The sequence below is a fragment of the Pristiophorus japonicus genome, chromosome 9 (assembly GCF_044704955.1).
Source record: "Pristiophorus japonicus isolate sPriJap1 chromosome 9, sPriJap1.hap1, whole genome shotgun sequence".
Taxonomy (NCBI): Eukaryota; Metazoa; Chordata; class Chondrichthyes; family Pristiophoridae; genus Pristiophorus; species Pristiophorus japonicus.
Window position 1 is genome coordinate 74603833 of NC_091985.1, and position 64313 is coordinate 74668145.

Here is a 64313-nt window from a genome sequence, read left to right on the forward strand (position 1 = left end):
AATAAATTTGATTAGTAGTTTAGCCTGTATAAAGTGATATAGTGTGATTATTTTCCATCGGAATGGACAGAAAATGCTCTCTAGCAAACAATTTACTGTGATCAGGTTAATGGTTAGACGTGGGCTATGCTAACTTTGTATAAAAGAGAATAAAAGATGCAAGTTTATAGTTTGTAAGAGACATTGCTTATGAAAACAGTTAAGCACTTACATGAGACAAAAAGTTGGGAAACTCGGAAACTATACTAAGCACACTTCGTCACCTCACCCAACGTCTCTCCCACTTCCTGCTTGGTTTCCTGCAAAGTGTTTTGGGGCATTACGCAAATATCACTGTATAAACAAAAGTTGTTGCCCAAAATTTAAATTATTTTTACAGAAACAAAATTAAATATTGTATAAATTCAAAGTTTTTGTACAAAACATACATCTTTGAAATACTTTTGAGGGCTTTAATGCACTGTTGGATTATAAAAGATTGAAACTGAAGTTTTGGTAAATAAAATCAGCTACAATCGCAATTGAAATTCTATTAGTTTTAATTAATTTCTGTACAAGTTGCATACAAAACACTAGACTAAGACAAAACAAACATGTAGCTATACAATGATACTCCGACATGAGTAAAATATAACATTAAAAGCACAAGTAACTTTACTTACCATCCACAAATAAAGCCAGTATTAAATGGTGATAAATTAATATATATTCTCATGTAGTGAATTAAGGTTGTTACTGGTTATGAAACTGTTCCTAAAATATATCCTACATATACATGCTTAAAATTTTGAAATTTTAGAACACAAAATTAAGCTACATGAAGAAAGCTGACCGTTCCAAAATCACTGAACATTCATAGACTTGTCTGAATTATTAAAATTATTACCTTTTGGGGTGGTGTTATAGGACAGGATAACCAACTCAAAAAAGTAACTTAAGAGACAATAGGGCAGTTGCTGATATTTTATAGAAAACTGAATCAATAGTGGGGTTAGTAGAATAGTTTATAAATGAAATAATATACAAAAGTATCCCAGTTTCGTTCTATCATTGATGAGGATCTTTTCACTCTTAACAGTTTTGTAATAATTTTACTAAGTTGTGCATCTCACTGCGCCTTGGGACATTTTTTTACATTAAAGTTGCTATATAAATGCAAGTTGTTGTTGTTACTATAAATTTACAGTCACCTTGTCCCTCTAATTTGTCTTACTTTGTGCACTTTACAGTCAGTTTTGGTATTTTCTATTTTGTACCCCCAGAAAATGTACTCTACTGCCACTGGAGGTTTTATAGGATAGAGTACACCTGCAAGTACACTCCAATTTCTACTACTTTGTATCACTGTACTTTGCAATTTTCAGTTTCTTCGGTCACTGCAATTTGTTCCTTGTGTAGTTCCTTTTGTTCTACAAATTTCTTTGTATTCAATGAGCATCTACTTTTTTGTACTTGTTTCCCATCAAGAATATTAAAGCCCATCTTCTTTGGACTGTTTGTTAAAGATGATAGGCGTGATAGAGCTGGTATTGGATCCAGAATTAATGCTGGAGATGAACACGTAGATTCAGCTGGGTGCTGAGGAACACAACGATAATTAATGTCAATACATTAAATTATGTCCCATAATGTGAGCAGGCATCTCTAATCACTTTCTGATTATTAGGAGGGAGTGCAATCAGACAGGTGAAAACATAAATAAAGCAGCAAGTGACAATATGCATTAGTCGATAAGATAGACAGGAAAAAAAATGCTAGTCCCATATTTGCATTTGCAGTTACAGTTGTGCTATACACTAAAGGATTTAATTATTAACAAGTGTACTGTTAAGGACAAGCTTTGACAAATGATTGTCCAATATTTCATGGTAATTCTGCAGCAAGCTGCTAAAGATCTATCATTGTTGCAGAATCTAGGATAATTAGTCTATGAATGAAGTCCAGAAAAAAAAGGAGGGATAAAATATAATGAATGATTTATTTAACTAGACACAAAACCTAGATTGAATGGAAGTGCAATGAAATTAGATTAGATAAAAATGTACAAATGAACTACCATTTCAACTGTTTTGATATAAAGACAAAGGGGTGAAGTTAAACCCCCAAAAACAGGTGGGTTTGGGGTCAGGTCAGATGTTAAAATCTCAATCCAGACCCCAACCTGCCCACTTCAGTGTTTAACGGAGGCAGATTGGCAATTTAAATATTTTTAATAAGTTTGCAGCCTCTGACTTAACCTGCTTTGCAGGTTGAACAGTGGCTGGCTAGGTTTCCCAGGCCTCGGGAAACCCAGCAGCTGAAGGGAGGAGAGGACAGTTTCGGGGAGAAGACAAGTGCCTTTACAGCACTACTTGTGGGCCAGAAGGAGGAGTGCTTTCTTCACACTATCAGTGGGTCAACATTTCTACATCAATGATATCATCATAGGAAGCATTACACCTGCTGATTAATATTACCTGCTGTGCATGGCTGCCTTCTGCTGTCGTCTCTGAATTCTTACAAGTTTGCGCAATTCCCTTATGTTGCGTCTGCCTATGGGGAGATATCCTGCTCTGAGCTGCAAGGTCAGAACTAGCCCTGTTGAGTAAGGTTGTCCTGCGCAATACGTAGGGACTAAGTGATATAGAAGGAATGTCTGCAAAACCTGAAAGAAGAAAATACGAATATCATCAGATGTAATCATACTGCGAATGTAGTACTGAATTAGAAAAACTTTTATCAGTGTCAATATTTGTTCAACCTGGACATACCCAACAACCCAAAGTAAACTAATCTTCACCCAAGGTCTAACATGGGTTTTGTCAGTCTCAAGCGAACTAGAAACATGGCTGATTTTTCCCATGGACAGAAGTCAATTGCAGCATCAATGCTAGATCAACTCAGCAGATTATTTTCCAAGTTTCAGTGATTGATAAAACCTCAGAAGTAAATGTGTATTTACAATGACCTCAATCTTTTGATTTTAGTTCTTAGTTGATAGAATAAACTCACCCTTTTTAACTATGTGTGGAAGACCCTCTGGTTCATATGAAGTTGCATCTTGTGCAGCTGACTTTAAAAGGATCTTATGCACTTCACCACTTCTGGTTCTCTTTGAAGAATTCTGCAGAGCTTCTAATTTCAATTCATCTTGCTCCTCCTTAGATTCAGTTCCTCTAACTCTCTTTGTGGTAAGCTTAGACTGACTATCCGAGGACTTTTTGTGACTTTTGCTCACAGCCAATTCCAATGGAGAATCCAAGTTCAGTCCTGCAATACTGCTCACATCTGAAGACTTCAGACGTTTTTGCTGACTGGTGGACTGACCAGGTGACTTCTTTTCACACTTTTTGTGCACAGCTGATTTCAATGCAACAACCTGTTCTGCAACACTGTTCGCATCCTGAAAATTCAGCTGTTGCAAGTTATTGTTCAACAAAACAACCCTACTCTTTAAAATGTCATTTTCCTCTTCTAGTTTGTGGGTGCTTTTGATCAGGTTCCAATATTTCTCCATATTTTCATCAGCTTCTTTTGTTTTTTCCTCCAATGACTCTTTTAGTTCCTCCATCTCAGCGCTTAGTTCTTCTATCTGTGAATCTGGACCTACTAATGTAATAAAGTGGAAGATGTTAAAATTAATTACGAATCTCTGAAATCTTTGCACAGGCTGGATTAATACAGGTTAATAAAAACATTTTTTGTATTTTACAACTACTTTTAAATGTGATTTTTTTTCCACTTGAATTTTCTCATACTCACCACCCAATCAGTAAACAGGATAAACCCACTTAAATCATAGAATCATAGAAATTTACAGCACGAAAGCAGGCCATTTCGGACCATCGTGTCCGTGCCGGTCGACCAAGAACTATCTAGCCTAATCCCATTTTCCAGCTCTTGGTCCGTAGCCCGGTAGGTTATGGCACTTTAAGTGCATATCCAAGTATTTTGTTTAAATGTGATGAGGGTTTCTGCCTCTACCATTCTTTCAGGCAGTGAGTTCCAGACCCCCACCACCCTCTGGGTGAAGAAATTTCCCCTCATAGCTCCTCTAAATCTCCCCCCAATTACTTTAAATCTATGCCCCCTGGTTATTGACTCCTCTGCCAAGGGAAACAGGTCCTTCCTATCCACTCTATCCAGGCCCCTCAAAATTTTATACATCTCAATAATGTCTCCCCTCAGCCTCCTCTGTTCCAAAGACAACAGACCCAGCATCTCCAATCTTTCCTCATAGCCAAAATTCTCCAGTCCAGGCAACATTCTTGCAAATTTCCTCTGCACGCTTTCCAGTGCAATCACATCTTTCCTGTAATGCAGTGACCAGAACTGCACACAGTACTCCAGCTGCGGCCTAACCAGTGTTTTATACAGTTCAAGCATAACCTCTTTGCTCTTGTATTCCATGCCTCGACTAAGCATGTATGCCATATGCCTTCTTAACCACCTTATCTAACCTGGCCTGCTACCTTCAGAGATCTGACTGCATGCCAAGGTCCCTTTGTTCCGCTATACTTTTCAGTGTCATACCATTTAATGTGTATTCCCTTGCCAAATGCATTACCTCACACTTAACCGGATTGAATTCCATTTGCCATTGTTCTGCCCACATGACCAGTACATTGAAATCTTCCTACAGTCCGCGGCTTTCTTCTTCGTTATCAACTACACAGCCGATTTTAGTATCATCTGCAAACTTCTTAATCAAACCCCCAACATTCAAGTCCAAGTCATTTATATATACCAAAAAACGCAAGGAACCCAGTACTGAGCCCTGCGGAACCCCACTGGATACAGCCTTCCAGTCACAAAAACACCCATCAACCATTACCCTTAGCTTCCTGCCTCAGCCAATTTTGGATCCAACTTGCCACTTTGCCCTGGATCCCATGGTCTTTTACTTTCGTGACCAGTCTGCTTTGTGGGACCTTATCAAAAGCTTTGCTAACATCCATATACACTACATCATACGCACTGCCCTCATCGACCCTCCTGGTTACCTCCTCGAAAAATTCAATCAAGTTAGTCAGACACGACCTTCCAGTAACAAATCCATGCTGACTGTCCTTGATTAATCCTCGTCTTTCCAAATGAAGATTTATCCTGTCCCTCAGGATTTTTTCCAATAATTTTCCCACCACGGAGGTTAAGCTGACTGGCCTGTACTTACTCAGTCTATCCCTTTCTCCCTTTTTAAACAAAGGTACAATATTAGCAGTCCTTCAATCTTCTGGCACCACACTTATAGCCAGGGAGGACTGGAAAATGATGGTCAGAGCCTCTGCTATTTCCTATTTTGCTCCTGTTAACAGCTTGAGATACATTTCATCTGGGCCTGGGGATTTATCCACTTCCAAAGCTGCTAAGCACCTTAATACTTCCTCTCTCACTATGTTTATCTCATCCAATATCTCACACTCATCCTTCCTCATTGCAAAGTGTGCATCGCCCCTCTCTTTTGTGAGAACAGATGCAAAGTATTCATTAAGAATCATACCCACGTCTTCTGCCTCCACACACAGATTTCCATTTATGGTCTCTAATAGGCCCCACTTTCTCTAGTTATCCTCTTGCTTTTAATGTATTTATAAAACATCTTTGGGTTTTCCCTGATTTTACTTGCCAACATTCTTTCATGCTCTCTCTTTGCTTTCCTGATATCTTTTTTAAATTGCACCCCTGCACTTCTTATACTCGAGAATTTCTGCAGTATTGAGTTCTTCGTATCTGTCCTAAGCCTCCCTTTTTTTTTTCTTTATCTTACCCCGTTTATCCCTTGACATCCAGAGGGCTCTAGATTTGTTAGCCCCACCCTTTTCTTTTTAAGGGAACATACTTGCTCTGTACCCTCAGGATCTCCTCCTTGAATGTCTCTCACTGCTCTAACACTGATTTACCATCAAATAGCCGCTTCCAGTTCACTTTGGCCAAATCCCATCTCAGCTCAGCAAAATTGGCTTTACCCAAATTGAGAACTTTTATTCCTGGTCCCCCTTTGTCCTTTTCCATAACTATCCTAAACTTCACTGAATTCTGATCACGAGTGCAAAAATGCTCTCCCACTGATACCCCTTCCACATGCCCCATTTCATTCCCGAAAACCAAGTCCAGAACCGCCCCCTGCCTTGTTGGGCTTGTTATATACTGGCTAAAGAAGTTCTCCTGAATGCATTTTAGGATTTCCGCACCCTCTGTACCATTCACACTACTTTTTTAGTTAATATTAGGGTAGTAGAAATCCCCCGCTATTACAGCTCTACAGTTTGTGCACTTTACAATTTAATAATCTGAGACAGTACATTTTAATGATTTGGCACAGTGCTGGTAAAAGATTCTATTTGCAATAATGCACTAGTAAATATATTTATATTTTAAAACTTAAGTTTGGAGAGGAACTGAAGAGAGAAATGCATCTGCATGATGGCACGGACACTAATCAAATGTGACAAAACATGGAAATAAAAATTCAACCTAGTTCTATACATTATTAAAATGATGGTAGTTGAGAATGTACCTAGCGATTGTTATAAAAAGAATAGTTTTGATTAAGTTTTGAGCAGTAAGGTGAAGGATATCAATGCTGATTCATTTCATAACCTTTGGCACTCAGGTTAAAAATACTAACATGACCTGAAAAGTGTATGGGCCCAAATTTGGCCAGTACAAATTACTGGCGCACTCACCAGAGGTGCGCTGCTTTTGTAGAACTCCAAGGGCGCCAAAAATCTTCGGGCCAAGTTTGGCCGCTCCCCAGCCTCTCCTCCATGGTGGCATAGCGTGGCAACTGGATTCAGGGGCGGAACCAGTTCCGGGACCTTTGCACATGCACGCTAGAGTTTTGATCCGGCGGTGGGGAGGAAGTACTTTAATGGCCCTGAAATTCCGGCCTCCCCGGGTCTGTACTGAGATCCTACGGACCCGGGAAGGTATCGGAAATGCCGGTTTCCAGCACGCAATGCGCATGCGCTGGAAACCGGCATTTCCGATCTGTCAATTTTCTGGTTTGAGAGATCGTAGCCAGATCGGGAGCAAAGACATTTTGTAAGTGTAAATTTCCGATATTTACGCTTACAAATGTCCTCAGAAATCTTGCGCCTGAAAAAGCAGGCACATAGCCTACCTTTACAGGCGCAAGGTGTTTTAAAAAACACAAAAACATCTAAAAATAAAGTTACTAAAACATATATTATCATTAAAAACCCTCCCCACAATGGCAAGTTTATTTTAAAAAACTTTTTTTTTTAAATCCGGAAATTATTATTTTTAAGACATTAATAACTTTAATTTAAATGAATATAGTGTAATTATTTTCTATTTTTTTTTTTTATTAGTGTTTTGGGTGTTTGGGGCTGTGTTTTGGGTGCTTCTAAACGCCGTCGCAAAACCCGACCCGAAGCTCCCAACCGGACGCAGAAGACCTTGCCGCCCCATTTCACACCACTCCAGGGCGAGATTCGGAGTGCAAAGGACCCGAAAATCCAGCTCGATATGTTTTCTCTCTCTAATTCAAATGCTGCATTCATCTACTGTCTATTTTACCTAGTTTCTGGCTTTTCTGTTGCTTTGTAAATAGCTCCTCTTGTTGCTGAATGTGTTTCTTCAGTGATTCCTTCTCATGCTCAAGCTGTTTACAGCTTTTCATCCAAAGTAGCAGTTTATTCTGAGCACAGTCCTTGTCTCTTTTTAGCTTAGCAACAGATTTTTGCAATTCATCCACCTAGGAAAAAAAGAGTCGCCATTGGTAAACATCCTTTAACACCGGTTTAGATACTTTTATTTCCCCAAAAAGTATACATTTATATTTTTAACCCATCTTAATAACTCATTCGTGTTTTATTTTAAATTTCAGTGCTTCCCAGACCTCATATAGTCCTTAGAGCAATAAGGAAATTATACCATCCATTTCTATCTATGCCAGACTGTTCTGCATCATCTATCCCCTGGTCTAACAGGCACTGCTTTATTTGGGGTTCCCAGATAGATGTCGGTCACTCATTCTCAGCACAAGACCAAGAGAAATGGGAGGTCTGACCCCTGGTAGATTCCTTTCAAGGAGGGCAGGTCAGATGAAAAGTCCTCTGGTCCTCTAAGGAGGGCTCGAGAACAATAACCCCATTTGATAAAAGCACATCTTATGGAAGTGCAAGAAATGCTACTGGTCTGGATTTTTATAGTTGTCGGAAAGAAAGGCATCCTTCTAAAAATACCACAATAAAATGCATTTAAATTATCAACTAAAATCAAAGCAACAATCAGACATGGCCATAAAAACAGGACTGAAACAACCTTCTAATGAATTACCTGCATGCAAAACCAGTCTTCCCACATATCACCAATTAGGAAATAGTACAGTCTTCCATAGTAGGAAAAAATATTGAGTACAAAACAATGAATTTATCACTGCAACATTAGGAAATAAACATATTCACAATGCATTTAACATTTATTATGCTTATTGTGCAAGCCAAACAGACGAAGATATTGGTCCATAATTTGTGGTCAGCGGCAAAGCAAAGGGGTTCGCCGGTGACCTCGAAGAAAGCTGCCCACAGAGATCTCGCAATCTCTGTGGTGAAAATAAATTATTTTGTTTAAGTCAAACAAGACAACCCAGTCATGTGGAAAAGGGTAGCATTATTATACAGATACAAGTTGTATTAATTTAATGCAGTAAGTCTGACCATAACTGTTGCTCTGTATGCTTTCAAATAAAACACCTTAACATTTCGTATCTGCCCTTCTTTTATCATGTGTTTTCTCGGTCTGTCTTTAAAAAGATCATAGAGGCACATACTTATGACAAGAATATCCAGTTCAGATCACACCCTTAGGTTAGACTATAGTATAATTTGATGTTGGGCAAGATGGGCACATATCTAAACATAAGGCTCTCAATTTGTGTAACATAAAAGCCCTGATCAATTTGATCTGTCCTAACAATGGTCAGTTTACATCAAGAGGACAGTTTTGCGAATAGAAATTGGCATTACATCTGGATTTTACCTTGCAGATGGCATCTTTTAAAGCAACATTTACTTCTTCTTTTGCAGTCTTCAGGTTGTTGATTTCCATATCTTGTGCAGTAAGCTTTTCGTCCTTTACTGCCATTTTTTCTTGGTACGATTGTACTTGAACTTCACGCTAACAAAATAAATACAGTATTTACAAATGGTAAGGAAATATTCATTAAAAATATTTTTTGATCAATATATACAAAGTACTGTGACATAAAAACTGGTGATATTTGATATAGTAAAATAAAAGCAAGCTGTCTAATAAACAGATACAAATTTACACAGTCAAATCTCAACAAATTTCAATGAAAGATTTACACCAGCAGTCTAATTTTGATAATGAACCAATCATAAATATTTATATTCTCACTCAACAGAACGGCTTCTTCAATATCCTATTTAAGAAAGATCTCTCTGGCCTTGGTTTTAAAATGTGCTATTTGTATCTTCTCACTCATTCTCTTTTACATCCACAAGAAAAGGCAGAACGGGCCCTTGATTTAACCTCTCATCCGAAAGATGGCACTTCCGAAAGTGGAGCATTATCTCCGTACTTGCACCGAGGTGTCAGCCTGGATAGGGCTTTAAACTAAAAAATGGGGTGGGGGGGGCGGGGTGAGGGGGAATTTAGAAAGTTAGAGAGAAAGGACAAGGCAATAGTGCAGGGTAGCGATAAGGGTAATGATAACCAGAGTGTGACAAGAATATACAAACACAAGAGTGCACAAGCAAATAGGGTTAGAGCAGTGAAAATGATAATGGTAAAAAGACAAAATTAAAGGCTCTTTATTTGACTGCATGCACATTCATAACAAGATAGATGAATTGATGGCACAAATAGAAATAAATGGGTATGATCAGATAGCCATTACTGAGACGTGGTTGCAAAGTGACCAAGGCTGGGAACTGAATATTCAGGGGTACATGACATTTCAGAAAGAAAGATAGCAGAAAGGAATAGTAGGTGAAGTAGCTTTTAATAAAGGATGTAATCAGTGCCGTAGTGAGGAACGATCTTGGCTCTGAAGATTAAGATGTAGAATCAATTTGGGTGGAGACAAGAAATAGCAAGGGAAAGAAGTCACTGGTAGGAGTAGTCTATAGGCCCCTCAACAGTAGCTACACTATAGGACAGAGTATAAATCAAGAAATAATGGGGGCTTGTATGTGAGGTACTGCAATAATTGGGGCCGACTTTAATCTTTATATATTGGACGAGTTCATATAGAGTGTAGTTGGGACAGTTTCTTAGAATAATACATTGTAGAATCAACCAGGGCACAGGCTATTTTAGATCTGATAATGTGTAATGAGACAGAATTAATCAATGATCTCATAATGAAGGATCCTTTTGGGAAGAGTGATCAAAGCATGGTAGAATTTCATATTCAGTTTGAGGGTGAGAAACTTGTGTCTGAAACAAAGAAAATAGGTGCAAGAGCAGGCCATTCGGCCCTTCGAGCCTACACCACCATTCAATATGATCATGACTGATAATTCAACCTCAGTAAGGGCCACATCTAGCTCCCTTTTGAATATGTCCAACGAACTGGACTCCACAACTTTCTGTGGCAGAGAATTCCACAGGTTCACAACTCTGGGTGAAAAAGTTTCTCCTCATCTCGGTCTTAAATGGCTTACCCCTTATCCTTGGACTGTGTCCCCTGGTTCTGGACTTCCCCAACATCAGGAACATTCTTTCTGCATCTAACCTGTCCAGTCCCGTCAGAATTTTATACCTTTCTATGAGGTCCCCTCTCATTCTTCTAAATTCCAGTGAGTATAAGCCTAGCCGATCCAGTCTTTCCTCAAATCCTACTATCTCGGGAATCAGTCTGGTGAACCTTCGCTGCACTCCCTCAATAGCAAGCACGTCCTTCCTCAGATTAGGAGACCAAAACTGCACACAATACTCACGGTGTGGTCTCACGAAGGCCTGTACAACTACAGCAAGACCTCCCTGCTCCTATACTCAAATCCCCTCGCTATGAAGGCCAGCATGCCATTTGCTTTCTTTACTGCCTGCTGTACCTGCATGCCTACCTTCAATGACTGATGTACCATGACACCCAGTTTCTTAAACCTAAACAAAAAGCAATTACAAAGGTATGAAGACAGAGTTGGCTACAGTGGACTGGTAAAATAAATTAAAAGGTCCAACAGTAGGCAAGGAGTGGCAGACATTTAAGGAGATATTTCATAATTCTCAACAAAGATATATTCCATTAAGAAAGACTACGAGAAGGATGAACCATCCGTGACTAAGGAAGTTGAGGATGGTATCAAATTGAAAGAAAAGGCATACAATGTTGTTAAGATTAGTGGTAGGCTAGAAGACTGGAAAATGTTAGAAACCAACAAAGGATAACTAAATAAATAATAAAGAGGGAGAAAATAAATTATGAGAATAAACGAGCAAGAAATATAAAAAGACATTAAGAGCTTCTACAAGTAGATAAAAAGGAAGAAAAGTGGCTAAAGTAAATGTTGGTCCCTTAGAGAATGACACTGGGGAATTAATAATGGGAAACAAGGAAATAGCAGGGACTTTGAACAAATATTTTGTATCTGTCTTCATGGTAGAAGGCACTAAAAGCATCCCAATTATAGTAGAAAATCAAAACAATCATTATCACTGGAGAAAAAGTACTGGGCAAACTAATAGGACTAATGATTGACAAGGCCCCTGGACCTGATGGCCTGCATCCGAGGGTCTTAAAAGAAGTGGCTGCAGAGATAGTGGATGCATTAGTTGTAATCTTCCAAAATTCCTGAGATTCTGGATTGGAAAACCGCAAATATAACGCTACTATTCAAGAAAGGAGGGAGACAGAAAGCAGGAAACTATAGGCCAGTTAGCCGAACATCTGTTATTGGGAAAATGCTGGAATCCATTATTAAGGAAGTAGTAGCTGGACATTTAGAAAATCATAATAGTCAAGCAGAGTCAGCATGGTTTTATGAAAGGGAAATCATGTTTGACAAATTTGCTGGAGTACTTTGAGGATGTAATGAGCAGGGTGGATAAAAGGGAACCAGTAGATGTAGTGTATTTGAAGGTGACACATAAAAGGTTACTACACAAGATAACAGCTTATGTGTTGGGAGTAACATGGATAGAGGACTGGCTAACTAACAGAAAACAGAGAATCGGGATAAATGTGTCATTTTCATGTTGGCAAACTGTAACTAGTGGGGTACCACAGGGATCAGTGCTAGGGCCTCAAGTATTTACAATTTATATTAATGACTTGGATGAAGGCACTGAGTGTATCGTAGCCAAATTTGCTGACGATACGAAGATAGGTTGGAAAGCAAGCTATGACGAGTACACAAAAAGTCTGCAAAGGGATATAGATAGGTTAAGTGAGTGGGCAAAAATTTGGCAGATAGAGTATAATGTGGGAAAATGTGAGGTTAACCACTTTGGTAGGAGGAATAGAAAACCAAAATATAATTTAAATGGAGAGACTACAGAATGCTGCGGTACAGAAGGATCTAGGTGTCCTCGTACATGAATCAAAAAAAGTTAGCATGCAGGTACAGCAAGTAATTAGAAACATAGAAAATAGGTGCAGGAGTAGGCCATTCGGCCCTTCTAGCCTGCACCGCAAATGGAATGTTGGCCTTTATTGCAAGGGGGTTGGAGTATAAAACTAGGGAAGCCTTGCTACAACTGTACAGTGCGTTGGTGAGACCACACCAAGAGGACTGTGTACAGTTTTAATCTCCTGATTTAAGGAGGGATATACTTATATTGGTGGCAGTTCAGTCACTAGGTTGATTCCTGGGATGAAGGGGTTGTCTTATAAGGAAAGGTTGAGCAGGTTGGGCCTATACTCATTGGAATTTAGAAGAATGAGAGGTGACCTTATTGAAGCATACAAGACTCTGAGGGGACTTGACAGGGTAGATGCTGAGAGAATGTTTACCCTCGTGGGAGAATTTAAAACTAGCGGGCATAGCTTCAGAATAAAAGGTCACCCATTTAAGACGGAGATAAGGTGGAATCTTTGGAATTTTCTACCCCAGAGAGCTGTGGAAGCTGCGGCATTGAATATATTCAAGGTAGAGATAGACGGATTCTTGAACTATAGGGGAGTCAAGGGTTATGGGGAACAGGCAGGAAAGTGGAGGTGAAGCCAAGATCACATCAGCCACGATCGTATTGAACGGGAGAGCAGGTGCGATGGGCCATATGGCCTACTCCTGCTCCTTTTCTTATGTTCTCATGGATTATGTGCTCAAGTCTCTAGAGTGGGGTTTGAACTCACAAACTTCTGAGAGACGAGAGTGATACCACTGAGCCACAGCTGGCATTTTAAATAACAGAGTGCTGGAGAAACAGAGTAATGAAAGATAGGAACACTGACTGTAATGAGAAAGAGCAGAAGGCTCCATAATGTTGATCTGCATCTTATATGAATCATGAATTTATTTTGGGGGTAGCAGGGAGATGTTATTATACATAACTATATGTGGTACCAACCAATCATTCATCTCATTACAGTTTTTAGGACTTTGTTGGTACAGAATGGATTCCACATTTACCTGTACAACAGTCACTACATTCTGAAAGCAATTCACCATGTTGAGCATGGGACATGTGGCTACAAACATTTCTTGTATTTTGGAAAATTTCCATTACTATAAGCAAAACTAATGGTTTGATTTTTGTCCCAGCTCTGGATGAATCTTTTAGCAACCCTGATTTGGTGCAATAATTTACCTGATCCTGTAAATCTTTAAGCACAGCTTGGTGTTCTTCTTGGATGCACTTTAGTCTTTGTTTATGTTCCTCTACTTCCTTCTTCAGTTCATCAATGATCTGCAGTTTATTCTGAAAGTGCCCAACATCCTTTTCCAACTTGTATTTTTCTGAATGAGAGATTTCTAGCTGCAACTAGAGATAAAAGCAATTTAAAAAATGGATACAATCTCATCTGAAATATTATTTTCAATAATAATATTATTTTTCATTATTACATTCAATATTTTTTAATGGACTTTTCATGAAAACAAAGAAAAACACTGGGATGTTTTTCTCCTCTACCCACCTTTGCCACAAAAAAAAGAAATGTTGTTAAATACAAGACTGGTTACAACTAGTTTCCTATTACCCTAATACTTTGCTAACTTATCACAAAAGTATTGCTTTTAAACTTTCCAAAACCCATTCCCACAAACAAAACATCTGTCTACCAATTATAACGGTATAACATTTATTTCCTCTTTGGCTATTTACTTATGACTCGAGACAGTTTTATGTGCAACTGAGTATCGAAGTAGTGCTTTTGTAGATAAATACTGAATGAAGCAGTTACACTAAAATTATATCTAGACTTTTCGCACTTTTTTGTTGATTGAAATAGTGAAAATATTGATCTTTGGTAAATGTCAGATTGCTGGAATTGTCTTATACTGAACCTTTAGGTTTTCTGCCTGACTTTTGAACTCTTCAACTTGTGCTGAAAGCAAATTCCTCTCCGTATCAAATTCCCGCTGTACTTTCAGAATCTTTTCATTGGCTATGGACAAATCATTCTGCTGTTTACGGTTATTCTCGGTCAGATCATTCACCTAAAAGATAACCATTATGGCTGGTTATTAAAATAAAACATAACAATTTGAAGAAGCTTATTGATCATTTTTCCAATATCATATACATCTAATGCAACTATACAAAAGATTAACGTGGAAAAGACAGGCTGTATAAATATCTAAATAATCAGTTTAAGTCACGAGACAATATATTCCTGCTCCCATTCTAAAAAACTGCTAGCCAGAATACATATAAAGCAAATTGCTTAATCTTTAGCCTATGTAGAGAAAGCTATGTTAAACGGGGAGCAAAGAAAATATAGGTGAAACTATTTTACTTCAGTGACCAGGTACACAGGAACATTGGCAGCATCTGTTTTGTCATGTTTATCTGATTTATATGAAGTCAATATAATGCTTTTTTTGCCAACTCAATTTTTAAAAAGCCGAGGCTCAAAACTGTCAATTCTGGTGTCTATATGATGTCAGGGAACAACAAATGTTGTCATGCACCCCCAAAACTCCCTTTACCTGCCATTGGTAATAACATTGAGCCTTCAGCCACCTAGGTCCACTCTCTCAAATTCCCTCCCTAAACTCCCTTGCATCTCTACCCCCTTCTCTTTTAAAACTATCTTTAAAATCCATAACTCAGAGGGGTGTAGGGTATATTTCTCGGCACCTGAATGGTGAGGCCAGAGGCTCCCCACATATTGTGCCTCGGGCCTCATTAAAATGGCCAATTTCTATGTCTGCCTTATTAATCTCTTCCTTTAAGGCTCAACATCAAATAAAACACCTCAACGTTTCATATCTGCCCTTGTTTTATGGTTGTGCTTATTTGTACTGCAAAAATGGCCACTATGCTCCACCCTTTGTCTATCATTGGTTCCCTTGGAGGATAAGCCATAGCCTGACGTTTCACAGGAATGTGTAACTGGAACCGCCTATCCCAAGGTCTCACTTACTTTGCAAATTGTAATTCGATCCACTTTGACTTCCTGAAGTGACAGAGGACAGAGCTCCCCAGAAGACAGCACGGGCCAGCCAAAGTGCCTTACCCCAACCAAGTGCATGCCTCCCCCAGCCAAAATGCCTTACCCCAGTCCAAGTGCATGCCTCCACCAGACGAAGTGCCTTACCCCAGTCCAAGTGCATCCCGCCCCCAAAGTGCCTTACCCCACGCAAGTGTATCCTTCCCCCCACCCCACCATAGATGGGGCAGCCATTGTGTATGGATTGTTAACAGGTTTATTGGGTCTGAAGTGAATAGTGACAGTGTCGTGACTTCTAGCTATCATCCACTTCAATGATGTCCCTTGTAGGGGGTTGGAAGAACATGATCCATCTTCCCTGTTCCCTCTCTCCCCTCTGATCCCCCCCTCCCACCCGTGTCTATCCGCTCCCAGTCTCTCTCTCTCCCCCTCGTTTCTCTCTCTTTCTCCTTCCCCCCAGTCTCCCCCTCCCTCCCTATCGGCCCCCCGACGCTTCTCTGCTCGCCGCCGCTGCCCTCGGCCCCCCGAGAGGGGTCAGGATCGGGAGGGGGGGGGGGGGGTGGGGGGGGGGAAGAGAAGAGAGAGACAGAGTCGGGGGGGGGGGGGGGCAGGGGATTCGGGGCCAGAGCAGGCGAAGAGAGTCGGGGCCTCAGGCCCTGCTTCTCGGCACACGCGGAATGATTCGGGAACTGGGAGAGGCAGAGGTTGACAGAGGGCGGGGCTTGACAGACATGACATGGGGGCGGGGCTTGACAGACACTTGTCTGTCAAAAAAAGTGCAGTACATATAGTTACACTGTTTTCTTGGCCTGTCTTTGAAATGATCACAGAATGCCAGGAATATTCAGTTTAGACCACGCCCTTGGTTTAGGCTATCGTATAATTTGATATTGGACAGCATGGGCACATATCTAAACACAAGGCTCTCAGAATTTATGTAACATAAAAGCCCTGATAAAATTGACCCCGTCCTAACAGTGGTCAGTTTTCATCAAGAGGACAGTGTTGCGGATAGATAATCGGCATACTACCTGGATTTCACTAAGTTTTACCTTGCCGATGGCATCTTTTAAAGCTAGATTTACTTCTTCTTTTGTAGTCTTTAGGTTGTTGATTTCTACATCTTGTGAAGTAAGTTTTTGTTCCTTTACGGCCAATTTTTCTCGATACGATTTTACTTGAACTTCATGCTAACAAAGTAAATACAGCATTTACAAATGGTATGGAAATATTCAATTATTTTTTGGTCAATATGTACAAAGAACTCCGACATAAAAATTGACGATGTTTGATATAGTAAAATAAACAGCTACTTAATTGAAAAAAATCCGATACATTTAAAATCATTAACACGGCCAAATCTTAATGAATGATTTACACCAGCAATCTAATTTTGATAATGATCCAATCATAAATATTTATATTCTTCAACGTCCTATTTAAAAAATCTCTTTCTTTGGTTCTTGGGTTTAAAATGTATTATTTGTACCTTCTAACTCACTCTCACCAACTTAGAGCCTAAATCTTTTGGAGGTGAAATTGGGTTCCCTTGCGCATTCCATTAGCGTCTCCAGGGGAGTCGATAACGGGGCGCAAATGGTTTTGCGACCGGGCACGGTGAGATCAGCGACCCCTGCCATATTCGGCAGGAGTTTTGCGGCAGCGCTACGGCATTGCTTCCCGATCTTCTTCACCCAGAGATTGTGGTGTCATTGCCACCCGCATCACCCTGGTAGTGCCCCAGACCCAAAATTGCATTCTGCCCCCTGTAGCAACGCCGGGCAAAAACACAAACAGCTGCAGGAGTGCATCGGGCCAATTCGGGGGCGATGCATAAAGGAAAGGCGGTCGAGGTAAGTGAAAAAGAAAACTTACCTTCTCTCTTGCAGATTTATTCATGGGTTCCTGTCCACGATCAATCAGCCCGGTACTCTGCTTGAGTGCTGGGCTGATCGTGCGGGATCGCGGCTGCTGCTGTGGAGAAGGTAAGTTGTTTTTCCTTTGCAGAGCGTGCAGCGATGGTCCTTCCCTTTAAAGGAGGAAAGAGCGAGAGGGGAGGGAAGGCAGCACTGCATGGCCCAGTATGCAGCGCTGCTGAACTCACCGCCCTGCTTGCTGCCAATTTCGCTCCAGGAAGGAAGTGGAGCACTTGGTTTAGCACTCTTGGAGCACAAACACCGAATTTTTTTAAAGTTTGAAATGACTAGCATCTGGCGCTAATTTTTCAAACTTTTAAAAGTTAACGCCCCAAATAGGGCGATACCCAATTTCAACCCCTATGTTCCTTGAGGATTCAGAATTCACATCTTCCATATGGAAGCAGCTTGCCTACTTTATATCAGAGAATGGGAATCTCAGCATCACTTTAGGAAACCATTAAAACTGTACACACAAGCCATGTTATTGCCACCAGTTTTTCCAAGAAATACCGCAAACCCAGGACAACCTGAAGCAAGTTCAGATACAAGCTAGAGGTTAACTAAGCAGCCTGTTGTAAGCAGGAGTTGAAACCTCCTCTAACATACTTGACTAAGAAGCAGGGTGACAAGCCAAGAACGGTTATAGCCAACACTTTGAAAACAAATACAAAACAATGGTATCCATTTAGAAAGAAGAGAGCAAGCTTATCTCTGACCCTATCATGATCTCCAGGGAATTTGTAGACCTCTATACTTGGATATAGCTCAAAGTCCCAGGCACAGGAAATACATGACCAGATAATCAGTTTTAATAATGTTGGCCAGGAAATAGAGAGAACCCCCCACTGCTCTTCTTCGAATAGAGTCACGGGATCCTTTTATGCCCACAAGAAAGGGGAGAACGTGCCCTTGATTTAACTTCTCATCCGAAAGATGGCACTTCCTAAAGTGAAGCATTATTTCCATACTGCACTGAGGTGTCGGCCTGGATTATGTGCACAAGTCTCTAGAGTGTGGTTTGAACTCACAAACGTCTGACTTGGAGGCAAGAGTGATGCCACAGCTGGCATTTTAAATATCAGAGTGCTGGAGAAACAGTGTAATGAAAGATAAGAACACGCTGACTGTAATGAGAAAGAGCAGAAGACACCATAATGTCGATCCGCATCTTATATGAGAGTCATGAATTTATATTGGGAGTAGAAGGAAGATGTTATTATACATAACTATGGGGCCAATTTTCATCAAGGCCTCCCACCCAAGTGCCGGCGAGGTACCAGACGGTACTTTCGGCAGGATATTCATCACTGACGTCCCTCGAAAGTCGGCGGGCGGCAAATGGATGATGTACGCCACCAATCTGGGCGGCAGGTCTCATTCTCGGCGGCAGAGGCGCTTGTCGCCCAAGTGCCGCCGAGGATGGAGTCAGGCCCACGGAGGGTCGAAGATCTGGAAAAAAAATTCAGTAGTAAAAAATAAATAAACTATTGGAAGACCTCCAGGGGACCCATGCAGGTAAGTCGCTGTGAATTTTTTTTTTTTAAATGTTCACTTACCTTTTTTTCAGGTTCTTCATACTCACCGTCAGGGCCAGACCAGCCTCCTTGCAGCGGTCCACCCCAGTTCTGCCGCTGAGTCCTGCCCGCATCAATATGGGAGCTGGGGGGGGGGGCGGGAGGTCAGTTGCGCCACTCCACCGTCCGCTGACATCAGCGGGCGGTTCCCAGCGGATCTCCCCTCCCGCCCGCTCCAGGCCACCTCCAAAGTGCCGCTGGGTGGGTCAAGAAGAGTAATGTCGCCAGCAGTGGGCGGTGAGCTCATGAATTTCGGCCCCTATATGTGGTATCAACCAGTCATTCATCTCATTACAGTTTTTAGACTTTGCTGGTACAGAATGGATTCCACATTTGCCTGTATAACAGTCACTACATTCTGAAAGTAATTCACCATGTTAAGCTCTGAGATGATGGTTGAACCTCTCTTATCCGGAACACCCTTATCCGGAACCACCCCTTGGCCGGAACCATTCCCAGCCACTGGGTGGCGCATGCGCAGAGCTCCAACATAAACAAATTGAAGTCTTTCCTCACTGCCAACTCCCGCATTCGCTTGCCTGACCCAGTGAACCACACCCCACTCCCCCATCCCCCACCAATTATCTCTCTGCCGCACACCCAGCCCCAAGCCAGCCAGCCCCGCTATCCCCTTGTTCAGTACCTGTACCATCCAATTTAATGTGATCACTCCTCGTCCGGAAAAATCCCTTATCCGGAACCGGCCAGGTCCCGAGGTTCCGAATAAGGGAGATTCAAACGGTATAAGCAAAACTAATGGTTTAATCTTTGTCCCAGCTCTGGATGAATCTTTTAGCAACCCTGATTTGGTGCAATAATTTACCTGATCCTGTAAATCTTTAAGCACAGCTTGGTGTTCTTCTTGGATGCACTTTAGTCTTTGTTTATGTTCCTCTACTTCCTTCTTCAGTTCATCAATGATCTGCAGTTTATTCTGAAAGTGCCCAACATCCATTTCCAACTTGTATTTTTCTGAATGAGAGATTTCTAGCTGCAACTAGTGATAAAAGCCATTTAAAAATGGATACAATCTCATCTGAAATATTAATTTCAATACTATTTTCCATTATTATATTCAATATTTTTAATGGACTTTTCATGAAAACAAAAAAAACTACGTGATGTTTTTCTCCTCTATCCACCTTTGCCACAAAAAAATTTTGTTCTTGTTAAATACACAACTAGTTTCCTATTACCCTAAAAATATGACTTTGCTAACTTATCACAAAAGTATTGCTTTTGAACTTTCCAAACCCCATTCCTACAAACAAAGCTGTCTACTAATTATAATGGTATAATATTTTTTTCCCCACTTTGATCATTTATTTATGACTCGAGAAGGTTTTATGTGCAATTAAATATTTAAGTAGTTTTTTATTGATAAATACTGAAACGGTTACATTAAAATTATATCTAGACTTTTCGCACTTTTTTGTTGATTGAAATAGTGAAAACATTGATCTTTGGTAAATGTCAGATTGCTGGAATGTTCTTATACTGAACCTTTAAGTTTTCTGTCTGACTTTTGAACTCTTCAACTTGTGCTGAAAGCAAATTCCTCTCCGTATCAAATTCCCGCTGTACTTTCAGAATCTTTTCATTGGCTACAGACAAATCATCCTGCTGTTTACGGTTATTCTCGGTCAGATCATTCACCTAAAAGATCAACATTATGGCTGGTTATTAAAATAAAACATTATAACAATTTGAAGAAGCTTATTGATCATTTTTTCAAGTGTTAATACGTTCATATCATACATTTAATGCAACTATACAAAAGGTTAACTTGGAAAAGACAGCTTGTATGAATATCTAAATAATCGGTTTAATGCACTAGATAATATATTCCTGTTCCCATTCTAAAAAAAGCAGCTACCCAGAATACTTATAAAGCCAATTCCTTAATCTTGGCCAGCCTATGTGGAGAAAGCTATGAGTTAAACAGGGAGCAAGAAAAATATTGTATTTATTTCAGCATTTAAAGCATTTTTTTTTTTACTGCTGTAATACTATTTTCCAGTATTATATTCAATATTTTAATGAACTTTTCATGAAAGCAAAGAAAAAACAATGTGATGTTTTTCCCCTCTACCCACTTTGCCACAAAAACAACTAGCTTCCTATTACCATAAATAAATAGACCCGAGATCTGCAAATTGTTTTAAACTTTCTTTTAAATTGACAAACCTAAGGTGAAATGCCCAGGATATTTGAATGGTAGAGATTAGGTAAATCACAAAAGAGCATTTACACTGAGCCAAGCCTGGGATTTAAAAGCCTTATTGCAGGCAGTAGAGAAGACAGAAAGGTACAGTATTTTTTAAATGGCAATTAAAAACAGAAATGTAGACTTGTGCACATGTTCCTTCTAAAAGAATTGTAAAAATGCATTTGAGGAAGAGTATTAAATATGGATATACTGGTTATGATAAACAGAAGAACCAACAAACCAAAGAGCTAATGTTAAAGTTTTGGTGAAATTTTATACCTGACTATGAAGTGCAGAAGATTGCAACTGAGCAGCTTGTAGCTCATTTTTTAGTTGCTTCTCAGAATTTTCCTTGGTGACTTGCATTGCCCCATGTTTAGCAGACAGATCTTGTGCTGCTTGTTGAGATTCAGCTGCTGCCATCTGCAAGATCTTCATTTCTTTCTTTAAATTCTCCATCTCAATCTGTAAGTTACACATATCTGTTGAATCTTTCTTCTTCAATTGCTCCATATCTGCTATCTGTTGCTGAATCTTCTCTTTCTCTTCTATGTGCTCATCCAACTGCTGTTGAACTACTTGAAGATCTTTACTTAGTATTGTATTTGCAGATTGTAGTTCCACATTTAACCCAGCAGCTTCATGAAGTTGGTTGGACAGCTGTACCTTTTCACATTCCAAACATGAATTTTGATTCAGGTAATTTTTCTCATTTTCTCTCAGTTTTTTCAACTCTTCGTTACAAATTTTCACCCTTTCATTTAAATGGCTAATTTGGGACTGTAGCTCATTAATAGAACTTTCATAAGCCTCTGCCATTTTGAGTTTTTCATTTTCAGTGGCTTTGGAGCTTCTTGACAAATTTGAGCAATGAGTTACTAACTTTTCCTGACTTTGTTGCAGTTGTTTTTCTAGATCTTGTTTCTTGGAGGAATAGGTATTGAGTTCCACAGTCAATAGCTCCAGTTTTTCAGTAATAATTTTCTTCTCCTCCTCCAATATCTCAACCTGTTCCTTTGCAGTTTCAGCTTGCAACACCATGTCCTCCATGTTTTCTTCAGAGGCTTGAAGCTCCCGTTCAAGTGCCTCAATCTTGTCTTGAAGGAAGTCTGCTTTTCGATCACTTACTTTGAGTTTTTCAACCATATGCTGGCTTTTTTTCTGATCTGCTTCAATGCGTACTTTAAGTTTCTCAATGGCATTACGCATTTCAGCTACTTCTGCCTTGGTGGAGTTCAGCCTTGCTGCAACTTGACCTTTTTCCAACAGAGAGGACTCCAAGGATTGGAGTAGTTTCGACTTTTCAAGTTCTACCACATTAAGCTTGTTTTGCATGGCTTCAGTCTGCTCTAGCACGGATAAGTTTTCCTTCTTCAACTGATTCAGTTGCTTCTGGAATTCCTCCCTTCCTTCTGTGACCAACATGGCATTCTTCTCCAAAGATTGGAATTCCTGGATCATGTCTTCCCTTTCCTTTGAAACTTTCTCCATTTGTTCAGCAACAGTTTGTAGCTGACTGGTTAGTTTCTTTACTTCAGCTTCAAGCACCCTGATTGTATTAGCACTGTAGATTTTCTCGGCTTCAAGCTCTTGAACTTTAGCCTTTAATCTTTTACTGGTTTGTTCCAATTCATCATTTGTCTCAGTTAAAGTACTAATCTCCCGAATAACCCCGTTATTTTCTGTTTCAAGCTCAGTCAGTTTTTCTGCCTGAACAGAAATGGCCATTTGACTCGATTCACGTTCCTTTTCCAAAGTATGTTTTCTGATCTGCAATTCGTCCAGGTCGACTTCCATTTCGAGGATATGTTTCTCTAAATTAGCTTTATCAGACTTTGCTCGCTTCAGTTCATTTTTAAGTTCAAGGAACTGCTCATTCCTGTCTCTTTTATCCATCTCTAGGCTCTCCAACACCTTGGTCACATCAGACAATTTAACTTTATCCGCCTGCAACTGTAGGTCCACATTAATGAGTTCTTCCTCCAGATTTTTTGCTTTATCAGCAAGGTTTTGATTTTCAAGAGCAGAGGACTTCAATTCATTACATAACTGGTGCTTCTCCTCTTCAAACAACAGTATTTTCTTTTCTAATTCAGTATAAGCAGTAGCTTTGAAAAACAGCTCTTTCTGTTGGGCATCAAGCCTGGAACGCAAAATCTTCATTTCACTGAGTAGCACTTCAGTTTTTTTCTTATTTTCCTCATCTGGAAGGAGATGCAGAATTTGACCAGACTCCTGTTCCAACTGTACCTGAGAGCCAATAGGGACTTGGTGGGTTGGTTGACATTCCACTGGGACAGTAACTTTCTCATTATCTAAATGTATCTGTTCAACTATGCACTGTTGTTTCGTGTTACTTTCATTCAATTCATCATCAATGTCCTTGCTTATATTCTTAGCATTATCAAAATGCATGGTACATTCGCTGGAAAATACTGGAGTTTCTCCCATTGTGCCAGCTTGCAAACTAGCTTTCTGCTCCCTTTGTACTTGACTGTCAGGGGACACAATTAGACTGTTAACCAATTCCAATTTATCAGTGACCGTAGTCATCTCTCTTTGTTGTTCCTTTGAATCGATATGCTTTAACTGAAAAACAAAAGTAGCTCCAATTAAAACCGATTAGTCTTTTTAAAACAAAAATACACAATTGACAGTTTTAAGTATGCATGGCCAAACTTGATATATGAACACTGTAATGAAATAGCAACATGTAAATAATAAAAACACAGAAAATTATTCAACAAAAACTACATTTCCAGATCATGTTGGAAACATCCTGCCATGTTATGTACTTCTTACATCATTACAGTTGATCAAAAGGTATTTCTATACATATTACATTAGTCTGAATCTCATTTGAGGGGATTTTCAATAGTCAATGCAGGGAGAGCTAAAAATATTTTCACTCATGCTGTTATTCTATAGCTTGCTAAAACAAAACAGAAAGGGGCGTTCACACCCTGATTTGTGTGTTTTCACCACCCCAATGGTTGAGGTCGCCTCTTGAGCAAAAATCTGCTTTGTTTTTTTTTACTTGGATCCAGAAGTCGCTCTTAATGGGGGTGTTGAGTACACTAGAGGGGCGGAGTGACCGCTGATGACATCACCATGGCTCTCCCCCTCACTTAAAACGGTGTGCCAGGCTGCCTGTTGGTGGCCTGGCCGAACCAGGAGGCATAATTGTCGGGCCAAAATAGCAGTCGGCCTACAAAAAATCATGGCGGCAGCAGCAGTAGGTCCTCCCCTTTAAGGGAAGCCTCAGCGCCTTACAGAAGGCCTCAGCCTCACTGGACCACCGGGAAAAAAAAACAGGTTTTGGCACCGCCGGGCAAGCCAATGATTTTTCAGAGCGGAATGTCGCCATCCGGGGGGAGGGGGATTTAGATCGGCGGTGCGCATGGTGTCGCACTTAACACGGATCGACAGCAGCGGAGCAGTGGGGAGAGAGATTGGGGCACCACCGAGAACCTCGGAAGGGCAATTGGGCTATTAGCGGCCATTCCACAAAAAGTCGGCGGCCACTCCACTCTACAGCGTGGCCGCCGTTTTGTAGAGGTAACAGGCTTTAAGGAAAGGGGCAATTTCAGCCCCAAAGAATTTCAGCTCTCCTGATGGCTCAGTGGATACATTGCCTGTATCATAAGGAGGAATATGACAGGCTCCAATTACTATTTTTTCTCGGTAATCTCTGACGGTGTGACAAAAGGAGCACCACAATTGCCCTTGGACTTAACTGGGATAACTTGGGAGGGAAAGTGGAAAAAAGTCACAACTGTGGTTTCGGAATGCCATTTGATAGTCACTGCTGGAAATAAATGTTTGTTTAGTTATGCTGGGTTAGGGTTAGAACCAAGCACAACTGTGATTCCCTCCATGAATCAAAAAATGTTTTTCAAAAGATATGGCATATACTTAATTGAAACAAACTCACACACTATACCATTATGATCCTCCTTTGAACACACGTCACATATTTAAATATTTAGTGACAATATTTTTTTTTATTATTCACCTTTTGTGGAGAACTCTCTTCAGAAAGGTAGCTCGCATACAACAATGACTGAGAACTGAGGTCTAGAGATTGGAGCTGGATCCTTGCACCTTCTAACTCTGCAAACAGCAATTCTGTCTGCTGTTTCTGTGCAGCCAACTTGTTTTCCATCTCGGTTGTTAGACTGGATAACTTCAGCTGCCAATCCTCAATTTCAGATGAATTCTGTTGCCTCAGGGTTTCAAGTTCTCGTCTTGTTGCAGTTAAAGTTTGATTCAATTCTTGGATCTCTTCATCTGCAGCATCTTGCTGTTTCTGAAGTTGTTCTTGGAGCAATGTAATGGACTGCTCAGAGGTCACGGAACAAGTTTCCAGTTCCATAGTTTTCATCTTCCGGTGAGTGCCTCTAACAGAAAAAATAGCTTGGTCATTTACGATCAAGTTGGTTGAATTCTCCTTTAACTGCTGATAGAGTAAAATTATTTCATCATCTTTTTCCTGAATCATCTTCTCTAGTTGCTGTAAGCGCTTGTTCTGCTCTGACACATGAAGGTGAGCACCTTCTAGTGATGATTCAAGTACTCTCAACTGAGTTTGAAGTGTTACTTTTTCAATCTTTGTTCCAGATAAGGCAACCTGAGCTTCAATCAAGTTACTCTGTAATAAGGACAATTCTGCCGTTAAATCTTCCACTACATTGTTACTTTTTTCAATTAAAAGGGTTTTTCTTTCACCTGATGTATCATGCTCAACAACACAGTCAGCAATCTCTTTCTCTTCAGGTATGTTTTGATGCCTAGTTTCTTGGGACATAATCATCTCTTCTTTTACATTTTTGTATTCTTGAGTATTTGGATCAATAATTTTGGAGGTTAAATCTACTTTACTCAACAACGATGCCTTTTCAGTTTCCAAAGCTGCAATAATAGACTGTAACTCAGACATCTTGGACATAGTATTACAATGCTGTTCATGTAATTTTCCATTTTGATGCTGATAAGAGAATAGCTTTTGCTTTATTTTCATAACCTGTTCTTTCAGCTGTTCATTAGAATGTTTTAAGTCATCATAAGAGGGGTTATGATGTTTGATGTACTGTTGTAGTTCATCTGAGATAATCATGGATTCAACATTTTCATTTTGACTGGGGCATGTATTTGAACGTTCATTTGCAGCATTAAGTCTCTCAAGTTCAGTCTGAAGGAAAACATTTTCAACCCCAGAGGGCCTCATCTCATTTGTAAGAACCTGGGTTTTTTCAGCCAGGCAACTGTTTTTTCCACATATACCAATGCATGGAATTAAGTTATCAATTTTTGCTGCCAACACTGTCTTCTCATGTTGCACGGTTTTATATGCGTTCTCCAAATCTTCATATTTTTTGTCTGCCTGTTGTAAGGAAGCCTCAAGATTTTCTTTGGCAAGTTGGCATGATGAAAACTCTTGCAGAAGGTCAGTATATTTTTCTGCTGTGGTTTCTATGTTTTTATGTTGCATACTGTTCTCGTGTTCATTTTTTAACTTTTGCTGTGAAGACTCAAGTGGACACTGAATTATTAAGTCATTCAATTGTAACGGAGCCCAAGAGAAACTCTCCCCTAGCTCTAATATTTCCTTATTTCTCAGCCGATACTCTTCCTCTGCTTTCGGTTTACTGTTGATTTGACTTGTATTGAGCTGATTTTTTATGTTTTCCAAAGAATGAATAAGATGCGCTTCCTGCTCCTTACTCTTTTCAAGTTCACTCTTCAGATCCTCAATAGTTTTCCCTTGCAGAGCTAACTGTTCCATCAAAGATTCTTCACGATTCTTGTTTTCGATGCAATGCAAGTGCACAGCTGATAGTTCAGACTGCACTTTACTCAAGTCTTTCTGCACAAGTGCCTTTTGTTCCTCACTCTGTTGTAGCGTGTTCTCCATATTGCTCAAAGTAATTTGCATTTGTGCTTTTAACTCCTGTTGTAGAGAATCCATTTGAGATTCAATATCACTATTTCGACTCATTAAGTCACCAATCTGTGTTTCGGACCGAAACAGCTTCTCTAGAAGCTCTGATATCTTGTTTTCTTTTAGCTGACATTGCTCATCTGCTTTCTGTTGAAATTTGGTCTGGCGTTCATTAAACTGACTTTCCAAGCGCCCAAGATCCTCTTTTTGTTTTTCAAATTCACTCTTCATCTCTTCAATAGTTTGCCTCTGCAGAGTTATTTGTCCCAGCAAAGATTCTTCATGGTTCTTGCTTTCACTAAATTTCAAATGCATAGCTTCCATCTCTACCTGCATTGCACTTAATTCTTTCCCGAGAAGAGTCCTATTCTCCTCACTGTGCTGAAACTTACTCTCCACATTGCTATGGTCAGTCTGCATTTGTTCTAGTTGGGAAATAAAAGATTCTAAAGAGGCCTCTTTATCTTCAAGGTCCATCTGGAGAAGCTGAAGTTGGGCTTGAAGCCTCTGATGTTCAATTTCTTTTGTTATCACTGAATCTTTCAATTGATCTGAAAGAAGATTTATCTCTGCAATTAAATTAACATTTTTAGTATTTTCAGACTCATTGATAATCAAATCATTTTCAAGTTTTTCTATTTTTGTTACAAAAATGGTTTCTTTTTCAGCTTGCTTTGTTAGCAGATTTGTCAACTGTTCTTTTTCTTGAAGCAATTCATTGTGAGCTTCCAAAATTTTATTTTGTCTTGCTTTAGATTCAGAAAGTTCCTTTTTTAAATGGTCAATTTCTTCCATCTTCTCTAGCTGTGCTTGCAAGTCTCTTATTTCTTCAATCATTGCTTTAACCTTTTCCTCATAGCCTACAACTTTGGCATCATATTCAGCATAACTCTCGGCATGATTTTTTTCCAGCTCCTCTACTTCTGCATTTCTCAACAATAATTCTTTTGATCTCTCACATAACTGCATTTCCAATAAATCTTTCTTTTCTTCCAAATCACTACACTTTTCTTGGAGATTCTTTAATTCTTCTTCTAATGTAGCATACTGATGCACTAATCTATCTTCCCTAATTTCCTTCTCATTCATCTTTTCCAATAATTGCTTAATATCATTTTCTTTGGCTGCTAATGTGTTTTCCAGCAATCTTTGTTTTTCAGTTAGTTCTTCACACAGAGTTTTAAGATCTTTAACTATGCTCTCTTTAGTGGCAGTTTCTTCTTCATATTTTGTGGTCTGTTCTCGCAACATTGTTTCATTTTTTTTCACTACATCAGCAAAACTAGAATTCATTTTTTTCAACTCCATATTTTCCTGCATCAAAATATTGATGGAGTCTTTCAGTTCTTCATTTTCCTCAGAAAGCCGTAAGAGTTCTTTTTCCTTCAAACTAATTAACTCTTCTTTTTCCTCAATGCACTTCGCAGACTGAAAACAAACTTCCAGCTTTGTTTCTAACTCTATGTTGGTTACCTGCAAACATTTCAAATTATTCACTTTGCTCTCAAGCTCTCGTGCAAAATTTTGAATAGATTTATCTTTCTCATCTATGGTAGTTTGCAATGCTTCAACATGTTGCATTTTCAGCTTATGAATTTCTTGCTCCATTTCTGCTTGCAAGTTCATATGTTTCTTTTCTGTCTCCTCAATTTTTTCTTCCAATTCTTTGCTCAGTTTTAATAGTGCGTCATACTTACTCTGCATCTCAGATTGAAGATGCTTTTCAAGCTTCAGAGAGGATTCTTGAGAAGCAATCTGCTCCTTAAAGACAGAGATATCATGTTGGTAATTTTCTAGTGTTGACTTTGCATTTTCAACTTCAATTCTGTCACGTATGCTTTTTTCATACTCCTCCATTAAATGATTTTTCTCTGCCTCAACTTTGGCAAGCTGCTCTTCAAGATTATGTGTGGTCTGTGAAATACTGTCCTTCAAATTCAAAATCTCAGTTTCCTTTAGTTCAATCAAACAATCTTTTGACTTTGCCAGATTACTGACATTTTCATAATCAGCACAGAATACACGTCGAGATTCTTCTAGTTTCTCAACTTTGTTGGTTTCTTGTTGCAAATTCTTCTCCAGCTCAGCTATCTGTGATGTTAGTTGAGATATGCACAAACTCAGGTTTTCTACATCCTTTCCATGTTTTTGTTCTTCTTGCCATGCTTTTTTCGTGAATTCTTCAACGGTCTGCTTTTGTGTTTCTAACTCGGATGTTTTGTTGTCCAGCACTTGCTTTAGATCATCAGTCTGTCTTTGCAAATTCTCCTTTTCTTCTTCAAGTAACTTCAACTTTTCAGATTGTTTTCCACTCTCGCACTGATAAACCTCTAGCTGCTGCTCTTGTTCTTGATTTTTATTCAGAGAAACCTCAAGACTCTGCTCCAATTCTTTAATTTTATTCTCTATCCCCTCCTTTTCACATTTAAAATTATCTACAACATCCATATTTTCCACCTTCCACTGAGCCAGGGAACTATTTTCCTCCTTTAGTTCCTGAAATGCCTTTTCCTTTAATTGCATATTTTTTTGTAGTTCTTTAATCTCATTTTCCATTGTACCAACGTGAACATTCAATTGCTCCATATTCTTTTCTTTCTCTTTCATATCTTTAAGAGCAGAGTCATGTTCCATTTTCAGCTGAGAAATTTGTTGTTTATGATTTTCTGTATTTATACACATTGACTTGCTCTGTTCATCCAGTTCCTGTCGAAGACTTTTTAGCTCGGCTTCCTGAGCAGTGTTCTTATCTAGAATGATGAAAGGCATATAGAAATCAAAAGGTACAATTTTATCCGCAATTTAAAATTCAGATCAAAAAGTGAAGTCATGTTGGTCTTGCAATAGAGTTAATTAATAATCAAAAAGCTACATTTACCACATTTGTGGGAAGGGGAGATTTCCTCTGTGCGCTGTGTGTAAAGAAATTGTAAATATGTTCTTTCTAAACTGGTTTACAATTTTCTTACACATTCTGTACTACACTAAGGAAACATCACAGTGAAATAAATTTGAATTTTTATGAAGTAGAAAACCTTTTAGAGAAACAACATTAATATATGTATCTTATATTTGAAACCTGTTTTTCCTTTATTCCACACATGCCTTATTCCGAAGTTTATTCTAAAGTTGCCCATGGAATAATATCCTGCCCAACTGATTAGAGCATTCTGAATCACCATATCGACCAGTTTGATAGCAGAATTAAAACTACCCCGTTATTAATTTTCTTTAAAAATATTTGCATTATTGGGTTTATAATCTAAAATATAGCAGTTAAGAATTAGCACTTAAAAAAAAATTAGCCAAGAGAATTTGTTGGAAAAGTATTTTATAAATGAAAAAAAGCTGCAATTTATTTTTCTCCTATCTCTCCATGATGAAGGACAGACAGGAGATCTGTTCCAAGGCATCCGCCAATGCTATTCATTGGCCTGCCACTAGGGGTTATACAAGCTAAAGAATGAACTAACCCTCCAAATTTTCCTCCCTCCTTATGGGGAGTGCTTAGCTTCCACTTGGCACCTCCCACAGCAGAAGATACCATGCAGACTCGCAGGCACTCTACTACAAGCTGACCATAACATATTTTAGAATAAGAAAGTCAGAGCTTGTTGCTGTTTTTATAAAAACAAAGTTGTGTTGACCTAGTGCCATCTCGCCTCAGCTTTCCATCATGGCACCATTACATAAATTGGTCAAGAAAGTTACATAATATACGATTCTAATTGTAACACATTAGAAATAATTTAAATCATTAAACATTTTATTTTGCGCTCCATTTTATATTCTCCTAATTACCAATATACCAGGCAAATGGCACTTATCCTCGTCAATTATTCTCAAAATAGCAACAAAGGTTTTGATTTCCAGCATTTGCAGATTTTCTTTTTATCTATAGCCAGTATTTTTCATTTAAGGCAGAAAAAAATGGCTGCAAAATATTTTTTTAATAAATTCTAATCTGCTGAAACACATCACCATATTCAAATCAAGTTTCTTCTGGTTAAAGTTGAAAGGCAAGGAAGGAATAGGTGGACAACATATTTCCAATATCATTTAGACAATCAAGCAACACAGCCCAAAATCTGTTTTTTTGTGAGTCATTTGAACTTAGGTTCCTGTAGGCAAGGGAAAATAAAACTATAATTTCCGATCTCCACAGTTAGCAAGGGGCTATTCAATTGTTGGGCTATGAAATCATGAGCGAGCAGGAAAAGATGCTGATCACCATTTAAACAGAGCTGCACAATATCAGTTCCATTGCTGATTTGTAGAAACACAAAGCAGGTGATCTCAAAAACTGCAGTTTGAAATATCTCCTACAATAGAGCAGATTCTTAAACAATTGCTTTTATAGTCAACTAGCTGGGGAATACTTTAAGTTAATCAGTTTTCTTGAATTTTGCATATTTTGCATGGCTATTGATTAAAGAGTTTTACTTTTCATCTCTTCCCCAAAATTCCAGGTACGGTTAAAATCCTGTTTGGTCTTCTTTAGTTCATCTTCCAATTGGTGAATTTGAGTAGAATGCTGCTGAAGTTGATTGCCAAGAAAGGTTCTTTCCTTCTGAATAGCCTGTCAGGAAAAAACTGTTAGTAAAAATTTGTTTCTGAATAAATAGGGCTGAATAAAATAGATTTGAATCATTTTAAAATTGACCATGAATAGATGTTACTATTCATTAGCAAGGTGTTTTCAATATTCACAAGAAATTTAAAAAAACACAAAGATCACCAGCCTCTGTCCTACCGAAGTCCATTTGCCACTCAAACCCTCATTTATGCCTCGGTCGCCTCTCCAGACTGATTATTTCCATGCTCTCTTGGTGAGCTACCCATTCTTGCCTTTCCGTAAACTTCAGCTCAGCCAAAACTCTACTGTCCGTTCCCTATTCCGCACCAAGTCCCACTCATCCATCACTCCTGTCCTCCATGACCTACACTAGCTCTCTCCACCCCACCATGGCTCAAATTTTAAATGTTCACCCTGCCATAGAATCACCCTTCCTTTCTCTATAACCTCCTCAAGCCCTGCAACTTCCCTCATCCCACCCCCAACCAAACACTCTTCCTGGCTCAGCCTCTTGGCATCCTCTCTCCCTTTTCCCTCACCAGTGCAGGCATGCATAGGCACTGCAATAGAATTTCCTTCCTAGACGTCTCCAGCTTTCGGTCATCCTTTAAAGAATCTTCTTAAACCCACCTCTGAACAGCTCCTCCTCCTCAGTCCTTTGGCTCATCATTTATTTTTCCTCGTGCCTCAGGGAAGAGCCTTAGGATACTTTCTACTTTAAAGAGTCTGCTTAAATGCAGAATATTGTTGTTGATATAGCAGGTAGATTACATACCAGTGATTTAGCCTTTCTCGTTCCAAGTGCAGTGTAGCCTCTATATACAAATGAGTATATGACCACATAACCAGGAAAAAAAGTGACCAAAACTTTTCCTTTACACAAAGAATTTGTTACGTTATTTTTTTTTTTAAAACACAGAAAATGCAAAGTGGAACTGACTATTCTTCTAAAATACAGTTTGAAATCTTTTCTAAATCTTACTTCAAGCTTTTTCTTCAGATCATTTTCCTTTGTCTGATTTGCCTTTAGCATTTGGTCAGAACAACATAATTTCTGCCTGATTTCATCCAGTTCTCTTTCCAGTTTCTGTTTGTATGCTGATACCTGTAACCAAGAAATGTAATTTCAAATGTTGCTTATTTTTTGATCTTTTATTGCCCACAGGTAAAACGTAAATATTTTCTAACATTAGTATGTTGTTCTTCTGCACTGAAAATAGTGACAGCGACAGCATATCTAAAATGGAAACCAAATAAACCTTAAACCCCAGACTTGAAAGACCTTGTGCATCAAAATAAAGAAAATTACCTGTTGTCCAAATAACAACTCAGATTGGTTTTAATGTGTAACAGGAGGATTTCAACATCCAGGTCAGGTAAACTTAGTGCTTCATAAATTTGACAAAGGAGTCTAAATTTGTAACTAAGTAGATTCATTCAGATAGTTCAATACTGCAAGTTGCACCCATTCGATACATCAATATCGAGTCCAGAAATACATACTTTATCAATCTCCGACTGCAGAACATTGTAATCATTTTTAGATTGTTGCAACTCCTGGTTCAATTTATTTTTCATTTGGCTGAATTGTTGATCCAGGCTCTGCAGGGAATGTTGCTGATGAGAAAGTTCCTGCACAACAAATGATATTTAGAGATTGAATACACATACTTCAACATTTAAAAAATAATAGATTTGTTCGCAGCACAGTAGATGCCAGTTTGTAGTTCAAATGCTAAACATCACAACAGTGCTAAGACACAGATTAAAATCCACAATTCATTGAGTATTCCTTCTCAGCTATACTACTGGGAGGATAAATTAAACAGGTTATAAGCATCTGTACAAAAATTAGGCCAACACTTCCTGCACGTCATTATCCTGCACATTTTCTATTTTTCCAAGAAGTCACAAAAGCCCAAGAGGCATGCAGCAACATACAACAGTAGTTGCAGAGCACCAACGCTTGATTGAGTTCTTCGTAGCATCTTTCCACTCCCAATGCATGCGCAGAAGCACAAGTTAGGACAAATATCACCGACTCCGCCCCGCCCCAGCGCAATTCCCATTAACCCTTTTCAACACCACATTGCCTCCGATCCATCCAGCAGCAGCTGAACGCATCCACCGAGCCTCCATGCCACCTGCAGCAACGTAAGCCACAAGCGAGTCTAGAGCCACCCACAGCGCCGAGCCCCAACCCTGAGCGCGCGCCGGGGGGGGGAAATCGGAGGGGAGAGAGGGAACTCAGGGAAGACGGATCACGTTCTTCCAACCCCCTGGTGCATGCAAGCTCGGTGCGTGAGTAAAAGGGCCATCGTTGGGGTGGATGAAATCCAGAAGTCACGCACTGCCTCTATTCACTTCATACCCAATAAACCTGTTGACAATCTGCACACAATGCCTCATCTATTGGGGGGAGGAGTGGGGTAAGGTCTTGCACTTGGGTAAGGGACTTCAGCTGGGGAGAGATGCACTTGAGCTGGGGTAAGGGACTTCGGCTGTGTGAGGCAGCACATGTGCTGGGGTAAGGGTCTTCAGCTGAGGGAGGGATGCACTTACGCTGGGGTAATTGACTTCGGCTGGAACTTGGTTGCTTTTGGGGAGATCTATCCTCTATAGCTTCTGAAGTCAAAATGGATCGAATTTCAAATTGGAAAGTCAGTCAGAACTTGGACTGGGTGGTTCCCGTTACACATTCCAGAGGAACTTCAGGTTGTGGCTTATCCTCCAAAGGGACCAATCAGCAATAGGCCATGTTAAAATGGAGAGGCAATCAGAGAAATGGCTGCCTTTCAGTTAGTACAAATAGACACAGCCATAACAATAGCCTTTGAGGAAAATGTTCATATACAACTCGTTCATAATCCACACCAGTTATTTACAACTATATCCTAATGCAAGATTTTGCAGGTTATCGGCAATAATGGGGTGATACCGGCCTCAAAATGGGGTTGGTAGACTCCATCCATTACATTATTTACCAGGTGGTGCAGAAGCCTGAGCTAGAGACAGCTTTCCCTTCCTTTTGCCTCTCTCTCGCTCTCTCTCTCTCTCTCTGAGGTGGCACTGAGGCTCCAGTCACCATATTCCAGCAATGTTGCAACAAAGATAAGAATCAAACCCACATCCCACCACACCAAAAACTTGCAAGTTGATACACCAACACTTGCACCACCCTATACCAGTGTTGTCTAATGTTAGCTGCTAGTCACATGTGGCTAATTGGAAGTGCAGATGTGACAATTTTGATCAGTAAATAAAAATAAGTAATAACCCACATCTCACAGCTTGTGCACACTGGCAGTTATTCAACCATGATCAGCACATTACCCAAACATATTGCACGACAATCACTGACACACTTCCCTATTTCTTGCAGGAAAAGGTGGAGCACAACAGGAGGCAGTAGGAATTAATGAGAGGGGCATGCCTGCATGTTTTAACCCCCTTGGAGGAGACGATGCTGGCCATTATGGGGAGTGGCATTGCTGAGAGCCCTTCTCCCCCTCCTCCACCTCCTCCCTTTTCTCGCAGCTGGTCCTGTTCTGCATGACATCTGCTCATCCTACCAGTCATGCTCAATGCCAAGATGAAGCCGTACTAGGCCACCCATGCCTGGAAGGAACTGGTTTGTGTACAAACCTTTAAGTCACCAAAAAAAGTATTTCAGCACCAGCCAGATAACTCCCCGTAGACTAATGAAACTTTAAACAAGTATGGAAAAGCACCCAAAATGCAAGTAGCTGGTGATCCCTTTTAAATAGCACTGGTGGGGGTCCTTCATGCCACTGATCAAATGTTCAGCTGTGTATAGGCTGGAGCATGGAGCTCCAAAATGGCAGCACTGACATCAAATTAGCGATGCACAATGATCGACATCATGATCTGCCTATTCTGCATGGTACCGGCAGTCGGATGCTACAGAGCCCAATTTCGCCCCTTCTTTCGCAACACATTCATGTTTTTAGGACACCAAAAGTATTAAAAAAATGAAAATAAAAAACATCTCAATAGTTCTCAAACACTTGGCTAAAAACAGAATTTTACTATTTGGTGATATATCATTTCAGCATTTGCCCCAATTCAAAATATTAGGCTTTGTAATTTCAGATAATCCTTTCGCTTTATGATCTCTACCAATGATAACATATTTAGCGCAAGGTTGAATTTCCCCTCGCTCTGCCAGCATAACGTTGGCGGCAATCCCGAAGTTATGACAGTAGATTGGCGGGGGTGAGGGGGGGGGGGGGGGGGGGAGCCCCAAGGAAAGTCATCTCCATGACTGGATTCCAAGTCACGTGCCAGTTACAATGATACATGAAAACTGCCTACAATATCAACTTCATCTTCAAAATATAATACAATACATATTTGAGCAGGCTTCGATTATAATTAAAGCTAATGTAACAGTACTGTAACTGTATTTGTAATCACCTGTTGGAATTCCTTTTCCTTGTCTTTCAACTTCTGCTCTATGTTGCGTCGGGTAGTGTCAGCATTTTGCCTATAGCAGTTCAGTTCATCAGACACCTGCTTTAGTTTTTGCTCAACCATCACGCACTAACAAAAAACAGAAAAAAATCAGATGATTTTTATATTGTTCCTGAATCTATTCTGCCACAAATACAACATGTAACACAAAAGAGCAAATGCTTAGATTCATAAATTGTAATGTATCAAATAGGAGTTAAGATTTCTTTTTAAATCTGCCATTTGTTATTTAGCACTAAAAGATAGATAAGTCAGTTTCACAACTGTAGTCACAGATAAGAACATAAGAAATTAGGAGCAGGAGTAAGCCATTCGAGCCTGCTCCGCCATTCAATAAAATTATGGCTGATCTTCTATCTCAACTCCACCTTCCCGCACTACATCCCTTAATACCCAAAAATCTATCAATTTCTGTCTTGAGTATACTCACCGACTGAGTATCCACAGCTCTCTGGGGTAGATAATTCCAAATATTTACAACCCTTTGAGTGAAGAAATTTCTCCTCATCTCAGTCCTAAATGGCCGACCCCTTATTCTGAGACTGTGATCTCTAAGTCTAGACTCCCCAGCCAGTGGAAACATCCTCCCAGCATCTACCCTGACAAGCCATGTAAGAATTTTATATGTTTAAAAGAGATCACCTCATTCTTCTAAATTCTGGGGAATATAGGCCTCATTTCCTCAATCTCTCCTCGTAGGATAAGCCCCCCAACCCAGGAATCAGTCAGGTGCAGTTTATGTCCTGTCAAATTAGGACACAAAATTGTTTTCGCACTTCTGGTCAAATTAATCTCTATTCTTAATTCAAGACTGTGAAACCACGAATAAAACTTTTATTGACGATTAATTTATCAATTCTGAATGCTACAGTGCTTATAGAATCAAAGAATGATCAGCACAGGAGGCCATTTATCCCATCAGGCCTGCACTGGTTCATTGGTAGAGCTATTGAATTAGTCCCATTCCCCTGATCTTTCTCCATAGTCTTGTGTTTTTTTTCCTTCAAGTATCTATCCAATTCTCTTTTGAATGTTACTATTGATTCTGCTTCCACAACCCTTTCAGGCAGTGCATTTCAGATCGCAACAACTCGCTGTGTAAAAAAAAAAATGGTTCCCCATGTCACCTCTAGTTCTTTTACCAATCACCTTAAAACTGTCCTCTGGTTACCGATCCTTCTGCCACTGGAAACAGATTTCCTTATTTATTTTATCAAAGCAGTTCATGGTTTTGAACACTTCTATCAAATCCCCTTTTAACCTTCTCTGCTCTTAAGGAGAACAACCCCACCTTCTCCAGTCTCTCCACCTAAGTGAAGTTCCTCACCCCTGGTACCATTCTAGTAATCCTTCTCTGCACCCTCTCCTAAGCCTTGACATCCTTTCTCAAGTGTGGTGCCCAGTATTGAACACAATACTCCAGCGGAGGCCTAACCAGTGTTTTATAAATGGCTTAGCATAACTTGCTTTTGATCTCTACTCCTATTAATAAAGTCAAGGATGCCAGATACATTTGTAACCGCCTTCTCAGCTAATCCTGCCACCTTCAAAGATTTGTGTACGTATCTCCGTCCCTGTACCCCCTTTAAAATTGCCCCATTTAACAGTCCCACCTTATTTTTAGTCAAGATTAAGAAGATAAGCTGCTCCAGACTTGATAGCTATTTGCTAAGAGTTGCACAAGAACACAATTTTTAGACTTTGCCTCCTAGTCCTAGACTCCCCAACCAGCAGAAATAGTTTCTCTAACCACCCTATCTATTCCCCTTAATAACTTGAAAACTTTGATCAAATCACCCCATAACCTTCTAAATTCCAAGGAATACAACCCTAGTTTGTGTAATAACCCTTGGAATACAGGTAGCATTCTGGTAAATCTACACTGCACTCCCTCCATGGCCAACATATCCTTCCTAAGGAGTGGTGCCCCAAACTGCTCACAGTACTCCAGGTGTGGTCTAACCAGGGCTGCTCAGAGTGATTTACCCATTGATTTTTCTCTACCTCCTATGGGAAAACATTTAGTCTTCATTTACCCTACTCCACTTTCTGGATAGTACAACTGAAATCATGAACTCATCATATAGAGAATCACAGCTGAAAAGCAACATCCTATCATAGTGCCAACAATGCTTGCAGTAAAATAGGGGACAGCTAGTGTAATGGATCCCTTTTATCTTTTTAAAATAGGAGTAGGTAAGAGAGTACTTTGCATCCCTAAGTTCTGATTCGAAAATATTTTTTAAACGCATGAATCTCCATGACATTGCTTACAGGGCCTCATCCATCCAATCCCTGATCCTGCCCTTACACCCACTCAGTCCCCACTCTCCATTACTCAAGGCCTCAAAATTCTTAGCGTGCAAGAGAAGAGGGGTCACACAAAGCAAGCACTCAGATAAAGTCCACTTGAACTAGGAGTTTTGCTCAAGCACTGGAGTCTGAACACATGCAGGAGATCAGTGAGTCATTGATGGGATCAAGCAGGATGTGTGGCTGGAAACAAAGTTAGCTAAGCGGCTAAGAGTGTCATGCACTGCACAAATTTGCCAAGTTGCCATCGTTTTGTAGCTCATGGCGAGCAAATGAGATCAAGATTTTTTAATCACAAAGAATTTGGTATATACAAGGAAGAGCAGGGAGAGTACAACAGTAGCTATAAGCCCAAGACTGGTGAGGACAAGCCAGAAACAGGGCTGGAAAGAGACAAGTACAGTGACCATCACTTGAAGAAAGAAATCCAACCTATGCAGTCACATGAATCCCGTGATCCAATTGAATCTCTGGAAGATTAATAAGAACATAAGAAATAGGAACAGGAGTAGGCCATACTGCCCCTTGAGCCTGCTCCACCATTCAATAAATTCGTGGCTGATCTGATCATGGACTCAGCTCCACTTCCCCACTCGCTTCTCATAACCCCTTATGCCTTTACCGTTTATGAAACTGTCTATTTCTGTCTTAAATTTATTCAATGTCCCAGCTTCCAGTTCTTGGAGGTAGCGAATTGCACAGATTTACAACCCTCAGAGAAGAAATTCCTCCTCATCTCTGTTTTATATGGGCGGCCCCTTATTCTAAGATCATGCCCTCTAGTTCTAGTCTCCCCCATCAGTAGAAACATCCTCTCTGCATCCACTTTGTCAATTCCCCTCATAATCTTATACGTTTCAATGATCACCTCTCATTCTTCTGAATTCCAATGAGTAAAGGCCCAATCTACTCAACCTTTCCTCATGTCAACCCCCTCATCTCCAGAATCAACCTAGTGAACCTTCTCTGAACTGCCTTCAAAGCAAGTATATCCTTTTGTAAATATGGAAACCAAAACTGCACAGTATTCCAGGTGTGGCCTCACCAATGCCTTGTATAGCTGTAGCAAGACTTCCCTGCTTTTATACTCCATTCCCTTTGCAAAGATACCATTGGCCTTCCTGATCACTTGCTGTACCTGCATACTATCCTTTTGTGTTTCATGCAAAAGTACCCCCAGGTCCCGCTGTACTGCGGCACTTTGCAATCTTTCTCCATTTAAATAATAACTTGCTCTTTGATTTTTTTTCTGCCAAAGTGCATGATGTCACACTTTCCAACAATATACTCCATGTACCAAATTTTTGCCCACTCATTTAGCCTATGTCCTTTTGCAGATTTTTTGTGTCCTCCTCACACATTGCTTTTCCTCCCATCTTTGTATCATCAGCAAACTTGGCTATGTTACACTCAGTCCCTTCTTCCAAGTCGCAATGTAGATTGTAATTAGTTGGGGTCCCAGCACTGATCCCTGCGGCACCCCACTTGTTACTGGTTGCCAACCAGAGAATGAACCATTTATCCCGACTCTGTTATCTGTTAGTTAAGATAATCCTCTATCCTCTAATATATTACCCCCAACCCTGTGAACTTTTATCTTGTGCAGTAACCTTTTATGTGGCACCTTGTCAAATGCCTTCTGGAAGTCCAAATACACCACATCCACTGGTTCCCCTTTATCCACCCTGTTCGTTACATCCTCAAAGAACTCCAGCAAATTTGTCAAACATGACTTCCCCTTCATAAATCCATGTTGACTCTGCCTGGCCGAATTTTGCTTTTCCAAATGTCCTGCTACTGCTTCTTTAATAATGGACTCCAACATTTTCCCAACCACAGATATTAGACTAACGGGTCTATAGTTTCCTGCTTTTTGTCTGCCTCCTTTTTAAAATAGGGGCGTTACATTTGTAGTTTACCAATCAGCTGGGACCTCCCCAGAATGCAGGGAATTTTGGTAAATTACAACCAATGCATCCATTATCCCTGCCGCTACTTCTCTTAACACCCTCGGATACAAGCCATCAGGTCCTGGGGATTTATCTGCCTGTAGTCCCATTATCTTACTGAGTACCACCTCCTTAGTGATTGTGATTGTGTTAAGTTCCTCCCCCCCCCCCCATAGCTCCTAGACTACCCACTGTTGGAATATTATTAGTGTCCTCTTCCATAAAGACTGATACAAAATATTTGTTCAGAGTTTCTGCCATCTCCATGTTTCCCAGTCTTGTCCTCTAAGGGACCACATTTACTTTAGCCACTCTTTTCCTTTTTATATACCTATAGAAGCATGGATTACCACATATTAGAGGGCTAAAGGGTAACAGACTAAATTAACTAAACAGATGAAGAGGACCCAAACTCAACATTAATATATGGAAATGAAGCCCTCTTTAAAAGGTACCATGTAAATCCAGAAAAAGTGACCCAGTTAAAATAAATAAAATAAACCTCACCTACACTGAACATTAAAAACAAAACAAATAAATGTCTATCCATGTAGATTAAATTGTGCCTTCATGTTTATTAGCAGTACATTATGATAAAATAAATAAAATATCTTTAGTTTAAGGATTGCAAAGCATCTTGCCATAAATAAGTTGTCCACTATCGTTGGAGGTACCCAGTTTCCAACATAGTTTTAAAAATGGAAACAGGTTTCCATTGATATTGGGAAACAAAAATTAAGACCATTAATTAGAGGGTGGATCCAATTAAATTTGGTTATGATGTAGTTTCCGAATACTTAAGCAGCCTACGCCTTCTCGCCCACATCCACTATCTTGTGCAAGTAAAACAAGCATGGTTGCTGGCATGAAACCAATAAGGAAGACAAAGACCAAAGTAATAGATTGGGGGAAAAAAACAAACTTGACAGAATGAGAATGGAACTAGGGAAAGTAAACTGGAAAAAAAGGAGAGAGATAGAATAGTGGGAAATGTTTAAAACGGTGATCAAAAGAATTCAGAAGAAATATACTCCATTAGAAATCAACAAACAAGCCAATAATGAAATACGATGGATGAATAAAGACACAAAGGTAAAATTAAAACTGAAGAAAAAGGCTTACACTAAATACAGACAATAAAAGGAGGTAACAAAAGGGAATACGAAGAGGTTAGGTGAAATGGTGCATTTTAGTAGGAAGATAAAGAGTCCACGTATTGCTTGGAAAGTAAGAGTTTAAGTGGTCAAATTTGGCTATTGCCCCGATTGGGTGTGGTAACCTTGCCGGGGCCGGATATTCTGCACCCGGCGCAGAGGTCCCACCCCGGAAGCGAAATAGGGGTTACCGTCCCTACAGGAAATGGAGCACAATATCGCGCATTCCACTTCCTGTTGGCCGGTACCCAGGGTGCTACTCGGGAGGGATCAGCAGCGGTACACGGCTTCTCCGCGTAATGCTGACGCATTTCAACGACCTTCCCCTTCCGTTAAAGTGGGTGGCCCCTGCGCACTCTGCAGGGTCTCTGATGGCTTCCACTGGGCCACCAGGATGACGTGGTACCTTGGTTGCAGCACGGCACTCAGAGTGCTGGGCTGCACGCTGCTGGCCCGGACCACGCAGCGCAGCAGCAAGACTGGACGACCTGCGAGGCTGGCGCTGACAACGCTCGTGGGGCGCGCACGCAATGACGTCATCGCCTTTTGCTTAGCGGCCCATGGCCCGGCGCTACCATGTCAGCGTTTCCACTAACTCCTGCGTAATTCCACGGGAGCGATAGCCCCCTCCCCGGGCGGAAACCGGTTTTCAGCCTGTTAGGGCACCCAGAGGCACACAACAGGTGAACTTCGCCCCCTAAATGAGAAGAGGAACAAGGGATCTGGGAGTACACATTCTCAAATCACTAAATGCAGCAACGCAACGAATAAGGCCTTAAAAAAAAAAGCGAACCACGCACTGAAGTTCATTTCTAGAAGGACAGAACTGCAAAGTTAAAATGTGGTGTTAACTTGTATAGAACTTTGGTTAGACCACACTTGGAATACTGTGGATAGTTTTGGTCTCCATATTATAAAAAAATATCGAGGCACTGGAGAAGGTGCAAAATAGAAAGATTCAGAAGGATGGTACCAGGACTGAGAAGATACACCTATCAGGAAAGATTGAACAGCTAGGTTGCTTTTCTCTAGAAAAGATAAGGCTGCAGGGTGACCTCATAGAGGTCATTAAGATAATGGAAGTGTTTGATAGGGTATATGTAGAGAAAATGTTACCACTTGTGCGGGAGTGCAAAAATAGAGGTCATAAATATAAGATAGTCACTAATAAATCCAACAGGTAATTCAGGAGAAGCTTATTTACCCAGTCGCAGTGCGGATTTCGTCCCCTACGGGGCACAACGGACATGATTTTTGCAGCACAACAGCTGCAGGAAAAATGCAGGGAACAGCGCCAGCCCTTATACATGGCCTTCTTCGACCTTACAAAGGCCTTTGACACTGTCAACCGCGAGGGTCTTTGGAGCGTCCTCCTTCGCTTCGGCGGATGCCCTCAAAAGTATTTGACCATCCTCCACCTGCTCCATGACAACATGCAGGCTGTGATCCTTACCAACGTATCCATCACAGACCCAATGCAGGGTCAAGCAGGGCTGCGTCATCGCCCCAACCCTCTTCTCAATCTTCCTCGCTGCCATGCTCCACCTCACAATCAACAAGCTCCCCGCTGGAGTGGAACTAAACTACAGAACCAGTGGGAACCTATTTAACCTTCGCCATCTCCAGGCCAGATCGAAGACCACCCCAACCTCTGCGCATACACAGAGGCTGAACTCCAGGGCATAGTCGATGTATTTATTGAGGCGTACGAAAGCATGGGTCTTACGCTAAACATCAGTAAGACAAAGGTCCTCCACCAGCCTGTCCTCGCCGCACAGCACTGCCCCGCAGTCATCGAGATCCACAGCACGGCCCTGGACAATGTGGACCACTTCCCTTATCTCGGGAGCCTCCTATCAACAAGAGCAGGCACTGACGACGAGATCCAACACCACCTCCGGTGCGCCAGTGCAGCCTTCGGCCGCCTGAGGAAAAGAGTGTTTGAAGATCAGGCCCTCAAAACTGTCACCAAGTTCATGGTCTACAGGGCTGCAGTAATAACCGCCCTCCTGTATGGCTCAGAAGCATGGACCATGTACAGTAGACACCTCAAGTCACTGGAGAAATACCACCAACTATGTCTCCGCAAGATCCTACAAATCCCCTGGGAGGACAAACGCACCAACGTTAGCGTCCTCGACCAGGCCAACATTCCCAGCACTGAAGCACTGACCACACTTGATCAGCTCCGCTGGGCAGGCCACATAGTTCGCATGCCAGACACGAGTCCCAAAGCAAGCGCTCTACTCGAAACTCCTTCACGGCAAACAAGCCAAAGGTAGACAGCGGAAACATTACAAGGACACCCTCAAAGCCTCCCTGATAATGCAACATCCCCACTGACACTTGGGAGTCCCTGGCCAAAGACCGCCCTAAGTGGAGGAAGTGCATCTGGGAGGGCGCTGAGCTCCTCGAGTCTCCTCGCCGAGGGCATGCAGAAATCAAGCGCAGGCAGCGGAAAGAGTGGGCAAACCAGTCCCACCCATCCCTTCCCTCAACAACCTGTGACAGAGACTGTGGTTCTCGTATTGGACTGTACAGCCACCTAAGAACTCATGTTAAGAGTGGAAGCTAGTCTTCCTCAATTCCGAGGGACTGCCAAGATGATGATTTATCCAGAGTGGCAAGAATGTAGAATGCACTACCACAAGGAGTAGCTGTGGCAAATAGCATAGATGCATTTAAGGGGAAGCTAGATAATCACACAAGGAAGAAAGGAATAGAAAGATATGCTGACAGGGTTAGATGAAGAGGGTGGGGGGACGCTTGTGTGGAGCAATAACCAGTTGGACCGAATTACCCATTTCTGTGCTGTAGACTCGATATAACAAACACCTGATAAAATATAAACGCAAGACAAGAACAAATAAGTTTCAAGCAAGTATGTTTGCCACTGTTCTGCCCACCTGACCAGTTGATTGATATCTTCCTGCAGTCCGCAGCTTTCTTCATTATCAATCACACAGCCTATTTTTGTATCAACTGCAAACTTCTTAATCATACCCCCTATATTGCAATATGCTGGACTTCCCTATGCAATTCAGAAGATTGGTAAACTACAAATGTAACGCCCCTATTTAAAAAAGGAGGCAGACAAAAAGCAGGAAACTATAGACCCGTTAGTCAAACGTTTAAGATTATGAGGGGGCTTGACAAGATGGATGTAGGGAGGATGATTCCACTGATGGGGGAGACTAGAACTAGAGGGCATAATCTTAGAAAAAGGGGCTGCCCATTTAAAACTGAGATGAGGAGAAATTTCTTCTCTGAGGGTTGTAAATCTGTGGAATTCGCTGCCTCAGAGAGCTGTGGAAGCTGGGACATTGAATAAATTTAAGACCGAAATAGACAGTTTCTTAAACGATAAGGGAATAAGGGGTTATGGGGAGTGGGCAGGGAAGTGGACCCGAGTCCATGATCGGATCAGCCATGATCGTATTAAATGGCGGAGCAGGCTCGAGGGGCCGTATGGCCTACTCATAAGAACATAAGACATAGGAGCAATACCCTAAAATATAAGCGTAAGACAAGAACAAATGAGTTTCAAGCAAGTATGTTTGCCACAGGCCTCACCAACACCCTGTATAACTGTAGCAAGACTTCCCTGCTTTTATACTCCATCCCTTTTGCAGTAAGGGCCAAGATTCCATTGGCCTTCCTGATCACTTGCTGTACCTGCATACTAACCGTTTGTGTTTCATGCACAAGTACCCCCAGGTCCCGCTGTACTGCGGCACTTTGCAATCTTTCTCCATTTAAATAATAACTTGCTCTTTGATTTTTCCTGCCAAAGTGCATGACCTCACACTTTCCAACATTATACTCCATCTGCCAAATGTTTTCCCACTCACTTAGCCTGTCTATGTCTACTCCTGCTCCTATTTCTTATGTTCTTATTAAAGAATACTGTATAAAGTTATTCCAAAAACTGCACACTGAACAGATTTTTAAAGACTGAATAAAATTAAACCGATTAGGCACATTACAATCACAGAACATATTGGTAACCAAATCTGAAAAATTGAGAACTTGAGAGTGAATTAATTCATCCTACTGTACCTTAGTACTGGCTTGTTCACACTGCGCAGTCACCTTGGTCAATTCATCTCTGCACTTACTCAGTTTGTGTTCTTTCTCTGAAAAATCTATTTTAGCTTTCTCAAACTGGAATTGAATTTCATGTAACTTGTTCATATGATTTTTTATTTCTTTCTCCTGAGCTTGAAGTCGAAGTTCCAAATCCAAAATTTTGGTTTGCAGTTCTTCAAAAGAAAGTGAACACTGTTCATCAGAGCAGTACTATACATTAGATACTGTTACATTACAGCAACTAATCATTTACTCCATCTGAAACATTTTATTAAACTATTTCATTCAAGAGCAATGTAATGGCCAACATTGTGACAAGAATATAGAGTATTTGAGTAAATGCACAAAAACAAAAATTATCAATTTGCATTACTTTAAAGTATACTTTGAGAAGGGGAGAGGCACATTCATGAGCATGCTGTAAGGTTGAGAAGAAAAGTAAAGGATTCCTCACAAATTTAATTAGTTGATTCAATCCAATTTAGGATAACTAACTGATTAATTCAATTTCAGTTACAGGCACTTCCGTTTTTTTAATAAAAGCCACAGGAGAAAACGGGGAGATGTAGATTTACAGCAGTACAAAGATTAATAACTTGGAAAATACACATTATTTGCTGCAGAATGATTCTTAGAATTGGGTGAACTATCATACTGCTCTTCGATCTTTGGTGCTTGCATTCAAATCCTGTTCAGACCAATGGGATGAATCTTTTTTTCTGTCTCTCTTGGTTATAATGATCTTCTATGAAGTGAGCTTGGATATCTCGGCCCACGTCTTAGCGGATTGAAGGCTACAGGACAAAATTGTTACCAATTGGGACATAAGTAACAATCAATATATTGCTGATGTGGGAAGTAAAAAGTTTCACACTGGTGCAGTGCAAGGTGCCCTTCTAAAATTGGATTCAAGGCACATTATTGGAGTAGAATAAAGCAAGCATAATTCTGCAGCTGGCTGTGCCATAATTAACTTGAAAATGCTTGTTGCCAACAGTAGGTGACAAATTGGAGAATACTGCAGGACACCACCAAGATTGAAATGACCAAGAGAGAAGGACAAATCGAGAAGTATTGTTAGGAAGATGGATATAATGAGTGCTTGTACATCACTCTTAGTCCTGATGGTACTTAGAATTAGAAAAATGTTCCTAAAAGCAGTTTATCTTTCAAAATGATTAGTTACAAGAAATTGTTATTCTTTGGTCACTACAATACCTTGATTTTGTAATTTCAGTTGTTCCTCCTGCTTGGAGCTGTCCACACCTGTAGGGTGTGGGGTCTTTTGCAGCGACTTGGGACAATGCTTGAAGGGAGTTTCTTCCTGTTCCCATTGAAGATTCACAGCACTACCCTTCTTCAACGGGGTCTCCAGTGAGGAGGCTTGCTGACTTGGAGTCTGATCTTGTTGCCATGGAAATACAGATGAAGAGGATCGCTGCCGTGCAATATTCCGATGGCTAATGGTGCTATGAGGTTGTGTTTGGTTGGTCAACTGCAAAAGTATAAAAACTTAATTCAAGGCGTTTTCCACTACAACAAAGTAACTTAATCCTAAATTGAGAACACCCCTATCAGCGCAAGACCTTCTATTTCCACAAGCCATTCTTCTACATTCTCAAAGCAAAAGTCGATTTAATATCAAATTTGATGAGATGGGTGATGAGGACACATTTGGAACTGGTTTGTGACTATCATGAGGCCCTTATAGTTAACAGAGGTTCAATCCCAGGTCTGAAAAGAAGCAGGACAGTGTGCTAACTCATTGCACCGTCCAGGCCACCAGGGAAAGTGTCTTCCTACATTTTTAGAAGAGTACGAGACACCACCACAACAGTTCACATTTATATGGGGCCTTTAACGTGGAAAATGTCCCAAAGTGCTTCACAAAGGTGTCATCAAAAAATGGACACCATGCCAAAGGAAATTGGGGGGTGGGGTGCAACTATAACCTTGGTTAAAAAGATAGATTTTAACAAGGTCTTAAGGGAGGACAGAGAGGTGGAGAGGCAGAGGGGTTCAGGGAGGGAATTCCAGAGCATGGGGCCTAGGTGGCTGAAAGCATGGCCGCCAATGGTGGGATGAAAAGAGAGGGAGCGGTGCACAAGAGGCCAGATTTAGTCGAATGAAGAGTTCAGGGGGAGAGGTTGTAGGGCTGGAGGACATTAGAGATAGGCAAGGTTAAGTTATGATGAGATTTAAAGACAGGGATGAGAATTTTAAATTACAAACAGCAATGCCAAATTCCCCATCCTCCGATCTCACGGACTTGCTTGCCCAGAGTGCCCCTGGGGTATAACCTCATAAATCTCCTATCGTCCCACTCACCTCAACCACCAGTGCCCTATTTGACTCAGTCACTGGACCAATAATCACTGCCCGTACCTTCAGAATATCTGCTCACTCGTGGATGGTGGCATGTTTCCCCTTAGTGAAGGCTCCTCACCAAGTTATACTTTTCATCACCTGCACCACTGCAGTGATGGTGTGACTCTTATCACCTTGGTCTCTCCCCCGTATCCTTTGGTATTTTCTCCTCTTCCGAGCAACTCACATTGTTCTACCCACTCACCTCTTTAAAATGATTGTTGTCCACCATCACTTTATGCCCCACCCCAATTTCTCACTGAGAAATCGTCCCTCAGCCTCCACATTTCATCTTCTCATTTTCAGTTATTTAAATATTCATCTCAGTTTCCCTTCCCTTCCCTCCTCCAAATTCACTGACTTCCAGTCCACACTAAATCTTTTCCTCCATATAAACTCACCTACACCTATTCTCGCGACCACCCTCTCAATCTTGCCATTTCCCATGGTCTCAAACAGACAAAGCCATCTCCAATCACTTCCTCATACCACTCATCCCCCTACCCCCTTAAAGCCCTACTTCCTTGTGTCCATCCTTGGAGAAAACTCAAACCCAAATTATTTATAACCACACTTTTTAAATCTCAACTGTCTAGCCACTGGCCCTCCATTTGCCACAATACTTTTGCAGCTACTAAATACACTTAACCACTCCCTCATGACAGAGGTGGTGGGGATATAGAGCTGGATGTCATCAATGTGCACGTGACAGCTGACCCCATGTCTGTGGATGATGATACCAAGGTGCAGCAAGTAGATGAGGAATAGGAGCCATGCATAGATCCTTGGGGGGACTCCGGAGGTAATGCTGTGTAGGCTGGAAGAGAAGCCGTTGGGGGAGATGCTCTGGTTGGTAAGAGTGAAAACAAGCAAGGGTAATCTCACTAAGCTGGACATTGGAGGAAAGGTTATTGGAGGATGGCGTGGTCAACCAGAGAGATCGAGGAGTATGAGGAGGCATAATGCACAGTCACAGAAAATGTCATTTATGATGTTGGTTAGGGCCGTTCAGTGCTGTGGCAAGGGTGGAAACCTGATTGGAGAGTCAAACAAAGAACTCCAGGAAAGATATACACAGATTGAGACGTATCACATCACATTCAAGCAAATTTGAGAGACTGACAATGGGGCAGTAGTTTGCTAGGATAGACGGGTTGAGGGTGGGTTTTTTGAGAAAGGGTGATGATGGTGGTTTTTAAAGGAACGAGGGACAGAACAGAGATGGGGAACCATTTAAAATGTCAGTTAGCATGGAGACCACGAAGGAAAGTGGCCAGCAATTTAGTACGAATGGGGTACAGAGAGCAGAAGGTGGGTCTGATTGTGCTCAAAGGTAGCATAGAGGAAGATGGGTGAAAAAACAAGAGACAACGATTCAGCCCTTAGGCAGCAAGGGGAAGGTGGGAAAGCACAAGAGGCACCTGAGCAGATAGTCTCAGCCTTGGTGACAAAGAAGTGCGTGAGTTCCTCACATTTGTTGGAGGTAAGAGAAGGGTTTGAGGAGACAGTCCTTGAGAGTTTCCCTTTTTTTAAAAACAGGTTTTAGTTTTAGTTTTAAGAAATTGGAATGTTATTAATTTTATAAAAAACGGTCATCAATTAGCAAATATTACACAATGCCATAGTAGCAATGCCTTATTTTCCCCAAATTCAAATTGTTGTATTATACTATCTCCCCTGTAGTTAGGGGATCAATGATATGACGCTACGTAACAATTCTGACTGTGTAACTTTTGCACCATCTATTTGGAAGTGTACAAGAATGGTATGCATGAACTAAATCCATGAATTTCCTGAATTCCCTGCAGGAAAGTGCCTTTCAACTGAATCTCCCTGATGGCAAAGCAGAAATCAGAACCCACCAGAGGAAGCCATGGATGTGAACCCACAATCTACCATTAAAATGGCACAAAAAGGTTTGATTGTATATATAATAGTTGGAAAACAAACCAGAAAGCAAGGCTAGTGGAAAACAGAATTTAAATACAGCTAATTTTTCCAAAAACCCTGCCACAAATCTGGCCTCTTCCCATTCTGGATTGCTTAGGGAAGTCCAGCATATTGGAATATAGGCAATACGATTAAGAAGCTTGCAGATGATACAAAAATAGACTGTGTGGTTGATAATGAAGAAGAAAGCTGCGGACTGCAGGAAGATATCAATCAACTGGTCAGGTGGGCAGAACAGTGGCAAATGGAATTTAATCCGGAGAAATATGAGGTAATGCATTTGGGGAGGGCTAACAAGGAAAGGGAATACACAATAAATGGTAGAACACTGAAAAGTGTAGAGGAACAAAGGGACCTGGGAGTGCATGTCCACAGATCCCTGAAGGTAGCAGGCCGGTAGATAAGGTGGTTAAGAAGGCCTTTATTAGCCGAGGCATAGAATATAAGAGCAGATGGGTTATGTTTGAACTGTATACAACACTGGTTAGGCCACAGCTGGAGTACTGCGTGCAGTTCTGGTCACCGCATTACAGGAAAGACTTGATTGCACTGGAGAGGGTACAGAGGAGATTTACGAGGATGTTGCCGGGACTGGAGAATCTTAGCTATGAGGACAGATTGGATAGGCTGGGTTTGTTTTCCTTGGAACAGAGGAGACTGAGGGGAGACCTAATTGAGGTGTATAAAATTATGAGGGGCCTAGATATAGTGGATAGAAAGGGCCTATTTTCCCTTAGCAGAGGGGTCAACAACCAGGGCGCATAAATTTAAAGTAATTGGTAGAAGGTTTAGAGGGGATTTGAGGGGAAATTTCTTCACGCAGATGGTTGTGGGGGTCTGGAACTCACTGCCTGAAAGGGTGGTAGAGGCAGAAACCCTCACCACATTTAAAAAGTACTTGGATGTGCACTTGAAATGCCGTGACCTGCAGGGTTACGGACCTAGAGCTGCAAAGTGGGATTTGGCTGGATAGTCTCTTGTTGGCTGGTGCATACACGATGGGCCGAAATAGCCTCCTTCCTTGCTGCAAGAATATCTATGATTCTATGATATTGCATGGATGCACTTCCTCAAGGGTGGGGTTGGAGGTAGGAGAGGAGAAAGAGGAAAGTACAGGGAAGATATACAAGCACTCATTGCAGCATAGTAAGCAACAGTATTACATAGTACTACATGTGTGAAAATTGGTGTTGCGTCCATAAGTGTCAAAAAGGGATTTATCATATTTATCAAGCAACAAATCTCTTATCAAATAGCTGCGCCTCATATATGCAAACGAAGGAATTCTGAGGGGTAACAGTAACCACAGATGGGTCCATGGAGAGGAGATGAGCAAGCCCTTGATGAAAATAGTGATTTTTCCTCCTTAAAAGCCCAGGGGGAGATGGAAGCCAAGCGCCGAGCTCCTGTGCCAGGCCGAGGGAGAGATCCTGTCGGCCGCCGCACCGACCCTGTGTGCCTCGAGCCCGGTGATCAGCGGAGACGGGACGTCAACAGATCGGTGGTGGAACTTAAGCACTTTCGCAATTTCAGTTTTGAACTGCAATAAAGTTTGTCTTTTCTCTCCACACAAACATTTTTAAGTAGTTTGTATATAATATAAATGTTGTTCCCTCCCTCCAAAAGCTATAACTCAGCTCAGTTTCCCAAGATGGCGTCGGGAACGCCGATTTCGATTGGACGCCAACTTGGTACGGCAAGGTTTTAAAAAGTGGTCCTTAGCACTGTCCTGAAAAAAAAATTGGCGAAACTATCCAAAACGGCGTTATGGACGGGTTTGACCCAGAGTGACGTCAGAAAAACGGTACTTTTTAAAAAAAACGGTCTTTATCTTAAGGACGGCGTTATATTCACCGGGCTGATCACCGTGCTCGAGGCACACAGGGTCGGTGCGGCGGTCGGTGCGGCGGCCGACAGGATCTCTCCCTCGGCCTGGCACAGGAGCTCGGCGCTTGGCTTCCATCTCCCCCTGGGCTTTTAAGGAGGAAAAATCACTATTTTCATCAAGGGCTATATTCAAAAAGGAGTTAGATATATTCAAAAAGGAGTTAGATGAGGTCCTTACTACTAGGGGGATCAAGGGGTATGGCGAGAAAGCAGGAATGGGGTACTGAAGTTGAATGTTCAGCCATGAACTCATTGAATGGCGGTGCAGGCTAGAAGGGCCGAATGGCCTACTCCTGCACTTATTTTCTATGTTTCTATACCATTGGCAAAACTAGCAAAATCACCTTAAATTAGGTTAGCTCCAAAAAACACCGCTCAAAAAAATGGAGCTAAATGGTGGCGAATTTTGGGCCCCAAAAGTGGACAAAACAGGAATAAAAAAGGGAAAAATAAAAGCTCTAAATGCTATGAATAAATCTGAAATGTAAAAAATAAAATGCTGGAAATATACATCAGCAACTCGTAAGAGAACATTTAAGTTAATGTTGCCGGTAATGAAACAGTTCCCAGTTCAGTCACCTTTCCCATCTCTTTTTAAATGCCAACAGATCTGCTGTGTTGTTCAGTAGGCATAACAGATTTATCTCACCTTGGCCTGAATTATTTTGAGTTCTGTTTCCAATCGGCTTCTTTCTTCCACTTCTTTACTATATTTTTCCTGCAGTTCCTTCAGTTTTGAATCTGGAAGAGAAGAGAATCAACAAAATGATTTGGCATCAAACAACCTCCTCTAACTTTGTTTCACACAAGTTGACAAAAATATTAAAATCTTTTGGTACATTATGCAAAAATAACAATGACTATTCTCTAATTAGCAGTTCAGCTGTGGCTGTTATTTTTTAATCCACCACTTGGTATTCCCAATCATGCAGACCAGAAGGATCCCATATATTGGCAGATCTTAGCCAGGGCAGCTGTAAGGGGCATTATAATTGGCCTTGCAATTAGCTGAAAGACAGCCGAGATTATGTGCTCAAATCTTGGAGTGGCATTTGACACATAACCATCTGTCTCAGAAGCGAGAGTGCTACCAATAAGCCATGGCTAACACTTTGACATTTTTTTGCAATGTTAAAACCTTTAAAACATTAATATACAATAGACAATAGTATCTCTAGCCCAGCTTACCATCAACATTTTGATTTGGTGTCGTAGGTCCAGAGAGGTTTCTTTGTGGTGTTCTAGACTGTACATCTGCTGGCATTGCAGTCTGCTGGCTTCGCTCAAATTCAGACTTGTATCTGTTTTTTTAAAAAAGTGCAGGTTGTTAGGTGATATAAAGTATTATCTATCTTTTCATTTGCAGAAGCAGAAATAATTCTTATATAGTTTCATTTCAAAGACTAATAAAGTAGAAAAAAAATCTCAAATGTAGTTCAGCCTGTCTATATAATAAAAAGCGAGTTACACAATGACTGGTCTACATCAGTTTTCTTCAGCTATTAAGATAATTATACAATACCTTCATGTTACCATTAATTTCCTGCACCTATATCCCCACCACCCCCAAAGATGGCTAATGTAAAATGTAATCTAGCCACCAATTTTACTTTACAGCTCATAACTACTTCTCGCCAATACCACACCACATTGTTTACACGCTAGGTCATATGGGTAACTTGCAATAAATTGTTAAAGGGACATATCCCTCCCTCCCCCTATAAATCAAAGTACAGTATTCCAGGAGGAGGTTAAATGAATGAGGAAAACAGGAGCAGTCACATTATTTTGCCTACAGTGGTGTTTTCCTCTTTCAACAATTTTTTTTCTCCTTTCCTCTGTCCCAAAGGCATCAACTCCTTGCTGGGACACAGTTCCACAGATGCCAATCATCCTCCGGTATCTAAACCCACGTGGCTGTTATTCATGTTTTGAGACGAGACAGAAAGTCAGCAGGCTATTTTACCACACACATCATTACTGCAGAGCCTGATACTGTCTTCAACATGACATCCATGCATGTGTACTCTCAATAGGGGTTACTGGATACTGATTAGGAATTGAAAGCATGGCAAATTTTCCTCTCCTTATTGCAGAGGAACTGAAGCCATTTGTAGCACACTTGCACCCATTTGAACAGAGCCGATCACAAACTGTGAATATCCTGGTCTTTACAGCTTAGCCACTCACCAACTTAACCAAGTAAGCTAAAGTGCTGCTTTACATTAATGACATAACCAGGAGATCTAGGACAAAACATACCCTATGTAAAAAATATTTTTCTGCTATTCCAAAAATAATTCAATCAGCAACTGTGTTGTTGAATTCAAGATGCCATATGAATTTAAACAGCACCCTCTGGTGGCTAACTATTTAGCACCAGGTTTCTTCACAATTACTTTATTCCAATTAATATTTGAACTTTTAAGTTATACTGCCCCACATTTTTAACCAATAAAATGCTGTCATGTTTCCTATTGAGAGGCTCTGTTCAGAAGACTGTTTGGGGGGGGGGAAATAGTTTACTGGTGGAGGCTTACACAAAATCTAATTTGGGCCACCTTAATGATTGTCTGGTTCCAGGAGTGCTACATCCCTGGGGCCGAAATTGCCATCCGTCCCAAACAGGGCGCACTTACCGTTTTTTTAATTTTTTGATGTTCAGCTCTTTGATTTTTGTGTGTCGGTGCAGTTTTCCGAGCAGAAGTACCATTGGACCAGGTCAGCGCGATGATGTGACACGTCACAATGTCCTTCTCTTTCAGTTAAAGGGGAGGGTCACTACGAACTCTGCAGTCATGTTAGTGGCGCCCACTGGGCCACTAGGGAGGGTTTCGGCCAGGCCAGTGGCCCGGTAGCCAAGAGGGGGTGCCGGGCTGCCTGCTGGCGGCTCAGCCAAACCCGTGGCCTCCATTGTCGGGCCAACCTCGGGTCAGCCAACAATTAAAATAAAATGGCAGCGGCGGCAGAGCGCCCTCCCCTTTAAGGGGCCGACATGCTGCCCAGGTACACACAGCTTCCTGCAGGGGAAATCGATCAGTGGCACCAATTGCCAGTCGATCTGCTCCCGCGAGGCAATTTTCTATGTGGAGTGGAAAGGGGATCGGTGCGTGCCCGACGGTGCGGCCACAGGCAGCGCAGTGACCATTACCGCAGGCAAAAACATGGAAGCCAATTTATAAAATATCGGTGACACTGCGCTGATTAGGCGGTGAGTCCTCGTTGACCCGTGGCCACCTCTTTGAGGCGGTCACGGCTCTTATAGAAAGAGGCAATTTCGGCCACCCTGTCTTTTGGCACCAAGCAGTTCTACCTTGGCACTCTGTATGGCTATGGGTTAGAATATTCTCAAGTCAATTTTATCACAGTATAAAAACCTCTTTACCTCTTGTTCTCTTGCTCAAGTTTGTCCACCTGTTTCTTGCTTGATGCAAGCTGCCCCTCCAGGTAATTAACTTGTGATTCCTTCACCTGGAGTTCATGGGAAATCTTCTGCCTGGTTTTTTCAAGGTTGTCATATGATTCTATTAGGTTCTGGTGCTCCCGCTTCAGAGCACTTGTTTCAGTCTTCTCATTTTCTACCTGTTTTAAAAGTAGTGATGGAAAATGATTTATCATATCCTTTCTACCATAGAAAGAAAAAAAGCTACTGGTTACTTTACAATAACCACGATGCCTCCCAACTCCAGCCCCACTTTACTCCCTTTTGAAGTCTTTTATATGTTTCTGGGCTGTGATTCTGCTGGTGCTATGCACCCAAAGTAATTTATTGTTTATTTCAACCAGTGAACGTCAACAGGCTATTTTACAATGAGAGCATCACAGCGAAAATAGATTCAAGATCAAACTATTCTTATAACATGAATGTAAATATAAATGTCTGATTGGCTGTTGATAGCACTCTCACATTTGAATCATAAGGATTCAATCACCAGATAATCTGTTTTAGTGATGTTGGTAGAAGAATAAATATTGACCAGGACATTGGGAGAAAGCCCCTTCTCTTTTACATCTGCTTGAGGGAAGACAGGAGCTTAATTTAACATCTCATCTGAAAGAAGGCACCTCCAACAATGCAGCACTCCCTCAGTACTGCACTGATGTGTCAGCCTAGACTATATTCTCAAGATTCTGGAGTGAGGCTTGAACCCACAACCATCTGACTCAGGAGGCGAAAGTGCTACAACTAAGCCACTGCTGCATTGAAAGCCCAATGCTAGTTGCGCTGAGAAAGTGATGAATGGCATGCTCCTTGAACCACTGCAGTTCTTGTACTAATGTTAATCCCACAGCGGTATTAGGTAGGCGATGCCAGGATATTGGCCCAGTGACAATGAAGTAATGGCGATATATGTCCATGTCAGCATCAATATTCTCTCTAAGCTGTGCGATTGTGCGATTCCAGGGCCGGCTTTCCCAATGAGACTTCAATCCCATCAATTTCCCTAACACAATTTCCTGCCTAAAAAGGATATCCTTCTCACTAGACCCACTGTTCCCTAGTACCACCGGAAGGTTATTTGTATCTTCCTTCGTGAAGACAGAACCGAAGTATTGGTTCAATTGGTCTGCCATTTCTTTGTTCTCATTATAAATTCACCTGAATCTGACTGCAAGGGACCTACGCTTGTCTTTACTAATCTTTTTCTCTTCACATATTTATAGAAGCTTTTGCAGTCAGTTTTTATATTCCCTGCAAGCTTCCTCTCATACTCTGTTTTCCCCCTCCTAATTAAACCCTTAGTCCTCCTCTGTTGAATTCTAAATTTTTCCCAGTCCTCATGTTTGTTGCTTTTTCTAGCCAATTTATATGCCTCTTCCTTGGCTTTAACACTATCTTTAATTTCCTTTGTTAACCATGGTTGAGCCACCTTCCCAGTTTTATTTTTACTCCAGACAGGGATGAACAATTGCTGAAGTTCATCCATGTGATCTTTAAATGTTTGCCACTGCTTATCCACCTTCAACCCTTTGAGTATCCTATGCCAGTCTATTCTAGCCAATTCACGCTTCATACCGTCGAAGTTACCTTTCCTTAAGTTCATGACCCTAGTTTCCGAATTAACTTTGTCACTCTCCATCTTAATAAGGAATTCTACCATATTATGGTCACTTTTCCCCCAAGGGGCCTCGCACAACAAGATTGCTAATTAGTCCCTTCTCATTACACAACATCCAGTCTAGGATGGTTGGTTCCTCGACAGATTGGACTAGAAAACCATCCCTAATACACTCCAGGAAATCCTCCTCCATCGCATTGCTACCAGTTAGGTTAGCCCAATCAATGTGTAGATTAAAGTCGCCCATGATTACTGCTGTACCTTTATTGCACACATCCCTTAGTTCTTGTTTGATGCTGTCCCCTCATCCTCAAAGAATTTCAGCAAATTTGTCAAACATGACTTCCCCTTCATAAATCCATGCTGACTCTACCTGACCGACTTCCCCTTCATAAATCCATGCTGACTCTACCTGACCGAATTATGTTTTTCCAAATGTCCCGCTACAGTTTCCTGCTTTTTGTCCGCCTCCTTTTTTAAAATAGGGGCATTATATTTAGAGTTTTCCAATCTGCTGGAACCTCCCCAGATTCCAGTGAATTTTGGTAAATTAAAATCAATGCATCCACTATCCCTGCCGCTACTTCTCATCCCTCGGATGCAAGCCATCAGTTCCAGGGGATTTATCCGCCTTTAGTCCTATTATCTTACTGAGTACTACCTCCTTAGTGATTGTGTTACGTTCCTCCCCCTCTATAGCCCCTTGACTATCCATTGTTGGGATATTTTTAGCGTCCTCTACCGTAAAGACTGACACAAAATATTTGTTCAGAGTTTCTGCCATCTGCATGTTCTCCATCACTAATTCCCCAGTCTCATCCTCTAAGGGACCAGCATTTACTTTAGCCACTCTTCCTTTTTATATACCTATAGAAACTCTAGCTATCCGTTTTTATATTTCGTGCTAGTTTACTTTCATAGTCTATCTTCCCTTTCTTAATCATTTTTTTTGGCTGGCTTTTAAAAGCTTTCCAATCTTCTGTCCTCCCACTAGTTTTGGCCACTTTGTAGGCCCTTGTTTTTAATTGGATACCATCCTTTATTTCGCTACGGATGGCTATCTTTTCTCTTACGCCCTTTCCTCCTCATTGGAATATATTTTTCTTGAGAGTTGTGAAATATCTCCTTAAATGACAGTCCCTGTTCATCAACCATCCTACACTTTAATCTAATTTCCCAGTCCACTTTAGCCAACTCTGCCCTCATACCTTTGTAGTCTCTATTGGCTGTAAAGTGATTTGGAACGTGTTGAGTATTTCTAAAGATGAGCCCATCATTTAATGAAGGTGCCTTTAAGAGTATGCGTCATGATCATGTTGCATGCTTTGCTGAATATCAATACAGCAGCCAATTTTGCACACAGAAAAGTCTCACAAACAGCAAATGAATGAATAACAAGATAATCAGTTTTTATTGATGTTGGGTGAGTGAAGAATGATGGTCAGTGTGTCTTTGAGAAATAAGAACATAAGAATTAGGAACAGGAATAGGCCATCTAGCCCCTCGAGCCTGCTCCGCCACTCAACAAGATCATGGCTGATCTGGCCGTGGACTCAGCTCCACTTACCCGCCTGCTCCCCACATACTTTTAGGTTCACCAGAATAGGCAAACGGGGTATCGCTTTAACATCCCACATGAAAGACAGCAATTCTGATAATGCAGCGTGTTCTCAGTATTGTGCTGGAGCCTAGATTACATGCTCAAGCCCATTGTGGGGCTTCAACTTACAAACTCCTAACCTAGTCAAGCAAGCCAACATTCACGAAACAAGCCGACACATAGGATCAACTAAACCATGTCTGAATAAGTGAAAAGTAATCACCTTTTGTTTTTGTTTCAGCAGTGCAGCTTCCAGGGATTCTAGCTGAAACTGCCGCTGCTGACGTTCTTTTTTGAGTTTATCCAACTGAGTCTCAATCTCCTGTATCTTCTGGAGAGCTTTTGTGGACAACCCCTCCTTCCACTCTTCTACAACCCAACTCATTTTGTTCAATTTTGTAAAAATATTAGGTCATGACCTGTGAAAAAGGAAAAGTTCTAGATTATACTGCAACAATTTGCATGGAATCAAAGTGACATATATACTTTAAAAGGCACACCCTTTATTGTCAGTTGTCAAAGGAAAAAGTATTCCTCAATTTTAAAATGAGCGAAACTGGAACAGCATATACCACATGGGGCGATGCAACAGAAGATAACGAGCTGTTTCTTTAAATAGCATTGGATCAATTCCCACTAGGAAAAGGGACACAAGACTCTTAGTTTCAGATCCACAGTAATGAAGCTGCTGGAAGGTTTAGAGGGGTAGGGCAGATGGGCCAGTGGTAGTCCTCTGCTCAAAAAAATATTTTACTATACAATGTTATGAATATCACTCAGCTATTCTAGGCTACGCCAATCAAATTGCATAACACGTCATTGCAATATAATGCCCATTCCTAAACATCAGTTGGGGCAATCATTGTTGAGTGAATTTGCTGAGCACAACTCTGAATTATTTGAAAAGGCTGCTGACCCCTGTCTGGTGGAATTAGAGCAACTTTTCTTCACCTTTCCAGTCTGCATAGCCCATCAGATTTCAGAAGGAATACAAGATGCTGTAAAAGATATTTGATGCTCATGGTTCAGTAACTCCATGTAGAATGAAAAACAATTATTTTTAAATCTAACTGATACACAACCATCAGCATCTCTCCTACAATCCTTTGGGGAGCTCAAAACATGGCTTACAATAATTTCAAACAAAATACAATAAACTAGACATTAAGTGAAACAGTTGCTTGTTTAATAATTCATTATAATACCACTATTATTTGAGGAAATCACATTCAAAATATTTTATTAAGCAGAAAATCAATTTAAAGAAATGTACACACAAACAAACCTGCCCAAATGTCATTCTTTAAGGATAACAAATATTAAAAACAGTAACTTACAGTAAATTGTCAAAACAGTAACTTCACACTTCAACGTATTCGTAATGGTGTGTTAAATGGGACTGCAGTACACTCAGTGATCACTACTCTCATTGCGGTTTGCACTACATTATGTGATCATTACTCTCACTGGATTACACTACCGTTTGAGTTCTACCTAGGTAGATAGCAAGTACCAAGATTAACCCATTTAACAATGATCACTACTGACTTGTTCAAAGTACTCACCACCCTCACTGCTCACTACCCCCACTGCTCATTTACCCGCAGGCACTGATGGATGCGATGCGCCCTCGCTCCCCACCCACCTATCGCTCAAAACACAAACCAAGGGAGCGATCAGCTAACAATCTACAAAGAAGCTCACACACCCACAGCAACCCGGGCACACCGCCGTCAAAGGAAGCACCGGTTAAAACATACGATTCGGCACCAACCTGAGCCGACGCCTCCATCAACACCAACAGCCCGATTTCAAATTGTAGCGCTCCGAGTTTCAAACGTGTGCGTAATCAACGGTAAAAGGTTCCAATGTATCGAGGGTTTCTATTGGCTAACGGTAGCACACGCCCATTTTGAACCCGTCTCTGACGAGCTACCGTGACTCGCTTTGATGTTTGATTGGTTCATTTCAACGCAAACGGAGGCCGGGCGCAATGTTTGATTGGTGGCCTTCTAAATTCAAACTCGGGCCTCTCCGTGGATTGGTTGTTTCACCTCAGCCGTTGTGTTGTCTGGGTGCCCGTAAGGCGGGCTCCTGATTGAACAAGAGTCCGGGAGTTGCTTCTTCTGTTGGGTTCGCTCACTGAGGAGTTCATCTCTGAGTCATTGGCCATGACCTCGCTGCTACAGAAGAAACAACCATGTACAATGATGGCCTAGAAATCCTAAAAATGAATGTAACATAGTAGGCAGGATTTTTAAAAATATGTTTTTTAAATTTAATTAAATTATATTTTTGATTGTTTTAAAACTCTTACACCTGTAAATGTAGGCTATGCGCCTGCTTTTATCAGGCACAAGAGTTTTCAGGACATCCACTGGGAAGTATATGGGTAAATACCGCAATCTTGCCCTTGTGAATGTCCTCGATGTGGAGATAAGGAAGCTCTGTCAAGCCGGTTTTCAGCGTATGCCCATTGTGCGTGGAAAACCGGCTTTTGCGATACCTTCCCGGGTCCGTACACAATCCGTACAAACCCAGGAGACTGGAATTTCTGTGCCGATATTTCAAATAAAACAGAAAATATTGGAAGTAAACAGCACCTCAATTCAGCATCTCTAAAGAGAACACACAGGCTAATGTTCTGGTGTACGACCCTTCATCAAAAGTAGATATGAAGACTTAAAGTTGCAGGCATGTCCAGGATTTTAGAGTGAAAGAAAGACTCGCATTTCTATAACGCCTTTCACGTCCACCGGTCGCCCCAAAGTGCTTTACTGCCAATTAAGTACTTTTGAAGTGTAGTCACTGTTAGAAACATAGAAACATAGAAAATAGGTGCAGGAGTAGGCCATTCGGCCCTTCTAGCCTGCACCGCCATTCAATGAGTTCATGGCTGAACATTCAACTTCAGTACCCCATTCCTGCTTTCTCGCCATACCCCTTGATCCCCCTAGTAGTAAGGACCTCATCTAACTCCTTTTTGAATATATTTAGTGAATTGGCCTCAACAACTTTCTGTGGTAGAGAATTCCACAGGTTCACCACTCTCTGGGTGAAGAAGTTCCTCCGCATCTCGGTCCTAAATGGCTTACCCCTTATCCTTAGACTGTGACCTCTGGTTCTGGACTTCCCCAACATTGGGAACATTCTTCCTGCATCTAACCTGTCTAACCCCGTCAGAATTTTAAATGTTTCTATGAGGTCCCCTCTCATTCTTCTGAACTCCAGTGAATACAAGCCCAGTTGATCCAGTTGAGGGATAAATATTGGCCATGAATAACTCCCGTACTCTTGTTCAAAATGGTGCCATGGGATCGTTTGCATCCACTTGAGAGAACAGACGGGTGATCGCTTTAACATCTCATCAGAAAGAAGACACCTGTCATGTATTCAACCAGCATTGTAACCCATGTTAATGTTTGGTGCGTCCCCCAGATCGGGGGACCACGATTTAATGTTTTCGTTTCCTCCCAAAAGTTTGTAACCCATGTATAAAATGACCTAAGTTGTACACCGTGAGAACACTGACCACGAGGTGGGAGACACTCCTAACCTGGACCTTCAGGTATAAAAGGGGAAGCTCCACCCACCTTCATCACTTGAGTGCTAAGGAATAAAGGACAGGTCACAGACTGACCTTCTCTCAAGCATGGGCCTCGTGTGCATTTCTACTGTGTAGTAAGGACGTATCAATGGCGACAAGAAACTGGGATTTAAACCACGCGAGCATGGCCACTAGCAGAACAGACGAGAGGTACTGTGTTAAGGAATGGTTGGGACAGAGATTCAACATTGTTAAAGCAGCACACAGTTCTCCAGGCAGACAAGGGCAGTCGGGCATGCCCCAACATGTAGTCGAACCCAGAGGGGGAGTTCGACAGAGACAATGGCAAGCTGAACAGCGATTCATGCCATTGCAAGGGACAATGGGGCCATCAACACCTGTTAATGGTGCACTCAAGGACAATAACAGGGGCAGTCAGGGACGATCGACTGGCAAGGGACCTTTTGTTTCAAACCGCAACTCATGCTGGAGGCGTGGAGGCATATATTCAGCCGGAGTTTGCAGAGATGAGCAAAATACCTGCAGAAATTGCAGAAATGGACACTGGGGGAAATCGCTGAAAGCTGAAGTTCAGCGAGTTCATGTGGAGCACGTATACAGTTCATATACCAGGACGCCACCGATAATGACGAAAGTGCTCCTCAATGGCATCCCAGTATCAATGGAGTTAGACACGGGTGCCAGCCAGTCCCTGATGGGTATCAAACAGTTCGAAAAGTTGTGGGCATCCAAGGCCAGCAGGCCAAAATTATCGCCGATTGACGCACAGCTACGGACTTACACAAAGCAGATCATTCCGGTGCTAGGCAGCGCCACGGTAGTCGTGACCCATAAAGATTCGGAGAACAGGTTGCCACTCTGGATTGTCCCAGGGGACGGTCCCGCACTACTGGGGAGGAGTTGGCTTGCTGTCATGAACTGGAAATGGGGCGATGTCAATGCAATTTCCTCTGTGGAGCGAGTATCATGCTCACAGGTCCTGGACAAATTTGACTCATTATTTCAACCTGGCATTGGCACTTTCATGGGGGCCAAGGTAGTGATTGACATAAACCCGGACGCCAGACCAGTACACCACAAGGCCAGAGTGGTGCCGTATGTGATGCGGGAAAAGATAGAAGGCGAATTGGACCGCCTGTTGAGGGAAGGCATCATCTCGCCAGTCGAATTCAGTGACTGGGCGAGCCCGATTGTGCCGGTGCTCAAGGCGGATGGGTCGGTCAGGATATGTGGCGATTACAAGGCCACCATCAATCGGGTGTCACTCCAAGACCAGTACCCGCTACCGAGAGCGGAGGACCTCTTTGCGACGCTATCCGGTGGCAAACTTTTTTCAAAATTGGACCTGACCTCAGCTTACATGACCCAGGAGCTGGCGAGTGAGTCGAAGAAGCTGACCACCATCACGACACACAAGGGGTTGTTTGAGTACAACAGATGTCCATTCGGGATTCGCTCGGCCGCCGCGAAATTCCAACGAAATATGGAAAGCCTCCTCAAGTCGATTCCAGGGACGGTGGTTTTTCAGGACGACATCCTCATTACGGGTTACGATACTGAAGAACACCTCCACAACCTGGAGGAGCTGCTACGCAGACTGGACCGGGTAGGTCTTCGACTGAAAAAGGCGAAGTGCGTCTTCCTAGCTCCAGAGGTAGAATTCCTGGGGATGAGGGTAGCAGCAGACGGGATCAGCCCTACTGCATCCAAGACGGAAGCGATCCAGAGAACACCCAGACCCCGTAACACGACGGAGCTGCGTTCGTTCCTGGGGCTCCTGAACTATTTTGGTAACTTTCTTCCCAAATTGAGCACGCTGCTAGAGCCGCTACACGTGCTCCTACGCAAAGGTCGCGAATGGGTCTGGGGGGACAGCTAGGAAAGGGCTTTTAATAGAGCACGCAATTTGTTATGTTCCAACACTCTGTTAACGCTATATGACCCATGTAAGAAACTTGTGTTAACGTGCGATGCGTCGTCCTATGGTGTCGGGTGTGTGTCGCAGCATGTCAATGCCAAGGGTCAGTTACAGCCGGTAGCTTATGCCTCCAGGAGTCTGTCCCAGGCAGAAAGGTGCTACGGGATGGTAGAAAAGGAGGCGCTCGCATGTGTATATGCGGTAAAGAAAATG

General features: G+C 41.4%; 1 protein-coding gene across 3 annotated transcripts; it reads right to left on the reverse strand.

Annotated features, from left to right (window-relative positions):
- Positions 1–553: 553 nt before the first annotated feature.
- On the reverse strand, positions 554–60460 carry cenpf (centromere protein F). Of its 3 annotated transcripts, none has more exons than XM_070889462.1 (23): positions 60389–60460; positions 58838–59033; positions 55340–55536; positions 53143–53255; positions 52604–52695; positions 46969–47245; positions 45721–45923; positions 36189–36314; positions 33255–33383; positions 32734–32856; positions 31619–31754; positions 25250–29925; positions 21514–23823; positions 20529–20681; positions 19849–20022; positions 16585–16722; positions 14424–14576; positions 13726–13899; positions 8986–9123; positions 7522–7699; positions 2992–3588; positions 2457–2644; positions 554–1578 (listed from the first exon to the last, which is right to left on the reverse strand). In XM_070889462.1, exons 2-23 carry the CDS (start codon positions 58997–58999, stop codon positions 1342–1344), a joined length of 10674 nt encoding a protein of 3557 aa, XP_070745563.1. In that variant the 5' UTR covers positions 59000–59033; positions 60389–60460; the 3' UTR covers positions 554–1341. The 3 variants fall into 3 exon arrangements, with proteins under 3 accessions (XP_070745563.1, XP_070745564.1, XP_070745565.1); XM_070889463.1 differs by lacking the exon at positions 60389–60460 and adding an exon at positions 59531–59562; XM_070889464.1 differs by lacking the exons at positions 16585–16722; positions 19849–20022; positions 20529–20681.
- Positions 60461–64313: the final 3853 nt, after the last annotated feature.

Bases quoted from the DNA above. Each gene is read 5' to 3' on its own strand.
- cenpf (XM_070889462.1), bottom strand. From the start codon at position 58,999: ATGAGTTGGGTTGTAGAAGAGTGGAAGGAGGGGTTGTCCACAAAAGCT. The intron at 32,857-33,254 runs GTATGTATTTCT...TCTTGGTTACAG, and splicing joins TGCAGTCGGAGATTGATAAA to GTATCAGCATACAAACAGAA. The intron at 2,645-2,991 runs GTGAGTTTATTC...TTCTTCTTTCAG, and splicing joins TCCACACATAGTTAAAAAGG to GTTTTGCAGACATTCCTTCT.